The sequence below is a fragment of the Pongo abelii genome, chromosome 1, assembly GCF_028885655.2.
Source record: "Pongo abelii isolate AG06213 chromosome 1, NHGRI_mPonAbe1-v2.0_pri, whole genome shotgun sequence".
In the NCBI taxonomy this organism is placed as follows: domain Eukaryota; kingdom Metazoa; phylum Chordata; class Mammalia; order Primates; family Hominidae; genus Pongo; species Pongo abelii.
This window is the reverse complement of record NC_071985.2, coordinates 88,623,646-88,684,593: the sequence shown is the minus strand read 5'-3', so window position 1 is coordinate 88,684,593 and position 60,948 is coordinate 88,623,646. Positions and strand designations below refer to the sequence as shown.

The 60,948-nt window shown below is 43.9% G+C and overlaps 3 protein-coding genes, 3 non-coding genes and 1 pseudogene across 12 annotated transcripts; 4 read left to right on the top strand and 3 right to left on the bottom strand.

The window, feature by feature from the left end:
- The first annotated feature begins 5,416 nt into the window (after window positions 1-5,416).
- FCGR2A (Fc gamma receptor IIa) lies at window positions 5,417-19,507 on the top strand. Of its 4 annotated transcripts, none has more exons than XM_054526574.1 (8): window positions 5,417-5,557; window positions 5,994-6,014; window positions 6,333-6,587; window positions 9,794-10,048; window positions 10,790-10,903; window positions 11,707-11,763; window positions 13,828-13,865; window positions 17,896-19,507. In XM_054526574.1, the coding sequence occupies exons 1-8, from the start codon at window positions 5,473-5,475 to the stop codon at window positions 18,067-18,069; spliced, it is 999 nt and encodes a 332-aa protein (XP_054382549.1). In that variant the 5' UTR covers window positions 5,417-5,472; the 3' UTR covers window positions 18,070-19,507. The 4 variants fall into 4 exon arrangements, with proteins under 4 accessions (XP_054382549.1, XP_054382548.1, XP_009239954.1 ...); XM_054526573.1 differs by having other exon boundaries at window positions 6,330-6,587; XM_009241679.3 differs by lacking the exon at window positions 11,707-11,763.
- A 4,271-nt stretch (window positions 19,508-23,778) lies between these two features.
- On the bottom strand, window positions 23,779-23,849 carry TRNAG-GCC (transfer RNA glycine (anticodon GCC)). Its single transcript has one exon. It is a non-coding gene; the product is annotated as a tRNA-Gly (tRNA).
- Window positions 23,850-24,231: 382 nt separating this feature from the next.
- On the top strand, window positions 24,232-26,836 carry HSPA6 (heat shock protein family A (Hsp70) member 6). The gene has a single exon (XM_002809884.6). It carries the CDS (start codon window positions 24,572-24,574, stop codon window positions 26,501-26,503), a length of 1,932 nt encoding a protein of 643 aa, XP_002809930.2. The 5' UTR covers window positions 24,232-24,571; the 3' UTR covers window positions 26,504-26,836.
- Window positions 26,837-31,174: 4,338 nt separating this feature from the next.
- Window positions 31,175-31,246, top strand: TRNAG-UCC (transfer RNA glycine (anticodon UCC)). The gene has a single exon. It is a non-coding gene; the product is annotated as a tRNA-Gly (tRNA).
- A 5,333-nt stretch (window positions 31,247-36,579) lies between these two features.
- On the bottom strand, window positions 36,580-38,179 carry LOC112132389 (small ribosomal subunit protein uS12-like; annotated as a pseudogene).
- A 2,125-nt stretch (window positions 38,180-40,304) lies between these two features.
- Window positions 40,305-40,378, top strand: TRNAN-GUU (transfer RNA asparagine (anticodon GUU)). The gene has a single exon. It is a non-coding gene; the product is annotated as a tRNA-Asn (tRNA).
- Window positions 40,379-41,822: 1,444 nt separating this feature from the next.
- Window positions 41,823-50,633, bottom strand: LOC100453994 (low affinity immunoglobulin gamma Fc region receptor III-A). 4 transcript variants are annotated; one of them, XM_024240216.3, is made up of 6 exons: window positions 50,527-50,633; window positions 49,692-49,775; window positions 49,003-49,023; window positions 48,413-48,667; window positions 44,770-45,027; window positions 41,823-43,264 (listed from the first exon to the last, which is right to left on the bottom strand). In XM_024240216.3, exons 2-6 carry the CDS (start codon window positions 49,729-49,731, stop codon window positions 43,077-43,079), a joined length of 762 nt encoding a protein of 253 aa, XP_024095984.2. In that variant the 5' UTR covers window positions 49,732-49,775; window positions 50,527-50,633; the 3' UTR covers window positions 41,823-43,076. The 4 variants fall into 4 exon arrangements, with proteins under 4 accessions (XP_024095984.2, XP_024095979.2, XP_002809929.2 ...); XM_024240211.3 differs by having other exon boundaries at window positions 48,413-48,670; window positions 50,527-50,630; XM_002809883.5 differs by lacking the exon at window positions 50,527-50,633 and having other exon boundaries at window positions 48,413-48,670; window positions 49,692-50,480.
- Window positions 50,634-60,948: the final 10,315 nt, after the last annotated feature.

Here is a 60,948-nt window from a genome sequence, read left to right as displayed (position 1 = left end):
TTGCAATCCACTTCCGCTTCTAATCTCCTTTCCCTGCTCTTTTTTCTCCCATACTTTGCATCATTTCATATAATATTATATACTTATTTAATGTTTATTATTTACTTGATGTCTCTCTCCAATAGAATGGAAGCTCTCTGAGTGCAGGGATTTTTGTCTGTTTTATTTACAAATGTATCTGAGGCGTCTAGAACAGTCTAGTACCTGGTAAGCACCCAATAGATACTTGCTGAATGAATGAAAATCTGTTGTCTGGGTGCTCTGAGGCTGTTTCCCAGGCAATTCTCACAGTTATACCTGAGGACATCCCTCCGAGGCTCTGTTTGCACTTTGTCATTCTAATGGGTCAGAGGCATATCTAATCACAGGAAAAATAACATTGCCCAATATAATAATGAAAGAAGATATTCTTTTCCAATGGCAGTTGTGCTCAGACACATTTTAACTCTCCTGCCTCAGGGAGCGTTTCCTATATATGAACTTCTTCCAGAGAGAGGGGAAGACTTTGTATCTTTGTTTTTGTGGGCCATACTGTTTCTATTCCTGATCTTGTTTACAGGTTATCATAATCCTTAAACTCTTGTAGGTCTTTTGCACTAAGTTTGAAATCCTCTTCAACACCACAGGAATGCTGCTCCTGAGATCTGGATGCTGAATAGAATTTCTATAAGTTCTGGAAAACGTGTTGAGGTAGGTGGTTAGGAAATCTTACAGCAGGATTGCTAAAAATCCAAGCCTGGTAGAATTTCCTCCTACAAAGGAACTGCTACAGTTCTGACCATTAACCTGAAATAACAGAACAAGTCACCAGGAGATGTGTGTACACAAGGGCCCTGAATCTTCTTGGAGTGAACTCCTCTTCCCCTGCCTATCATACATTTAAATATTAAATCCAAGTACATATTTCTTCTCTCAAGAACTGCTCCTTTACAAAGCCTGTCTATAAAGCCTGCAAAAACAACTAATCTTCTTAGGTTCTTTGTAAATTCTATTGCCTGCCTTTCTCAATATCAAAAACATAAAAAAAACAAAAATAAAACCTTGGGCACTCCTAGAAAATGGGATGACTCATGGTACTCTGCTAGGTCACATTTACACACACACACAGAGATACATACACACACAAACCCATACAGATACATACACATACACACACGCACACATATACACATATACACACACACACATTTTTCTCTAGAAAAATATACCCTTCCCTAATTTTCCCTAGAAGGGGAAAAGTATCCATCTGTTGGCTTTTGATATGTCATTTAAATTTTTAGTAGGTTCCCTTTTATATTTCTTCCTCAAAAATGCCTTTTTCTTCTATTCTTGTAGTCTGAATTCCAATTTCTGTTTGGTCTCTACTTGCAGTGTGGTAAGACTATAGCGCACTCTCAGCACATTGGGAGTAGTAACAAGCCAAAAACCAGGGGTCATGTCCAGGTTCAGATGCTCATGTGGGAGAGGTAAAATATTAATATATAGAGGCAAAAGTGGAGTAAGGGGGAAGGCAAAGGCTGGAGCTGAAGTTTTGAAAGAAACATACCTTATTGAATGCTACTGACTGCTCAGAAGTCCTAGCATGTTTAATTTGCCAGAACTTCTTAATATCAAATTGCTCTTGTGTCTGAAATCCTGGTTCTCTTGAATTCTTTTTTTTTTTTTTTTTTGAGATGGAGTCTCGCTCTGTCGCCCAGGCTGGAGTGCAGTGACACGATCTCGGCTCACTGCAAGCTCCGCCTCCCGGGTTCATGCCATTCTCCTGCCTCAGCCTCCCGAGTAGCTGGGACTATAGGCGCCCGCCACCACGCCCAGCTAATTTTTTTGTATTTTTAGTAGAGACAGGGTTTCACCGTGTTAGCCAGGATGGTCTCGATCTCCTGACCTCGTGATACGCCCGCCTCGGCCTCCCAAAGTGCTGGGATTACAGGCTTGAGCCACCGCACCTGGCCGGTTCTCTTGAATTCTTTGTTGTGTAGTAATGAATAGTTTTCTATCTTCTTTAGTATTAAGAAATGGCTTTTCTGATCTTCTGATAAACTAAAACAGTATTATTTCTAATTTTAGATTTCTCCTCACTTCTCAAGGCCTCAAACACAATATCCTCTAATAACATTGTCTTTGGGGTGACCCAAAATTATCATTTATTTCTTACTTATGAGCAGAGAGTTTGCAGCTTTTACTTGCCTTTTCTCTTTTAATACCTACAGCCACCCCCTGGGAGCAGAGGAGGGAGTGTGTATGAAGTATCACATTTCCACAGTTTGCCATTTATTTCCACTTAAGCTGATTACAGGTTGTGTTTACTTTTCGTTATTCCACAGTATCTCTTTAGCTCTGTTTCAATGGTAAATCCCTCCAATGTGCCAGTCTTTCTCCCTCAGCTGGATTCAATCTGAAAAGTAACTTAACAAAATCCTAATTGTAGACTCCCTCTCCCTTGGGGTCAAACTAGAACCCCACTGAGGAAGGAACTCCTACAAACAAAAAAGCAGGAGCAGCCCTTCTTGAGCTGGCTTGACATTATTGATTCTGTGTGGGTGCCGACATCCCAGTCATCTCAAAGAGATTTTGTTAATGAAACAATGAAAAAGAAAAAACCTCTTCTTTTGTCAAAGAAGAGGTGAACTGTCTTTTGAGAACATAAACCAGAGGTAGATGTCCTGGGAATGTGAGTGCTACGGCATTGGGTAGGTGAAAGGAGATGCCTACTTCCACACTCAAACAGAACACTGCACCTCATGATTTGCTGTGCAGTGGGAGTGGGTGGTTGACCTAGAGGCTTTGATTCAGACCCTCATCACAATTTCCCTCTAGAATCTTCTTATTTAATAACTGCTGACCCTGCTATAATAGGTCTCTGAGGGATACACCAATTCTCTTTCAATGTTCTGGCCAAAGAGTGGACAAAAATCCCTTCCCTTGATTTCCCAAGACTTGGGACTCTCAAGAGATTTTACTAAATGACAATGAAAAATAAATTTAAAAAATTATAAAAAATAAAATCCATTACAGAGGGTACAATAGTTACTTAGGAATGAGGAATACAAAGTATTATGAAAAGTGTGAAGAATTGACAAATATTTGTGGCTGGTTTCTAGGAAATTTCTCCTTGCTGAGAATAGCTTTATCTGGCTACCCAGAAGGTTTAAGTCCCTTCCACAGAGTTAGTTCCTAGGAGTCACTCAGGATGTGGTCTTGGTGATTGGGTAGAATATATTGCTATAAAGTCTGAGAAAAGTTTTAGGAAAAGTGCTGGGCTCAGTGACTCATGCCTGTAATCCCAGCTCTTAAGGAGGCAGAGGTGACAGGATAGCTTGAGTCCAGGGGTTCAAGACCTGCTTGGGCAATATAGTGAGACCTCATTCTCAAAAAAAAAAAAAAATTTTTAGGAAAAGTTTAAACATATTTGTGTTTTTTAAAGGCTACCTTAGATACAAAATCATTGTCCTGAAATTTTACAGTTGGACTGGGGTGGGGTATAGTATATCTCATGGGTAAGCAGAGTATAGATGGCCTGAGAACATCTATATGTTTTTTGTTGCTCCTTCCTTTGCCACCTGCATATGTGAGGATAACATTCTTTTGCCTCTATAGAAATGAAGTGTGCATTTAATTTTCAGTGTATGGGTATTGCCCTAGGAATCTCTCTAGTCCTAGCCATGATCACAATGTCTGAATCTACCATAACCAGCCCCCTCTCAGACCCATATACCCTGTCACATTCTCTGTAAGATACTCTCCACAGAATATGTCTCTAGCTCTGCTGGCACCTCCCTGGGGGTCTTTACTAGCTTACTGCCAACTTGCCACTCCATGGAGCATACGTTCCTATACTTCCCACCCTGGACTGCATCCTGTATGCCTTGACTCTCAGGAGGTCCAGACTATGGGCGTGATAACTAGCAACCATTCTGGCGAGCAAGATTCCCACTGCACCAACAGTGGCTCTCCACCTGCTTTGGGAAACATACTTCCTTAGGCACTGGGAATGAGCACCCTTTTCAGGTAAAATACCACCCACTAAATACAGGGGTGTCACTATCTTCTCACAGGCCCATCCATAAAAGAGTAGCATAAAGATAGTAATTAAATTATTTAACATTTTCTGATATTTTTGTTATTATTTTAAGTACTTTATACAATTAATTTACCTGACATTATTTAACCTTCAAAACAACTCTATAAGGCAGTTACTATTTTATTTTATTAAATTTATAAAAATAAATTTTATTTATTTAATAAAATCCCCCATTTTATTTACTTTTTAATTAATTTTATAGAGATGAGATTTCACTCTGTTGCCCAGGATGGTCTTGAACTGTCTCTATTATCTTCTAATCTTGACTTTTTTTCTTATACGCTATAATACTGCAATGAATATTCTTGCTGATATTTTTTTCACACCTAAGTGTTTCTATTGGACGTATTTTTTGAAATGGAATTTTTAGGTGATAAGGCTTACAAATTTCAAATTTTTAATAGATAGTGCCTAAATCCCCTTCAAAAATGTTTGCCAATTTATAACCCCATTATTGGTGTTCCATTTTTGAAAGATATAAATATGTGTGCAAATCAACTGCTCCGCATGGGCAGTTCCTTACAATTTCTGTAATGGAAAACATAGAGGGAAAACTACTTGCAATTTCAGTGGGAGAAAAGGTTCCCGTTTCAAGAAAAGAAAATTTCAGTAGGAGAAAATATTGTGAAAAACAAGGTAATTTTCTACTTTAAGTTTCTGTCCTATAGATATAAAAAATAGCTGGACATTATCTTATTCCCAGGCTCTTCTCCCCTCTTCCCCGTCAGTCTGCATTGCTGGTCATTTTTGGCTTCTGTTGGAAGCAAACTGCTCTAATGCCTTTGGATAAGATTTTGACCAGGAATTATCTTTTTTTTTTTTTTTTTTTTTTTTGAGACGGAGTCTCGCTCTTTCGCCCAGGATTGAGTACAGTGGCGATATCTGGGCTCACTACAAGCTCCGCCTCCCGGGTTCACGCCATTCTCCTGCCTCAGCCTCCTGAGTAGCTGGGACTACCTGCCACCGCGCCCGGCTAAATTTTTTTTGTATTATTAGTAGAGACGGGGGTTTCACCGTGTTAGCCAGGATGGTCTCGATCTCCTGACCTCGTGATCCACCCGCCTTGGGCTCCCAAAGTGCTAAGATTACAGGCGTGAGCCACCGCGCCTGGCCGCCCAGGAATTATCTTAAACAGAAAAAGAATACTCTAAGGAGGGGTATACCGACCAGCACAACAGTAACCCCTCCGCAGGGTTTTCACAAGGACACAAGCTGGTGTGTAATAGACTTATCTGTAAAGCAGACCCAACTCCCAATCAGGAATTGTTCCTGATTGGTTAGCAGAAACAGAATTGAGGACTAATGACAGCTGCACAAGAAGATGAAACCATTTCCTTCCTCTTTTGTAAGCTTGTCTCTTAAACCCCACTGGACGTTGGCACAGTGCTGGGATGACTATGGAGACCCAAATGTCTCAGAATGTATGTCCCAGAAACCTGTGGCTGCTTCAATCATTGACAGTTTTGCTGCTGCTGGGTGAGTGAGGGCCATTATGAAATAGGGCAATTTCAGACATTCCTACTGCCTGGACTCCAGCCACCAGTGTGGTAAGGAGTAGGCCTGGGCCCTGGAAGCAGGGGATAGATTGAAAGAGGAGAGAGGACCCTGAATTCTTAAGTGTTCTAATGGTTCCTAAGGTCAGAACTCAGAGGTAGTTTCGTAGGCCCTGGAAAGTCCATTCTGCACCAAACATTCATGTGTACTTTGTAGTCATGAGGAGGAACAGGAAATAAGATAAAGGGGACATATGAAGTGAATACTCTTATAAAAGATCAACTGGAAACAGGATCTTGAGATGGGTCCTGGAGAAGGAAGAGCCCAAGCTCACCTCCCCTGCCCCTTTCACATACACAGCTAAATTTGAAGCCGTCTTCTCCTGCTCGACGTTGATCCACTCTCTTCTCTTTTACAGCTTCTGCAGACAGTCAAGCTGGTGAGTATGCCTTTGCTTCCTTGTATTGACAGTGTTGTATCCTCATAATATGATGTTTGCTGGGGGGGATATGTCTATTCCACTGAAAATCAAGCTTGGGTTCAGCATGGGCAGTACCCCCATTTTAGTGGGGTCTGGGATTTGCTTCTTAGATCCACTGAAGACCCAAGGGAATGAGGCTGCTGCAAGTACAGATCTTGAACTACATCTACAATAGGACTTTTTGGTGCCTGACCTCCCTTGGGAGCTCCTTTGGCATCCACAGTCCCTTCAGGGTTATTTATTCCACACCCCTTTCCACTCTCTGCCCCTCAGCAGCTCCCCCAAAGGCTGTGCTGAAACTCGAGCCCCCGTGGATCAACGTGCTCCAGGACGACTCTGTGACTCTGACATGCCGGGGGGCTCACAGCCCTGAGAGCGACTCCACTCAGTGGTTCCACAATGGGAATCTCATCCTCACCCACACGCAGCCCAGCTACAGGTTCAAGGCCAACAACAATGACAGTGGGGAGTACAGGTGCCAGACTGGCCAGACCAGCCTCAGCGACCCTGTGCATCTTACTGTGCTTTCCGGTCAGTGGAGGAAGGCCCTGGGGTGGACCTGGGAGGGCCAGGACGGATGAAATCTGTTTACAGGCAGAGGTTTGCAGGAAAGAGTGGGGGTGGACTGCTTACTGGGAAGCACTGTTGTGAGTTGCTCATTCACTCCCCATTTCACCCACCCCCTTTGCTTAGCATGCGTGGTGGGGGAAGGGGGAATTTCTAATAATTTTCTCAGCATGTGTTAGGTTGTTTTTGCCTCAGTCTTGATTGAGCAAGGGGGTTACGAGGCCACAAACAGCTGAGTGTGAGAGAAGCAGAAGGAAATCCCTACTTTAAAAAACTACCGTCCTCCTGTGGCAATGTGGTAAAGCAGAGAGGTTGGAGGAAATAGACCTCTAAAGGCTCTAAGGCAGGAGGCTGCCAGACGGGTGTGAGGAGGTGGGAGTGCAGAATTCAGTCTGGAAGATGAGGTCAGAGGTGAGGGGAGGGTGAAGGGTAGATCAGGCAGAGGCTGATAGGCTGTTGCAACTATTTTGACTTTTATTCCTGAGTGAGTTGAGATGGCTTTAGTTAAAGGAGTCACATGATCTGATTTAGGTTTATGTAAACATCTGACAGTGTTCAGTTTAATAGAGTCTGTAGAGAAAATGCTTCTAGATAGTATTTCTTTTTTTTTTTCCCCAAGTAGCTGGGACTCCAGGTGCACACCACCATGCCAAGTGACTTATTTTTATTTCTTTTTATAGAGACAGGATCTCAGTATGTTGCCCAGGCTGGTCTTCAGCTCCTGGCGTCAAGTGATCTTCCCTCCTCAGCCTCTCAAAGTATTGGGATTATAGGCGTGAGCCACCACGCCTGGCTTAGATACTGTTTCTACCTGCTTCCAATGTCTGAAAATATAAGCACATTTCTATTGTTGTTTACTTGAGCTCCACTCTTGGTGCATAAACCCTGGAGATGGTCACAGGTAAACATTCAGTGTTTTAGATTCTCCTGTTCGACACTGAGAGGGTGATTTGTTTTTGTGGTCCTTTAAGGCTGCTGCTGTACCAGAGAGATCCTGGCGGTGGAGTCGCTTTCTGTTGATGGTGCTCTACTGAAGGGGAATAAATAAATATTGAGTTGACCTCAAAAGCTGCCTAATGACATCATAGCTCCTCTCTGTATTGGCTTCCCAGAGACAGCTGATAGTAATTCTGACTCTTCTTATGAAAATGTAAAAATATAGATAATAAAAATTGAGGGCTGGGTGTGGTGGCTCATGCCTGTAATCCCAGCACTTTGGGAAGCTGAGGCAGGAGGATCACCTGAGGTTGGGAGTTCGAGACCAGCCTGACCAACATGGAGAAACCCTGTTTCTACTAAAAATACAAAATTAGCTGGGCATGGTGGTGCATGCCTGTAATCCCAGCTACTCCGGAGACTGAGGCAGGAGAATCACTTGAACCTGGGAGGTGGAGGTTGCGGTGAGCCAAGATCACACCACTGCACTCCAGCTTGGGCAATAAGAGTGAAACTCCGTCTCAAAAAAAAAAAAAAAAAAAAAAAAAAATTGAGATCTGAAGGGTTGCTAGAGAGAAACTACCTAGTCCCACCCATCCATTGTACAAAGAAATGCAACTGATTAGACCCACGAGCTCAGCAGTTAATGGCACAGCCAAAATCCCAATCCTGACTTTAGTTTCTGTTTTATGCCATCTCAATAATGGTACCTGGCCTTTCATATACAGAATACTTTTTTTTTGGCCAGGCACAGTGGCTCACGCCTGTAATCCCAGCACTTTAGGAGGCCAAGATGGATGGATCACTTGAGGTCGGGAGTTCGAGACCAGCCTGGCCAACATGGAAAAACCCCATCTCTACTAAAAATACAAAATTAGCCGGGCGTGATGGCTCATGCCTGTAATCCAGCTACTCAGGAGGCTGAGGGAGGAGGATTGCTTGAACTTGGGAGGCGGAGTTTGCAGTGAGCCGAGATCGCACCATTCCACTCCAGCCTGGGCAATAAGAGCGAAACTCCATCTCAAAAGAAAAAGAAAAGTGTTTTTTAAATGAATTTTTATTTAAATAAGATAGAATAAATTATATTTATTCCTATGATATAGCAATTTGATTTTCATCTTGATTAAGTTTATTGAAACTTTGTTAACAGACTTGTCCTCCGAGGTAGCTGAATTTTGGAATCCGATTACTCTGCCATCAATGAAGGGAAGGAATTGTTGGGAGTGAGGATGTTTGTAGGCAAAAAGGAAAAAGTGATTTTAAGTTTAAAATTTTTCTTGAATGCCCCTTTTATTCAGAGTCACAAATGAATACTGAATTCACCTGTGTGAATTCAAAAGTCATACCTTTTTATTTCTTATGTGGATGGAAGATTTCATGCAGGGTATAGTATGGTCTGAATGTTTCTGTGCCCCCAAAATTAATATGATATGAATTAATCAAATAGCAGCCCCCAGGGTGATGGTATTAGGAGGTGAGGTCTTTGGTTAGGTGATTAGGTCATGAGGGCAGAGCCCTTATAAAAGAGGGCCAAGGGAGCTCAAAGGCCTCTTCCACCATGTGAGGACACAGTAAGAAACCTCAGTTCTGACCAAGAAGTAGGCTCTTATCAAAGAAGCTGTAAGCATCTTGATCTTGGACTTTCCAGCCTCCAGAACAGGGAGAAATAAAATTCTGTTGTTTATAAACCACCCAGTTTATAGTATTTTGTTATAGCAGCCAGAACAGACTAAGACAAGGTGGATGAGGGATGATTAAGGCTCTATTTTTTTTTTAAACCAGCAACAGCATGTGGAAAAACGGGGAAAAAGACTCTACTTCTTTGCTAATACAGTTCATGGCTGCCCACCCTCACTTCCCAAAGCTTGTACAAAATTTACCATTAAATTAGTAACCCCCAGACCACAAAAACTGACGGCTTCAGGCCCTGTCGCGTAGCCTCTACAGTTACTGAAATGCGCTCATTTCTCTACTCATAGTATTTTAAATTCCTCAGAATTATTTTAAATATCTGCTCTGCATCTTTGAAACTTCTGAAAACTTCTGTTTTTTAGAAGTCGCATAGATATAATACCATATATTGCCTATAAGAGAATGCTCACATCTGTCATGAAGCATCTTCATTTCTCTCTGCCAGACATCATTTCAAGTTCTGTGAGTAATGTACCTCTGAGACTGAAAAACCCTTGGAATCTATCCTTACAACTTTTTCTTATCATATTTGTGTCTTTCAGAGTGGCTGGTGCTCCAGACCCCTCACCTGGAGTTCCAAGAGGGAGAAACCATCGTGCTGAGGTGCCACAGCTGGAAGGACAAGCCTCTGGCCAAGGTCACATTCTTCCAGAATGGAAAATCCAAGAAATTTTCCTATTCGGATCCCAACTTCTCCATCCCACAAGCAAACCACAGTCACGGTGGTGATTACCACTGCACAGGAAACATAGGCCACACGCTGTTCTCATCTAAGCCTGTGACCATCACTGTCCAAGGTATGGGGAGTCTGCCAAGATGTAGGGAGGGGAGAAGAGGGGATAGACAAGGGTTAAGGTCACATGGGCCTACATGGAGGCAGCAAAATTGGGCACTGGAGCAAAGAGGAGTGGTGTGGAGGCCTGGCTAAGTATTGACCAACAAGTAGGGGCCAGAGCTTGGAGCCCTCACCTCCCAGGTAATAGGTAGTCAGGCTGTTGTTTCACTTTGAAATGCAGGCCCCAGACTAAAGATGGCAGCGAAGCAGAGCTCCCTCACTGATGCAGAGGTTCCCTAAGCTCCTGGGCATTCCTAAGAGCTGAGGTTTGCCTCGTTTCTTCTCATGGCTCATGTTATAGCCATTCACTCCAGAAAGCGTGGCACGTCATGGACTGTTCAAGGCTGTGCTCCATAGAGTAATGATGCCTCCAGCTATTCGAGGCTTTGGGCCCACCCTCCGTACTGCCCCCAAGGGCTAAGGGGAGCCCTTCCCTCTGCTCCTGCATGCTCACCAGTGTGCTTTCATTCATTTGGTGGAGAAACCTGAGTAGGGAGGAGGCACCAGTCCAGCCACAGAAACCCTGTGCCGGTGAGGCTGGGGATGTAGTGAGTCTTGCATTGGTGAGTGACTCAGACACAGAAGAGCTTCAGGTGACAAGCACTGGGACATAGCATTGGAGGTGGGAGGTGGGACAGGGAGAATACAAACGTTGTCATTAAAATAGTAACCCCTATCCTGCCCTAATGTCTGTCTTCCCTAGCGCCCAGCTCTTCACCAATGGGGATCATTGTGGCTGTGGTCACTGGGATTGCTGTAGCGGCCATTGTTGCTGCTGTAGTGGCCTTGATCTACTGCAGGAAAAAGAGGATTTCAGGTTTGTAGCTCCTCCCGGTCCCTTTTGTTATCAGTTTCCATTTGGCCCAGGCCCTAATCCCAGACATTGCCAGAATCCCGCTCTTAGGGCTAGATACGCATTCCGATCTAGGCCCACCTTTTATTTATTAGTTCATTTATTAGTTCATCCTCAACAAGAGCACTAATAGGACTCACCTCACAGGGTTGCCATGGGGATGAAAGAGGCTGACGCTCTTACACCAGTGCCTGGTAGGCAGTTACAGCACACAAACAGGGCTGTTGCCATTCTGGAGGAGGTGGTATGTGAGGGCAGCGCTTAGCTAGGGAAGGAGGACTCTCCAGGCACTGGGCCAAGGCAGGGACTGAGGCTGGGTGAGGCTTATATGAGGGGGGAGTAGAGAGGGTACTGCAAGCCTCTGAGAAAGAGAAATAATCCCACTAACACCTCACAAAGCACTTTGCAATTGGTTCATAGCCAGGACCTCAGTTACTGATGATAAGTAAATACAGAGAAACAGAGAGAGAGAGAGACTGAGACACAGGGGTGTTTTTAAAAGGCAGAGCAAGCCTCAGACAGATGCCATGGAGTGGCCTTTCTGACACTTCTGGGCATCCCCATGGGTGAGCTGAATTCTGCCTCTGGACTAGCCCTTTTCCAGGCGGGAGCAGCCCCTGAGCAGGGGAACTGGGGGTGGGAGGACAGGAAACGTCTGCCAGAGGGAAGGCCTGAGCTGGTCCCATCCAATCCTGGCCCTGGTCCTTGGTCCTGAGTTCTCAGGCCCCACCACCTAATCCTACTAACCTCCTGTGTGCCCCTCCCAGCTCTCCCAGGAAACCCTGAGTGCAGGGAAATGGGAGAGACCCTCCCTGAGAAACCAGGTGAGTACAGGGTTGTCTCAGGGATTCAGTGATGGCTCACCAGGGCTGCCGGCTGGACCGGAGCCAGCGAGAAGGGGCTTGTGCGTGTTCAGCTGGGAGCCAGGGAGGGAGCAGCGATGGGGGGATGGCCGGGGCTCAAATCGCTTGGTCAGCTGTGAGTCTAATTTCTGGGCCTAAAGAGGACCTCACTGGAGATGAGAAGAGAAACACCAGTCCCAGGTACAGAGGAGAAGGCTGTGTTCAAATTTCTAGGACCAGGAATCTGGTGATATTTCCAGAGCAGGAAATCAGAGATACTTTTGTCTTTCTGTGGAGCTTTGGCAGAGCAGACAAAGGATAGGGCTAGGGGCTGTAAGACTGAGGCCAATCGTTTACAGGAGGCAGGAGTCTAAGGGGAAAGGAGGAGGAGGTCTGGAAACCCCTCTATTTGCTGAGGAATCTGCCTCTGTGGAAGGATGGGGTGGAGTGGCCAGGCTCAGCTGTCTGTGGAACACTAAGAGGAGGTTTGGGCTTGAGAAAATTCTGGGGTACTAGGGGCACTAGTGGGCTCTACTCTGTGGGCAAAGCTCGGTTCCGATGCCCATGCACTCAAGGTTGACTGAATTTTGGCCTGGTTCTGCCCCCATCACACAGTGGAGCCTTAAGCAAGTCAGTCTCCCTGATGGGGTTCAGTCTCCTCACTGAGGAAATGAGTGGGTGGCCGGGGTGACCTCTCAGGCCTTCTAGGTCTGACATTCAGGTGGGAGTGTGTAAACGAACTTCCAGGAGGATGCCAGGCAACTTCCAGAGTGTAGTTAAAGTCAGAGCACAAAGGAAACCAGTGCTTTCTCTGGGGGCTTCCATGACAGTAGAAACAGGCAGGAAAAAGAGGCTGTCAAAGACCCCACCTCAGATGGCTGGAGTATGATTCAGAGCAGAGCCAACAGATTTAAGAGCTTGAGCAAAATATCACTTGTTCAGCTGTGCTTGCAGCAAGGGTGCACGTCCGCTGGCCAGGCCCAGTGGTGATAGGGGCCTGTGTTCACGCCAGGGCCAAAGCAGATCTGGAAAAAACAAAGTCCAAGCAACTGGATTATCCGTCTTGTTGTGTGGTTCTGTCTACACTGGCATAAGCACATTTCACAAGGCATTTTTGCAGCCAGGCATTGGGGCTGCATAAATGGTTTTTTAAAAATCCTTTCCCAAAAGGCAGAGCTGGGTTGCTGGAATTGTTGGGGAATGTATTAGAATGGGAATTCAGAATGTGGTTTGCTGCAGAATTTACAGCATGGCAATAAAGGCTCTCTGTGTTCAGGGGGTGAGAGAAGAGACTAGATGCATTGTCTCAGATGTCTCCCAACTTCCTGAGAAATGCCACTTTGCAAATACTGGGGCTGCTTTTCATACTGGCAAAGTCAGTTTATGACAAAAACATGAGGCAATTAGGTGTGTTTTGGACACTAACCAGAGAAAGTCCTTCCTTTCCTCCTTTCCTCACTCCCTCCCTCCCTCCCTCGCTCTCTCCCTTCCTCCCTTCCTTCCTTCCCCCCTCCCTCACTCCCTTTCTCCCTCCCTGCCTCTCTTTTTCTCTCTCAGGTTACTTTCTCTTTCTGTCTTCCTTTTTAATGCCATGGAGTACTATATTCTTCAAAGTTCCAACAAAGATGCACTACATTTGGACAATGTGGAAATGGCCCTCAGCCTTCTCTTCCTGATGTGGTCAGCAAAAATCTGGACTTTACTTCACTCTGATGCTGAACACCCCGCTCCACCTCTTCCCCAGTGTCTTAGATCCCCAAGCTGTCTGGTTTGCTTCTAGGAAAGCTCAGCAATTCCCTGAAAAGAGTGTGGCCCAAGTGACTGCTTCCCTCCACCAGTGTGGCCCGTGGGGAAGGCTGTGGCTGGGTGACCCCAAGGGTGGGTACATGAGGCCATATTTACTTAGCCCTTGGCCTTACAGGACTGTGTCAAGGGGTCAGCAGTCCTTGCCTTGAGTCTGGTTATGGTTTTGCAGCCTCAGCATCAGCATGGGCAGGCCCTTTTCAACGGCAGTGCCCTGGCTAATCTTTTTCTTTTTCCCCACAGCCAATTCCACTGATCCTGTGAAGGCTGCCCAATTTGAGGTAAGTAATCCCAGCCATCTCCTTTTCCTCCTGCCTTGTCCCTTCTCTCCTGTTTCCTCTCTTTTTGCCTTTGTTAATGCAAAATTAAAATGGAGACTGGGCCTGAAAACTCCTGAGCAAACAAAGCCACCCAGGCCTTAGAAATAGCCATATCATTGCTTAAACTGCAAACATAAGTGAAACTCAAGTTAGATTGTAACTAAAAATAGGTAATACTTAACTTGGATCATTTCTGGTAAATGTTTATGTTAGACAGAAATAAGATTTAACCCTAGCCAATCGTAAGCAGCCAACTAACATAATTATGTGACTAAGAACACTTCAATAAGGTACCTCACCCAAAAGACAATTATATAACTGCAAACCTATAAAATTTATTTTACTTCTACATTTTCCCAATTAATACTTGTCTCTGACTTTCTGTCATTAAAACATTAGACCTCTTTTGGTTTGATGTCGCCCAATTCATGAATTGCTTCTTACTCAAATGAACTCTTTAAAATTGTATTGTGCCTTAGATTTTTCTTTAACAATTTGGTGTCAGAAGTAGGATATAAAGTAGAATCTCCCCCAAAGATCCCTAAGAGCAATGGGTAACCAGGCACAGGTACCCATTGAGCCCATTGTATTCACTGGTTTCTTCCTGCATTTGTGAGTCACTAGGTAAGTCCCTCTCAGATATCAGGCTTGCAACTTGTGTCCTGAGCTCTCTGAGTTATTTGAGTAATTTTATTTCTCATTTGATTCAGCGGTTAATCTGGGTATTTGACAAGTTCATCTGTTTCCAACAGGAACTATACTAGGTCCAGTATAGTGTACTAGTTTCCAGACAAGGTCTGATTTCTGGATTGGGATCCAGAGGTCAAACTGGGTATTTGACAGATTGAACTAGGTGTTCAACAGAAACTGAACTGGGAGTCCAGTTGGAGTCCTCAGGTAGGTAAATTTCAGAAGGGCAAGATATTATGATTTTGTCAGAATGTACAGAGTCTGGGACTCCTCCATCTGAAACACAGTGATTTTTATGTTCAGATAATATGGGCCCAGAACCTGTGACTTTCTAGAGAAATAGGTGTGCCTTACCTATTGAGCCTTACCAGAGATGACTTAAAGTTGCAATGGTCACAGTGAGGATGTTTAAATCTAGAAAAAATTGTTCATTTAAGGGATGCATTGGGAAAAAATGAGATCCCAAATGTCTCAGAAACAATGATAAATAATTTTGATTGGTATGTAAAGGTTTCTAAAAGAATGATTTAAAAAAATAGTCTAAGTAAATCTTTACAATGTGCTAATAAGAAAGTATTCTAAACCTATTAACTTCTTTGATTGCTTGCTTTTTCCATCTGAACCTACTCAATGCTAACCTCCTTAAAAAATTAGATCCTCAAATGAGCCAGGAGTATCTACAACAACTAAATTTAACTCTTGTTATTGCACACATGAACTATTATAAAAGCAACCACTAAGGCTAAAAATAATAAAAACTAATTGGAAATAGGCCAGATAAACTAGATGTCTCCGTAGTCACTCATTTAAAATTTAATCCACAGTCTCAATAAGATTGACTCCTAATAATAGGTGAAAATGCCCCAAAACTCCTTCTTGGAGAAGCTTCGTACCCTTTCTCTGGGCCTTTGAGTTGTGTAAATGTTTTTAAAACACAAGCTTCAGTGAAATGACTCATCAGAAAGAAAAAAGGAGGAATTTTTTAGAAACAAAACTGGCAAATGAAAAATCTTAATAGTCCTCTCCACAAATATCAATAAAAGGTGTCAGCCATCTGAACAGCTAACTTTAACCAGAGGCTGGATCCAACTAATTAGTTTTATATTATTATACCTGGCACATGGCTAAAATTTCAGAACAAAAGCCATGAATTTCTGTTTGCATCTTTCTGTATGTTTACATATATCTACACATGTGTATGCTATTTGTACATAATATTATTCTACCTCCAGATGGTATTTATTAGAAACAGCATTAAAGGAGCTCAATTAGCCTAGAGAAAAATAAGCACTTATATAAATTACATATTTTCTCAGAAGAAAAGAACTTTGCCAAAATGCTTTTCAAGTTCATATGACCTGAGTAATCTTTAATAGTAAGAATATTGGTATTAATGAAAGTGAATATTCTACCTAGTTTTACCCAAATAAGCTCATGTTGTCTCCTATACAATTTGTCAAAAAAATACCTTGAGATGACAGGTAGTTGGTTTTGTTTAATATTATGTTTGCCACTTTAACTATGTTAAATGAAATGACAGGTATTCATTAAATATCTACACCATTTCCAGATAAGACAAACAACTAAAACAAAAATAAAAAAGTGTTCCACTTATCTTTTTCTCTCTACCTGATTATTTCAGAATTTGGAAACTCTTATTAAGTATTTTTATTTTCAATCTGGGTATTTGCATAGGTTCAATAAGAATCTATTCTCCTTGTAACAGGACATAATTGGGCAAGTCCTTGGCTTGGCTTCTTAGCCTAGAGAGGCTTTTAAAGGTCTAATCTGAGATTTCTCAATTACTAGATAGTTTTAAAAACTAAAGTTGACTGATACAAAGTCAGTAAAGTCTCTTGGATATCACCAAAGCTCTGGCTAAAATATATTTTTAAATTACTGTTTTTATTATACCTATATAAATAATCAGGTCAAATTTAATGAAACTAGATTTATTTTTGCAAAAAAGTTAACTTTGATTTTTGGTAAAAATGGAAAATAAAAATATTTTTCTCCAGAATAAAAAAGATTATATTTTAGTAGAAAACTACTGTGCATCCATTGTCAAATTCTAGGCCTGTTCATTTTCTTTGAAGTTTTATTATCTCCCTATAAACCAGATCGACTTCTGAATTTTTTTTTTAGTTCCACTAAAAACTAAAACTGCCCTTTTCCAAAGCTCTGCAAACTGAAACTGGTGACTTTAAGCTTCAGAAAAATCACTACAACAGAGCACATGTGCCTTAATGCCAATCTTAATGCCTGCTGCTATCTGGGTCACTCAGAGAGTTTACCAGAATATTTAATGAAATAACCAGAGACATTCAAATTGCAAACCAGTAAAGCACATCACATTGCAACTGCTATCTTCAGTCTGCCATTTAAACTTGCCTCAAACTCACATCTAGAAATTGTTTCACTTAGCTGCCCTCTAAACTCAAAAACTAAGATTATAATTTGCTCCAAATATTAACTTTGTTTTTTTAATAGAAGAAACTCTGAATTCCTTTCAAGCAATACAATCTAAAATGAGCAAGTTAGCCTCAATCGCACCCCAAAATAGAAGTTCTTGATATCTTAACAGCTTAACAAGGAGGAGCTTGTGTTCCTACTGATGTCAAAAGAAATGCTTAAAGATCTCAGTTGGCTTTATGGTGATTCTAGAACTGGGCAATACTTGCCTCCTTAAATTAGAATAAGGTTTCCAATGAGTTACAGCAGAGGAGATTGGCTTCATAGACAGAAAAAGGTCTGAAGAAAGCAGAAACAAAGAATTTAAAGTGGATTGGCTATTTTAAAGCTGGTTAAAGTTGCAAAAGACAGGAATAGGGAAACAGAATAATAAATAACTGGTTGGTTAACATCGGGTTACTCTTTTGTAAGGATGCCAATTGAAACTGGCTGTTTCGGAAATTAGATTTTTAGGTTATTAGGTTATTATCTCTCTCTCCTGATTTTTCCAAAGGCCAGATAAGAATGTAGTTTCTGTTTGGTGACTTGAAACTTTATCATGGGTGATTCCATTTTGATTTTTAGTCTGTTCTGTTTGGGCCTAGTGCAGGAGCTTAGTGCAAAACAATAGCCTCCTAAAATTTAAAAGACTTTAAAGAACAAATATGAGTTTTTCATCAGATAATATTTATTTGTATTCATTAATTTATTTGATTGGTTAAGTCTTGGCTCCCGAGAATCTTTGCTCACAGGAATTTTTCAATTCTTGGCTATTATTCTCCTTATAGTTATTGTATTTACCTACCCAGTGTATTGAATTATCCTATGGGTTTTAAATGCTTTCCTGCAGCCACCTGGACGTCAAATGATTGCCATCAGAAAGAGACAACTTGAAGAAACCAACAATGACTATGAAACAGCTGATGGCGGCTACATGACTCTCAACCCCAGGGCACCTACTGACGATGATAAAAACATCTACCTGACTCTTCCTCCCAATGACCATGTCAACAGTAATAATTAAAGAGTAATGTTATGCCATGTGGTCACACTCTCAGCTTGCTGAGTGGATGACAAAAAGAGGGGAATTGTTAAAGGAAAATTTAAATGGAGACTGGAAAAATTCCTGAGCAAACAAAACCACCTGGCTCTTAGAAATAGCTTTAACTTTGCTTAAACTACAAACACAAGCAAAACTTCACTGGGGTCATACTACATACAAGCACAAGCAAAACTTAACTTGGATCGTTTCTGGTAAATTCTTATGTTAGAAATAAGACAACCCCAGCCAATCATAGGCAGCCTACTAACATATAATTATGTGACTAGGGACTTTCTAACAAGATACCTACCCCCAAAAAACAATTATGTAATTGAAAACCAATCAATTGTCTTTATTTTGCTTCCACATTTTCCCAATAAATACTTGCCTATGACATTTTGCCACTGGAACACTAAACTTCATGAATTGTGCCTCAGATTTTTCCTTTAACCTTTTTTTTTTTTTTTTTTTTTTGAGACAGAGTCTCAATCTGTTACCCAGGCTGGAGGGCAGTGGTGCTATCTTGGCTCACTGCAAACCCGCCTCTCAGGTTTAAGCGATTCTCATGCCTCAGCCTCCCAGTAGCTGGGATTACAGGCATGTGCCATCATGCCCAGCTAATTTTTGTATTTTTTATTTATTTTTTGGTAGAGACGGGGTTTCGCAATGTTGGCCAGGCTGATCTCGAACTTCTGGCCTCAAGTGATCTGCCTGCCTTGGCCTCCCAAAGTGCTGGGATGACCAGCATCAGCCCCCATGCCCGGCCTCTTTGACATCTTCTTTCCTATGCCCTCTCTGTGGATCCCTACTGCTGGTTTCTGCCTTCTCCATGCTGAGAACAAAATCACCTATTCACCGCTTATGCAGTCGGAAGCTCCAGAAGAACAAAGAGCCCAATTACCAGAACCACATTAAGTCTCCATTGTTTTGCCTTGGGATTTGAGAAGAGAATTAGAGAGGTGAGGATCTGGTATTTCCTGGACTAAATTCCCCTTGGGGAAGACAAAGGGATGCTGCAGTTCCAAAAGAGAAGGACTCTTCCAGAGTCATCTACCTGAGTCCCGAAGCTCCCTGTCCTGAAAGCCACAGACAATATGGTCCCAAATGACTGACTGCACCTTCTATGCCTCAGCCCTTCTTGACATCAAGAATCTTCTGTTCCACAACCACACAGCCAATACAATTAATCAAACCACTGTTATTAACAGATGTAGCAACATGAGAAATGCTTATGTTACAGGTTACATGAGAACAATCATGTAAGTCTATATGACTTCAGAAATGTTAAAATAGACTAACCTCTAACAACAAATTAAAAGTGATTGTTTCAAGGTGATGCAATTATTGATGACCTATTTTCTTTCTTTATTTTTCTATAATGATCATATATTACCTTTGTAATAAAACATTATAACCAAAACATTCTGTTTACCTTTTCAGGGCTTTATTGATTGGGGTGTAGACCGAACTATCTGGGGTCTGTTTCTTTTCGGTGATGAAAGTCTTGAGAAGGTAGTAATGGATAAGATGTGAGGGAGAGGAGAGATGGAGATTTGGAGTGTAGGGTGAGTGCCCCTCTTCTTAAAACTGAATACTCTTCTTCTGATGAACTTGTATTCTTGTTTCCATGTCTTATTCCCTTTCCTTCTATGGCAAATAAAACACTCACTTTGTTTTGGAACACAAGTTCTCAGAAAGGCAAACTTCAGGTGAGTCATCAGTGGAGACTGCTGACTTCCTGCACTGCTATTTTCCCAGTGCAGTTACCAGAAGGATGTGACCTTCTCAGAGAAGTCATTCCAGGCAGATTAGAACATGACCGACAGTCTCCTTGATGGTTTGGTGAGTGCCCTTAAGAGTCTTCCATTTTCCCGGGACACAGCATCACTGTGCAAAATTCTTGCATTTGAAAAGTAGCAGCTTTCTCTGTTGGATAGTTTACATCGATTTTTAAGGAGGCTATGGAGCTTCCACCCACCCTTCCAGACTCTATGTATTAGTCTGTCTCTATGTATTAGTCTGTTCTCACGCTGCTATGAAGAAATACCTGAGACTGGGTTATTTATAAAGAAAAGAAGGTTAATTGACTCACAGTTCCTCATCGCTGGGGAGGCCTCAGGAAACTTACAATCACAGCAGAAGGCAAAGGAGAAGCAGGCACCTTCTGTACATGGTGGCAGGACAGAGTGAGTGCAAGCAGGGAAGGTGCCAGACACTTATAAAACCCTAAGCTCTCGTGAGACTCACTCACTAGTATGAGAACAGCATGGGGAAACCGTCCCCATGACCCAGTTACCTCCACCTGGTCCCACTTTTGACAGATGGGGATTATGAGGATGACAACTCAAGATGAGATTTTGGGTGGAGACACAGCCAAACCATATCACCCTAGACAGAGGCTCCTCAAATATGTAAAACCTTGTTAAATCCTGCTTTTACATTAAAATGCACCCAGCAATCTGACTGCTTCTCAGTATTCGACTCCTGCCACCCTGGTCCAAGCCACCATTATTTCTCACTTGGATTATGCAATAGCCTCCTGACTGGCCTCCCTGCACTCACCCTTGCCATCCTATAGTCTATTCTCACCACAACAGCTATTGTGATCTTTTAAAAATGTGTGTCATATTTGTCACTTCTTTTCCCCAAATCATATACTATCTTCCCCTTGTGCTTGGAGTAAAGGCTAGAGCCTTTGCAATATTCTACAAGATGCTACAGGATCTTGCTCTTCACTCTCTCTGACCTCATCTCCTACTGCTTTTCCTTGCTTGCTGTTGGTCACTCTTGCTTTTCCTTGAATGTGCCAATTATACTTCTGCCCAGAGCCTATGTTATTTCCTGTTTCTGGAATGTTCTTTCTCATAGGCCCACATTATGCCTCATTATGTCCTTTAGGTCTTTACTCACATGTCACCTTATCAGTGAGGTCTCCTTGATCATTCAGTATAACCCATCTGTCCTCCCATACTCTTAATGTCCCTTTCCTTCTTCATTTTTCTCCATTGTGCTTATTACTACTGATGTACTATTAATATACGTTTACTGTTTGTTTTGTGTCTGACTTCCCCACTCCTCTCATTAGAATGTGAGCTCCAGGAGAAGCCTTTGTCTGTTTTGTTCACTACCACATACTCAGAGCCCAGGTCAGTGTCTGGTGCATGGTAAAGCACTTAATAAATATGTGCGGAATGAGTAAATTCTTTGACGTTTGAAATCAGAGACTTTAAACTGGAAAGTCCTTAGAAACAATGTAGTCCAATCTCTTCATTTTAAAATGGAGGAAGCTGTGGCCCAGACAGGTGAAATGACTTGTTCAAGGACAAACAGGTAGTGGATGTCACTGACCTTTATATATATATAGTTTGGATTATACTATAAATTTTATTCTATAGTGAAATGGTTTGGCTGTGTCCCCACCCAAATATCATCTTGAATTCCCACAACACATGGGAGGGACCCAGTGGAAGGTAACTGAATCATGGGGCAGGTGTTTCCCATGCTGTTCTTGTGATAGTGAATAAGTCTCATGAGATCTGATGGTTTTAAAAAGGGGAGTTTCCCTGCACAAGTTCTCTGTTCTCTTGTTTGCCACCATGTGAGACATGACTTTCACCTTTTGCCATGATTGTGAGGCCTCCCCAGCCACGTGGAACTGTAAGACCATTAAACCTCTTTCTTTTGTAAATTGCCCCGTCTCAGGTATGTCTTTATTACCAGTGTGAGAATGGGCTAACACATACAACTTGCTCTTTTTTTGTACTCAATATTGAGTCGTGAGCTTCACACCACTTTACAATGTCTATTTAAGTCATTACTTTAAGGTTGGTTCTATTTTTAAAGCTACTCAAACTAAGCTACTAAACATAAGTGGATATATTTAAGTGTATTTATAAAATTTATACTAGGCCAGCTGCAGTGGCTCACGCCTGTAATCCCAAAACTGTGGAAGGTAGAGGTGGGATTGATTGAGGCCACGAGTTCAAGGCTGCAGTGAGCTGTGATTGCACCACTGTACTCCAGCTTGAGGGACAGAGCAGGAACCAGAATAAAATAAAATAAAATGAAACAAACAAAAAAAACCCCAACAACCCTGCAGTGGCTCTTTTACAAAAAACAAACAAAACCAAAACTGTACTGCATGCATAAGCTCCCCTATGCTATGTTTGAACCACTCTGAAGAGATCAATTAAAAAGAAGTGAGTGACATTGGAAGCATGCCTGTGTGATGCTGTGGTAACATTCATAGGCTGCATTAGGGCTATGCCTGTAACTCTTGGAGATGAGTGGGTAAGTGGGGTTTTGAGGTGGCTGGGGGCTGGAAGAGAAGGTTGGAGGAGCCCACACAAGACAGTCCCTTAACACGCTGGGGCACAGAACCCCAGGCTGGGCCAACTTTTCCCTGCTGAGGTGAAGACCCGTCTCTTGCAGGCCGTCGGCAAATGTCTTGACTCTGGCATCCAGGTATGACCAGCTTAGATCCTGAGAGTGAGTGAATTTAAAGCTGACAGCTTCTTTCCCTTTTGGAGTTACGAAATAGGTTACTTCTTTTCAAGGACAGTTTGATTTTCCACTGTGTAAGTCATATATTGCACATTTCTTTAAACATTCCCTTTTTTCCTGAGCTGATCACCTTACCAGTACAGCTGATCTCTCAAGCAGCAAACTCTACCAGCTGTCACTGGTGCTCTCGGAGAGAGGATTAACCAAGAAACTCAGCCCAGGAACAGTACTGACCTCTACTTCTGGACTCCTGCCTCCCTCTTAAAAAGTCCCTTGAACTTCCTAGTGGGTTCTAACCTGTCAAAGGAGAAAATAGCCACCTATGGAGTAAGGGTTTTTAGTTTCTCCTTTTACAAATGGAAGTTTCCTTTGAATCAGGCAAGTAACGTTAAATAGAAGCCAACTTTTAAGTTTCTCTAACACACTGCTAAATTATAACACCAGACTATACCACATACTCTCCAGCTGTCAGCTATTGCCGTTGCCATCCTTGTTACTGTAGTGGTGAGTATCTCTGCCTGTCATGCGTGAGAGAGGGGGTCGATTCCCCGACGGGGAGGTCACGGAAAATTGCGTGAGGATTTTGTCAACCTTCAGAAGTCTCAGAAATGTCTCCTTGTTTTGGCTTTCAGTGGAAATCCGAACGCCAGAAGATCTGAATGGAATGTTCTGGATTGAAGAAAGTGGGAGATGGCCTCAATTCACAAAGTCACAGCCTGATAGAAACCAGTGTGACTTTACTGCCCAGTGAACCCATCTCGTCCTCCAGCCTTTAGGAGGTAGGTTGGACTGGAGCCTGCAGTAGTTTACTCTCCACCTGAGTCCTGGTCTCCGGCTCGGAACCCACTTAGGCCATAGAGAAAAACGCACACTGTGCCTCTCCACCCGGCCTCTGGAGACGAGGCTCCTCGGGGATACAAACACTGGTGAGAACATGAGGGACATCCCGACCGTACACTGAGTCCTCCTTTCCCAGATGTTGCGTTCTCTCTTGGGCTGAGTGGCGAGGTCTCTCCCGAGTCCCAGGGCCACAGCGCAATGTCACATCTCCTTTGTGGAAAGTGACTGGTAAAGGAGAGAGAACAAAACTGGAGGAACCTAAAGTCTCCGGTCACCTAGTTAATTTATTCAAGAGTCATTAATCCTAGATGAGAAAAAGAACTGAAACGGATCGTAAGAAACTAATCGTGCATTGGCCGGGAATCGAACCCGGGCCTCCCGCGTGGCAGGCGAGAATTCTACCACTGAACCACCAATGCTGCTACCGGCTAAACAGCTGCAGTGTCATCTCTTAAAGCTCACTATCTGGCCATTCACTAACGAATCAGGAACCGTCTTAAATCGCGGTTTGGAAAATATTTTGTTCCAGATAAAACTGTTTTAGGCTGTATGTATATATATCTTATATATCTGTATTCGCATGGTAACATATCTTCGGCCTTCCTGAGCCGCTGGGCTCGCAGCGGCCTCCAAGGCAGCCCGCAGGCCCGTGTGCGCCTCAGGGATCCGACCTCCCACAGCCCCGGGGAGACCTTGCCTCTAAAGTTGCTGCTTTTGCGGCCTCTACCACAACCGCGCGTCCTCAGAGCCAGCCGGGCGGAGCTAGAACCTTCCCCGCGTTTCTTTCAGCAGCCCTGAGTCAGAGGCGGGCTGGCCTGGCGTAGCAGCCCAGCCTCGCGGCTCATGGCCCGATCCGCCCGAACCTTCTCCCGGGGTCAGCGCGCGCCGCGCCGCCCGGCTGAGTCAGCCCGGCCGGGCGGGCGGGAGGCTCTCGACTGGGCGGGAAGGTGCGGGAAGGTTCTCGGCGGCGGGGGTCGGGGGAGGCGCAAAAGGATAAAAAGCCCGTGGAAGCGGAGCTGAGCAGATCCGAGCCGGACTGGCTGGAGAGAAACCGCAGGGAGAGCCTCACTGCTGAGCGCCCCTCGACGGCGGAGCGGCAGCAGCCTCCGTGGCCTTCAGCATCCCACAAGAAGCTTCAGCCATGCAGGCCCCACGGGAGCTCGCGGTGGGCATCGACCTGGGCACCACCTACTCGTGCGTGGGCGTGTTTCAGCAGAGCCGCGTGGAGATCCTGGCCAACGACCAGGGCAACCGCACCACGCCCAGCTACGTGGCCTTCACCGACACCGAGCGGCTGGTCGGGGACTCGGCCAAGAGCCAGGCGGCCCTGAACCCCCACAACACCGTGTTCGATGCCAAGCGGCTGATCGGGCGCAAGTTCGCGGACACCACGGTGCAGTCGGACATGAAGCACTGGCCCTTCCAGGTGGTGAGCGAGGGCGGCAAGCCCAAGGTGCGCGTGTCCTACCGCGGGGAGGACAAGACGTTCTACCCCGAGGAGATCTCGTCCATGGTGCTGAGCAAGATGAAGGAGACGGCCGAGGCGTACCTGGGCCAGCCCGTGAAGCACGCAGTGATCACCGTGCCCGCCTATTTCAATGACTCGCAGCGCCAGGCCACCAAGGACGCGGGGGCCATCGCGGGGCTCAACGTGCTGCGGATCATCAATGAGCCCACGGCAGCAGCCATCGCCTATGGGCTGGACCGGCGGGGCGCGGGAGAGCGCAACGTGCTCATTTTTGACCTAGGTGGGGGCACCTTCGATGTGTCGGTTCTCTCCATTGACGCCGGTGTCTTTGAGGTGAAAGCCACTGCTGGAGATAGCCACCTGGGAGGAGAGGACTTCGACAACCGGCTGGTGAACCACTTCATGGAAGAATTCCGGCGGAAGCATGGGAAGGACCTGAGCGGGAACAAGCGCGCCCTGCGCAGGCTGCGCACAGCCTGTGAGCGCGCCAAGCGCACCCTGTCCTCCAGCACCCAGGCCACCCTGGAGATAGACTCCCTGTTCGAGGGCGTGGACTTCTACACGTCCATCACTCGTGCCCGCTTTGAGGAACTGTGCTCAGACCTCTTCCGTAGCACCCTGGAGCCGGTGGAGAAGGCCCTGCGGGATGCCAAGCTGGACAAGGCCCAGATTCATGACGTCGTCCTGGTGGGGGGTTCCACTCGCATCCCCAAGGTGCAGAAGTTGCTGCAGGACTTCTTCAACGGCAAGGAGCTGAACAAGAGCATCAACCCTGATGAGGCTGTGGCCTATGGGGCTGCTGTGCAGGCGGCCGTGTTGATGGGGGACAAGTGTGAGAAAGTGCAGGATCTCCTGCTGCTGGATGTGGCTCCCCTGTCTCTGGGGCTGGAGACAGCAGGTGGGGTGATGACCACGCTGATCCAGAGGAACGCCACTATCCCCACCAAGCAGACCCAGACTTTCACCACCTACTCGGACAACCAGCCTGGGGTCTTCATCCAGGTGTATGAGGGTGAGAGGGCCATGACCAAGGACAACAACCTGCTGGGGAGTTTTGAACTCAGTGGCATCCCTCCTGCCCCACGTGGAGTCCCCCAGATAGAGGTGACCTTTGACATTGATGCTAATGGCATCCTGAGCGTGACAGCCACTGACAGGAGCACAGGTAAGGCTAACAAGATCACCATCACCAATGACAAGGGCCGGCTGAGCAAGGAGGAGGTGGAGAGGATGGTTCGTGAAGCCGAGCAGTACAAGGCTGAGGATGAGGCCCAGAGGGACAGAGTGGCTGCCAAAAACTCACTGGAGGCCCATGTCTTCCATGTGAAAGGTTCTTTGCAAGAGGAAAGCCTTAGGGACAAGATTCCCGAGGAGGACAGGCGCAAAGTGCAAGACAAGTGTCAGGAAGTCCTTGCCTGGCTGGAGCACAACCAGCTGGCAGAGAAGGAGGAGTATGAGCATCAGAAGAGGGAGCTGGAGCAAATCTGTTGCCCCATCTTCTCCAGGCTCTATGGGGGGCCTGGTGTCCCTGGGAGCAGCAGTTGTGGCGCTCAAGCCCGCCAGGGGGACCCCAGCACCGGCCCCATCATTGAGGAGGTTGATTGAATGGCCCTTCGTGATAAGTCAGCTGTGACTGTCAGGGCTATGCTATGGGCCTTCTAGACTGTCTTCTATGATCCTGCCCTTCAGAGATGAAGGGCTGGGGGGTCTTCCCTCCAAAGCTAGAACTTTCTTCCCAGGATAACTGAAGTCTTTTGACTTTTTGGGGGGAGGGCGGTTCATCCTCTTCTGCTTCAAATAAAAAGTCATTAATTTATTAACACTTGTGTGGCACTTTAACATTGCTTTCACCTATATTTTGTGTATTTTGTTACTTGCATGTATGAATTTTGTTATGTAAAATATAGTTATAGACCTAAATAAACTTTTAAAAAACTCCTTGTTGCTTTTCATTCCAACCAATCAAAGTACAAAAGTACACAAAGGCTTTCAGAAGCAGAAAATGTTGGGTTGGGTGCTGAAGGAGGAATGTGAAGAATATTCCTGAGACTGTGTGCATGATTCCTATAGGGGAAGGCAGGATTTGGAAAAGAGTTTGAGGCCAACACATTGGAACAGTACTGAAGAGTTAGGGCTGATAAAGAGGAGAGGATTGAGACTTATAATGCAGGAATAGAGAGGGAGAGATGTGGAATTGGAAAAGCAGAGAATGAAGAGAAACTTAAGTACTGGCAAGGTTTCCATGTGTGATCCTATGATGCAAATTCTGTATTTTTGTCATAGGAACCTGGTTTAGTTTGTCAGTCTAGGTGTTTTAATAACACTAACAAATAGTTTACATGCTTATTAGCTGTTTCTAATCATGTCACTTTATCCATTCTTCTTTTGGAGAAAAGACTCTGAGTCCTGGACTCTGGAGGATGGTATATGTCAGAGGAAGTAGGTCTGGTGGTATGATTAAAGTTACTATTGACTTTATCTATGTCAGAGAAATAGTATGATCCCATCTGGTTTCTGCCCATGGCATAATGAGGATGTTGGAACAAGACTCTACAGATTTTCAGCCCTGCCACTTTATATACTGTGCAAATTAAACTCTCCAAGCTTCAGTTTCCCCTTCCCTGCAGTGGGGATGATGATGATAACAGTACCAACCTCCAGATTGTTGTGAGGGTTCAATTAATTAATATATGTAAGAGGCAAAGAAGAATGTCAGGCGTATAATATACTATCAACAAACATTAGCAATTACTATTAATTGTTAGTTGGGTGTTAACTATGTACCAGGTACTTGACATACACAATCTAACTTAATCTTCACAGTAGGATTATGGAATACTATCTTCTTTTTGAAGATGAGCATTATGAGGTTCTAAGGGGTTAAACAATTTATTCAAAGACACAAAGCTATTAAGTGGGGACAGGAAGGCTGGAATGAAGAACCCTGTCCTGCCTGAGTCTACAGCCTCAGCATGCCACCTTACAAATAGGCCGTAACTCCACTTATTACCAGACCTTCCCCTAGATGTTTTGAAATTGGATATATTATTCCTTTGAAACACAGCTGGATGCTGAGCCCTGTGAGAAAAAGTGTGCATTTTATTGTATATTTGCAGAGACAGAGTCTTGCTCTGTCGCCTAAGCTGGAGTGCAATGGCGCGATCTCAACTCACTGCAACCTCTGCCTCCCGGGTTCAACCGATTCTCCTGCCTCAGCCTCCCGAGTAGCTGGGATTACAGGTGCCTGCCATCACACCCAGCTAAGTTTTGTATTTTTAGTAGAGACGGGGTTTCACCATGTTGGTCAGGCTGGTCTCGGACTCCTGACCTCAGGTGATCCGCCTGCCTCAGCCTCCCAAAGTGCTGGGATTACAGGTGTGAGCCACCATGCCTAGCTAGTTGTGTGTTTTTTATAGCAAGTGACGGAATCTGCAAAATATCCTTAGGCACAACTTTACTGCCAGTTGAGTCAATGACAATATAAAAGCAAGGATATTTGCCTTTGCTTTGTTGGTGTAAACAAAATAATCAAAAGGATAAACTTGTGTTAGTTCCCAATCAATCCAATCCAGAGTATATTTGCCCTATGCACATTGGGAGATTTATTTTTATCTCAGAAATTATGGGATACATTATACATTATATTTCTTAGGTTGATTTTTTAAAGACGGAGAGACGGTTACACTAACAACGCACTTGTCCCTGGCTGTCATTTCACATTTTTAACTGCCCTATTTTCCTGGCCCTGGCCCAAGTCTTAGACTAACAACGCACTTGTCCCTGGCTGTCATTTCACATTTTTAACTGCCCTCTTTTCCTGGCCCTGGCCCAAGTCTTACGCAACCTGGCTTCACATGGAAGGAACCTGAAAAAAAAAAAGAGAGAGAGAGAGAGATGGAGTAACACATACATCCTGCATTACATTCTTCCTTTCCTGAATCTCATCTCAATTCTCAACATTGACCCCCCTGAACCTGTTTGAACTTCTCAAGAGGATTGATGGTACTCACTTTTATATAGTTTCTTAGTATTTTGACAGCATGCCTTTTCTCCTTTTAAAAAACCCAACACACACAGAATATAAGAAGAAAGATTTTTATCGTGTTTAGTTGTGACATCTCAGATCCTCCCATTTGAGTGCAATCTATTTTTCTATAGAGATGTAAACAAACTTTATTTACTTTTAAATGTCTGTTGATCATTTTGGTTTAGTTTCTTTGGGGACTGTTTCTTGTATACTAGGTATCTAAAAATCCTTATATTGTATGTAGTCTTAGTTTGATTATTGTAATCACAACTATGTCACCCAGTTCCAAAGGCAGGGAAAAAAGTTTGAACAAATTAAATCAGAACACATGCCCATTATTTAAAAAATCAATTCTTGGTACAAGCAGTTTCTTGCCCCCTTCCCAGGTCCTACTCCTCACAGGCAACCACTTTCAAGTTGTTGGTTTTTTAAAAGAATTTTTGATTTTGCAATAATTTTAGATGAACAGACAAGTTGCAAAGATACTACATAAAGTTATTACTCTATATCCTTTCTACTTCCCCTAATGTTAAAATCTTACATAACCATGTTATATTTATCAAGCCTAAGAAATTGGCATTGGTATAACATTAATGACTAACTGTAAATTTTATTCAGATTTTACTATTTTTTTTTTTTTTTTTTGGACACAGGGTCTCACTCTGTACCCCAGGCTGGAGTGCAGTGGCACGATCTCGGCTGATTGCAACCTCTGCCCCCTGGGCTCAAAAGATTCGCCTCAGGCTCCCGGAGTAGCTGGGACTACAGGCGCGAACCCCGGGTACTTGGGAGGCCGAGGCACGAGAACCGCGTGAACCCGGAAGACGGATGCTGCAGTGAGCCGAGATCGCGCCACTGTACTCCGGCCTGGCGTACAGAGTGAGACCCTGTCTCAAAAAAAAAAAAAAAAAAAAAAAAAAAGGCTGGGGAGCGGGGCAAGGCGGTGGAGAATCTGATCCTTACCAAAGTTTGACACTACTGCGTTAGCGTTAAAAAAAAAAAACCCAACCAAGACTGTACAGCAAATTAAAGGCTCCTGAGTTGAGGGCGTTCTCTTGTTTAGTCAAAGGAGATGGTATCTGCCTGCCTTAGTGTGCTTGACGCACAGAAAGGGCTCAACACATTGTTGTCGAATAAAAGAATGGATAAACTGACACTGGGAAGTTGGAGTCCAAAGTTAATCTTAGTCTCAACTGCTCCCTGATTTCATAGAACAGACTCCAGCCTACAATACAGGAAAAATAGATTCAGTTCTATATGTGCAGAGAAGCACAAATAATTTTCGTAAATGTAGATACCCAGGATAAAACGCAGTGTTGACCGATCGAAAAGTCTTTCTCTAAGAATTCAAAGATGATTGCTGGTTGGTTCAAATCAAGAGGAAAAGTTGACCGATCGAAAAGTCTTTCTCTAAGAATTCAAACATGATTGCTGGTTGGTTCATATCAGGAGGAACAGTAAGGACGGAAAAACATATGTTGTCAGAAGTGGGATTCGAACCCACGCCTCCAGGAGAGACTGCGACCTGAACGCAGCACCTTAGACCGCTCGGCCATCCTGACACACGTTTTGATGCACTTCCTAATTTCTCCTAATTTTATCATATACTGATGGTGCACGCTATCTGGCCACATTAATGTGTCTATTTACTGTTTCAAATAAAATTCTAACTCTCTCTAGACCTTGTCGCAAAGCGGGAAAAATGAAACAGCCTCTGACAGCTGTTTCCTCTTTCCTCACTACTCAAACTAAACCTTAAGGCTCCATTTTCCCTGGCGACTCTTCGAGCGCCCCTCTGCTTCTCTAGAGGGGTCGAGCCATGTCAAGGTAGACCCTGTTCCGGCCCGTCTCCCTCGGATCCTCCGCACCAATCACTGTTGCTGAATCCGACACCCGGCGGATCCAGTGCGGAATCTCGAACAGCTGCGGAGCTGGGAGCTACGGGACATGAGGAGAGCGGGGGGAAGAGAAGACGGCGGAAGATAATACCCCGGCGGTGCTCAACTCCGGCTTTCTCTCTCGGCTGTGAGCCGTCCCCGCCCTCCGGCTTCCAGAGCCAGTGGCTTCTGCGTTCACCGCCCCTCGCCGTTTGCGGGGCGGGGCCGATTAATAAGAATCGGTTCCCACCAAGTGAGGACTTACCGTGTTTAACTTCAGGATCATAAACAAAAGACGCTGCTAGAACGGTCGGGAAATTCATGCGCTTTGCTTATCTTATATACAGATTTCTAATACTCTCATTCCGGCGTGCGTTGGTGGTATAGTGGTGAGCATAGCTGCCTTCCAAGCAGTTGACCCGGGTTCGATTCCCGGCCAACGCAAACTTTTGTCTTTTTTTACGAAAAACTTTTCTTAGCGAGAGCCTACAGCGCGCTGTGTATCCGTTTTACGCCTCAACGAAACTGCAGCAATACCTCACTTTACGTACTCGCTTCCTGTCTTTCCCGTGGCCTCTTTCTAAACCCAGGCTTTTTTTGAAGGGATTAAATTCTGATGGTTCTTTCCTCCCTTCCTTCGTAAACTTCCAACTCCTGAGGAATCTTTGGGATCATTTGAATCCTGGGATGAGTCTTAGCTTCAGAAAGGGGCTCTTGCGTCTTCACTTGCGAGGTTCATTCGATAGCCACGCACTATTGAGCACTTGAACTTGGCTAGTTTCTGTAAGAAACTGCATTTTCAAATTTAGTCTTAATAAATAAATCAATTGAAATAAAATTAATAAGTGGAAATTTTAAAATGGATACTTAATAACTCAACCATTGGAGAAGGTTTCAGTGCATTTGAAACAACTTGGCTATTGAATCTACTTTTTCAATTGTAAATTTAATGAAATCTAAATACGGATTGTTTTTCCGAAGAAAATTTCCTTTCCGAGTTGAAATGTGCTGTCTTTAGGTGTAAAATACATAGCGATTTTTGAAGACTAGCTAAGAAAAAAAATACAGCCAATTAATATTTTTATATTGATTACTTGTCATATTTTGCATATGTTGGGTTAAAGAATAGGATTTGTTATTAAAATTATCACCTCTTTCTTTTTACTTTTTAATGTGACTATTAAAAATGACATGTGGGACTCGAATTATGTTTCTACTGTAGTGTGCCGGTCTAGAGAATAGAAGCATAACTTTGCCAACAGTCAGCAACTTTCCCTGAAAGCATGCTGGTAGCTTAGGAGTATCTTTTTCTAAAAGACAATTTTCAAAAAAAAAACAACACACTCACGGTCGTCCTTGATAGTATAGTGGTGAGTATCCCCGCCTGTCACGCGGGAGACGGGGTGTCGATCTCCCTACGGGGAGATTACAGTTGGTTTTTATTTTTTCTCCTCGTCTCTTCCAGTCAAGTAAAAAACAATTTACAAGTGCTTAAAAACCAAATTAAATAATTAACAAAAAGAAACACAAACTCCAGTCCCAGTTAGCTACAATCCCTTTTTAATAAATTCCAGTCTTCATTTTAAACCTAGTTAGCTCCTAAAACCTATTTTTCTTATATGCCTGTGTTAATGTTTAGGCCTTGTATACTCAATGCTGTAACCCAGATTGTTTCCTCTCGCCTAAAGGCTATCAAGCTCCAAAGGGCAATGCAATAAAATCAGACATAAATACGCCTTTCTTCCAAAAACCCTTCAACCTGCCCCCGCCCAAAAACCTTAGCTGCTGTTCCCCACACAACACCCCTTTCCAGCAAAAAATAGCCAAAAAATTCAACACCCAATCTCCTTAATAGCAGTTAGGGTCTCCACTCCTAAGGGGGAACTGAAAGGAGTTAGTTAGCTTGGTAGATGGCGAGGGAAGTGTCTCTGGAGAGCCCCTGGCCCCATGGGTCAGTGCCTCATTCCCACATAACAAAAAAGCAGCCTGGCAAAAAGTCAAACTTCGGACAAACTAGCACCGGAGGTTGCGCCTGAAAACATGCCGGTGGCTGCACAAATAGGAGAGCCTCCGACTTTGTGAGATAAAAACTTGCACAAACCTCCAGCTCACTCAAATAAGGGAACAAGGTCTGAAATAGAAATGCCTTTGTTCTTTGTATAGTCAGCGGGCTCCCAGGAAAAAGTTCCTTCTCTTTTTGTAGGCATAGGCACAGTAGGCTCCAATGGGTTCCAATAAGCACTTTCTTTTCCTTTTTTTTAAACTGCAAGTCCAGCCTCTATAAATTACAAGTTCAGCCCCTAATTGGTCCTGGGGCAAGGTCCCGGGCCAAGCTTTCACTTCAGCTCCTTAATAGGTCTAGGGCCAAGCAAAGCAGCCTCTACAAATCATCACTTAAGCCCCTAATTATTCCCGGCCGAGGTCCTAGGCTAAGGTCCCGGGCCAAGCTTTCTAATTAGTCCCGGGCCAAGGTCCCAGGCCAACCTAAATCACGCATTCTCCAAAACAGCCGGCAAACTAAGCACATTCCTTCCCGTTTCCAGTCCATAAAAACCCCCAAAGTGGCCTCATAGTAAGCAACCCATTCGGGCCCCCCTCTCTGCTGGCAAAAAGCTCACATGTACTGGAGTGAGCATTTGATTTGGAACTGAGTTACATGGGAGAGAGGCAAGGATTCAATTTGGCTGGGAATCAAACTCTTTTGATAATTTCCTAATAAACTGATAGTCATCAGATGACTTGTAGTCTCGATAAGTTGAAACTTTTTCCTAACATGCTGTTTATGATACTGAGTTCTTTGTCACTGGTTGAACTAACAGCAATTGTATTCACAAATTTTCTAGCCTTTAAAATGCTGTCTGAGGGTTTTATGTATCTGTTATCTTTTATTATACAAAAGTCATTTATTGGAATGACATATATAATTAGATTGACCGTAACCATTCAGGCTGGATGAGGCAACACAGTGTGAAGATTAAGTGCATGGGTTCTGTTGTGCTTCCTGTGTTTGAATCTTGGCTCTCTTTGTCTCCATTTCCTCCTGTAGAAGAGGATAATTATGATAATTTTAATTCTTAAATGGGTTAATATATAAACATATATTACAAATGTATAAACATTGCCAGGATGGTCCATTGTTAATGCCTGTAGTGGGATGATGTTTGAGATTTTAAGTCTCATTCCATAAAATGGAGGTGAAATTCAACAGGGATGGGAAGAAAGGACATCTGCACCTCAGCCACCCTTTAGCTCCAAACCTCCCTTATGCTCTCATCTGCCCCACAGCCTCCATCCTGTAACAAGAGGACCAGCTGTGCCAGTGGAGGCCACAGCATCTAGCTTATGCCTCCAATGTAACCTGTTACTGCCCACCTGCTCTCCCTGATATTCTCTGACTCTTAGTACTAAGGTCCCACGGAGGCTGCAGTGCCCACAGGCAAGAAGAACCAAAGGGTAGTACTGACTGGTAGTGGCTAGCCACAGCTGTGTGGGGCCAGATTGACACTGCGCAATCGCTAAGTGGATCAGGGTTCAGGCTGCCCTGTCTTGGGAGACATATAGGGACAGGGACCTATAACCAACACCTGCCATAGGCTGGCTTCAGTTAGCCCTTCAGGTTGGGACTCACTGAGTGGTTTTTCTGGAAGTGGCCACCTACAGTTCCCTGTGGCCAGCTGAGGTATGGGGGCTGGATTTTTGGGATGTCTAGGGAAAGCCAAAAGCAAAACCCAGAAGATAATTCTTTTTGTGGAGGAGTTAACAGATATAGCACTGACCAATCAGAATAGCCACTGGCTATACATTTCCCCATTATAACAGGATTCACTGCATTCCACAAATTTTGTTTTTTTAAATTTCCAAATATATGAAGGCTTTTAAAAGTTATTTTTTGTCATTGATTTCTGAGTTAAATTCCTTATGTTCAGAAAATGTGCTTCATATAGTACTGATTCCATGACATATGTTGAAGCTTACTGGCCTTAGCCAGGTGCGGTGGCTCAAGCCTGTAATCCCAGCACTTTGGGAGGCCGAGATGAGTGGATCACTTGAGGTCAGGAGTTCAAGACCAGCCTGACCAACATGGTGAACCTGTCTCTACTAAAAATAAAAAATAAATAAATAAAAATATTAGCCAGGTGTGGTGGCACACGCACCTGTAATCCCAGCTACTCAGGAGGCTGAGGCAGGAGAATCACTTGCACCCAGGAGGTGGAGGTTGCAGTGAGCTGAGATAGTGCCATCATACTCCAGCCTGGGTGACAGAGCAAGACTCCATCTCAAAAAGAAATGAAAAAAAAAGAAATTTATTAGCCTCATATAAAGTCAGTTTTCATAATATCCCATCTGTGTTTGAGAAGAATGTACAACTAATAATTATTGATTGCAGTTCTATATATATATCTGTTAAATTGAGCTTGTTAATTGCATTCATATGCTTAATAAAAGTAAATAAGAAAAAAAGACACATGCTTAATAATTTTTTTCTGTTTGATCTAGTAAGGGTTGAAGTATGCGGAATTCTCTCACTGTGGCGACGGATTTGTTCATTTTCCCTTGTAGGCCTAATTCTTGCTTTCATATTTTAATGCCATTTTATCAGTTACATATTCATCAGTAGTTTAATCTTTTATTATATGATGACCATCTTCATCCCTAATGATGCATTGTTTCTTAAACTTTATTTTGTCTGATATTGTATAGCTATATGCCAAGTTTCTTTTTGTTAGAATATTCCTGGCATTCCCTTTTCCATTTAATCTTTCTGTTTCTTTACGTTTTAGTGTCATTCTTCTAAACAGAATAAAATTGATCTTAAAAATTCACTTTATCTTTTAACTGGAAGGTTTTGTTCAGTTGCATTATTATAATTACTGTTATAGGCCGGGTCATGGTGGCTCACACCTGTAATCCCAGCACTTTGGGAAGCTGAGGCGGGTGGATCACTTGAGGTCAGGAGTTCAAGACTAGCCTGGCCAACATGGTGAAACCGCATCTCTACTAAAAATTAGGTGGGTGTGGTGGCATGCACCTGTAGTCCCCAGGAGGCTGAGGTGGGAGAATCGCTTGAACCGGGAAGGTGGAGATTGCAGTGAGCCAAGATGCCACCACTGCACTCCAGCCTGGGTGACAGAGACTCTGTCCACCCACCCTCCAAAAAAAATCGCTGATATATTTGAATTTATTTCACCACCTCGTTTTGTACTTTTGACCTCAATTATTCTTTCATTCTTTAAAAATTCTTCCTTTTTACTCTCCTGCTTTTGCATTGCTGTCACATACATGTAAAATGTAGCATAGGAAATGTATGTGTATTCACAATCAACTGGAAACTAATAACTTTTTATTTCTGCTGTCAATCCAACAATGGAGGTAAAGCAAAGCGTGATAGTTCCAAACTTGAACTTCACAGATGAACAAAATTTCCCCATAATGTTGGTTACTGGCCAGGCAAGGTGGCTCAAGCCTGTAATCCCAACTACTTGGGAAGCTAAGTCAGGAGGATTGCTTGAGCTTGAGAGTTGCAGGCTGCAGTGAGCTAAGATCGTGCAGCTACACTCCAACCTAGGTGATAGAGCAAGACCCTGTCTCTAATGACATCAGAAAAGTTGGTTACTAGTATAGGGTGGCCAACTTTTTCATTTTGCCAAGTTATGAAATTCATAAAACAAATAGCCACAAACCTATCATCTATCCTAATTTTAATTTTAAAAAAGAAAGGACATTTAAAAACAACTTATTTTGGCAAATGAAAACTTATTACTATTGGGTTTTCACCATTAAAGCTGATGAGCTTGGTCTTTCCTCCTTGCTTTTGATAGGGCCAAAAGAGAGACATTGGCTACTTTAACAACTTTAAGGTGGACTCCAGGAATATCACCAACAGCACGACCTTTCTGCCAAATCCAGCAACCAGAACTGTTGCAGGAAGTCAGGGACCCCAAACGGAGGGATCAGCTGGAACCGAGGCAGAAGAACATAAATTGTGATGATTTCATGGACACTTATCAGTTTCCAAAATTAATACTTTTATAATTTCTTACGCCTGTCTTTACTGCAGTCTCTGAACATAAATTGTGAAGATTTCATGGACATTTATCACTTTCCCAATCAATACTCTTATAATTTCTTATGCCTGTCTTTAATCTCTTAATCTTGTCATCTTCGTAAGCTGAGGATGTATGTCACCTCAGGACCCTGTGATGGTTGCATTAACTGTACAAATTGTAAAACATGTGTGTTTGAACAATATGAAATCAGTGCACCCTGAAAAAGAACAGAATAACAGCAATTTTCAGGGAACAAGGAAAGATAACCGTAAGGTCTGACTGCCTGTGGGGTCGGGCAGAATAGTGTCATATTTTTCTTCTTGCAGAGAGCCTATAGATGGACATGTGAGTAGGAGAAATATTGCTGAATTCTTTTCCCCACAAGGAATATTAATAATTGATAGCCCTGGGGAAGGAATGCATTCCTGGGGGTAGGTCTATAGATGGCCGCTCTGGGAGTCTCAGACTTATGTGGTTGAGATAAGGACTGAAATACACCCTGGTCTCCTCCAGTACCCTCAGGCTTACTAAGATTGGGAAATTCCAGCCTGGTAAATTCTAGTCAGACCAGTTGTCTGCTCTTGAACCCTGTTTCCCGTTAGGATGTTTATCAAGACAATGCGTGTACAGTGGGACATAGGCCCTCATCAGTTATTCTAATTTTGCCTTGCCTTGTGATCTTTTATTGCCCTTTGAAGCATGTGATCTTTGTGACTTACTCCCTGTTTGTACACCCCCTCCCCTTTTAGAATCCCTAATAAAAACTTGCTGGTTTTGTGGCTCAGGTGGGCATCATGGAACCTGCCAATATGTGATGTCACCTCCGGTGGCCCAGCAGTAAAATTCTTCTCTTTGTACTCTTTCTCTTCATTTCTCAAACCGGCCGACACTTAGGGAAAATAGAAAAGAACCTACATTGAAATACTGGGGGCTGTTTCCCCTGATACAGAACTTCATCATTTTTTTCAATAAAATTCAAGCAATCATCATCAGGTACAAAGGCTGTGATTTTCTTGCTGTTCTCTCATCTGCCTCACAGCCTCCATCCTGTAACAAGAGGATCAGCTGTGCCAGTGGAGACCACAGCATCTAGCTTATGCTGGATGATCAGCTTGGCCCTGGCACACTTCTCAGTGGCAGAGCTGGGCTATTTGGCTCCAATCCCTACTTTTTCCAGCCCAATTCCCTTTGCATGAGAAGCACCTCCAAAAGGGCTGGTCTTCAGGACTGTGCCCGAATGGGCTTTCTTGTACCATTTACCATGCCACTTCTGATCCTGTAGGTGACTATGGAGCTTCCTGGTGGTAGACAGTCCATGACACTTGCCCATATTGCCGGCTCCACAGGTCTGAGCAAAAGAACAGAAACAAAAATTTAAAGTATAAAAGAAATGACTCTAGGCCTGGCACGGTGGCTCTCGCCTGCAATCCCAGCACTTTGGGAGGCTGAGGCGGGAGGATCACCTGAGGTCAGGAGTTTGAGACCAGCCTGGCCAACATAGCGAAAGCCCATCTCTACTAAAAATACAAAAAATTTAGCCCGGCGAGGTGGCAGGCGCCTGTAGTCCCAGCTACTCGGGAGGCTGAGGCAGGAGAATGGCGTGAACCCCGGGGGGCGGAGCCTGCAGTGAGCCGAGATCGCGCCACTGCACTCCAACCTGGGCAACAACGAGACTCTGTCTCAAAAACAAAACAAAACAAAACAAAACAAAAATTAGCCGGGCGTGGTGGCCTATGACTGTAATCTCAGCTACTCAGGAGGCTGAGGCAGGAGAATTGTTTGAATGTGGGAGGTGGAGGTTGCAGTGAGCCAAGATTGAGCCTCTGCACTCCAGCCTGGGCGACAGAGCAAGACTCCATCTCAAAAAAAAAAATTAATAAAAAAAAAGATAAATGACTCTAGTTTAAAGATTATTTGGCAAATTTATTTATTTACTTATTTATTATACATATGATGCACATATATGTATTTTACATAAGATATAAAATATGTGTACACATAAACATATATGCATATATAATTTCTGCATATGCATATCTATGTTTGCGTGTCTTCTCATTTCACTGAACATCATTGAAAACTTCCACCTGCACCTAAACTGGAGCCCACTGATGACAGAGGATGGCAGGGCAGAAAGAAAGGAGATTCTGTGTGGAGGCTATGGAGAGGCCCTGGGTCTTGGGCAATATAGAAAATGGCCTTTGTCCAAGTGTTCTTATTGTTCAATTCCCACCTATGAGTGAGAACATGCGGTGTTTGATTTTCTGTCCTTGTGATAGTTTGTTCAGAATGATGGTTTCCAGCTTCATCTATGTCCCTACAAAGGACATGAACTCATCCTTTTTTATGGCTGCATAGTATTCCATAGTGTATATGTGCCACATTTTCTTAATCCAGTCTATCATTGACAGACATTTGGGTTGGTTCCAAGTCTTTGCTATTGTGAATAGTGCCGCAATAAACATACGTGTGCTTGGATGGGGAACATCACACACCGGGACCTGTCTTGGGTCGGGGAAGGGGGGAGGGATAACATTAGGAGAAACACCTAATGTAAATGACGAGTTAATGGGTGCAGCACACCAACATGGCACGTGTATACATATGTAACAAACCTGCACCTTGTGCACATGTAGCCTAGAACTTAAAGTATATATATGTATATATATATATACATATATATATATGAATTAAAGAAAAAAAAAAGGCTTTTTAGACCCAGCACTGATGAGGTTCCCTAGGTCGATGGTGGTGGAATTAGGGGTCTCTGTCCTCAGATATTTGGATCTGGATATGTCAGCATGAACGTCCTTAAGTTGCAGGCATTTTTTAAAAAATATTTTTTATTTCCAAGCTGAATACCATTAATTGGAATGTTACAGGCTTTTTAAGCTCCGTGTTCTGTCTGCATGTCTAATATGCCGGTAGAAACCTTTCAAAACAGCGTGGGTTGAAGACTAATTTTGTAATACAAAACTCACTTACTTAGATATCACATTTTGCTGGACGTGATTGGACCTGTAAGAAAATATTTTTAATGCTCACGATAATAAGGTTATTATGAGTCAGCACTAAACGTGTGCACATGCATACATAAATTGTCTACATCAGCAAAAAAAGCTTATCGTCGTACTTCTCTGACCAAAATCAACGGAATCCCCGAACCCACAGAGAGCATCCATTTTGGATTCCCCGAAGACCCTTCGTTCCTGCATCCTCTTCTGCTCTCCTTTTCTCAGCCTCTTCTGGTGGAAGCTGAGTCCTGCTCCAGATCTACGCAAGTGCTAGCGCGGAAAAAAGACCTGCCTCGCTCAGCGCTATGAGCCGCGCCCTGAAGCACGGAAAGCTAATTGTGTCTCAGGTTTCAAATCAACCTCAATTTTTTTGAAGACGTTAAGAGTGCTGAGCATTTTTTCTTCAGTGAAGTGAATTGGCAGCAAAGCTTGTGAACGCGTGTCTCTGTGGCGCAATCGGTTAGCGCGTTCGGCTGTTAACCGAAAGGTTGGTGGTTCGATCCCACCCAGGGACGAAAGTCGTATTTTGTGAACCTCGGAGTTTTGAAACTTTGACTGAAAAAACCGCGTGCGATGCTATCCGCCAGGAGCGCTGGGGCCTTGGCTCTTAAAACCAGCCGCGGTGCTAACGGCCGGGAGCCGTAGCAGCTGACCTGCGCGTTGTGTGGTCCCCAATGTCCTCTTCTGCATTAGTGTTGTACGAGTAATTTTGAGGTATTTGGTTTTTGCGACTAGGGTTGTAGTGATAACTCTTAGCTGCTTAACCACTGCAATTACGTTATGGAAACTGACACTTTAAGAAAATTTACTGACCAAAGGAAGTAAGTACTAATAATGCCAAAACAAATTGTTTGTCTTTCCACCAAACCTGTACCTGCCTTGTCTTTCTATTTCCTAACTCAGAAAACGGGCACTATGTGTGGAACCTGGTCCTTAGTCACGCCGTGTACTGCTGGCTGCCAATTCTTGGAGAGTTGGCCTCCTAAATACCTTGTTGATTAAGCACCTTCCTCTACAGCCTCACCGCCAGTTACTTCCTCATTGCTCCCTTTGGGTTACTGCATCCTGCCTTGCTGCCCTATTTGGTTTCCGGTCTTCAACTCTCCTGTCCCGTCCATCCATCAAGTAGTTGCCAGAGAATCCTTCTAAAATACTATACGGTACAAACCTGGTCTGCTTAAACTCTCTCAATGTATTGCAGGGTCTGATACGATCTCCTTAGTTTGGAAGGTAATGCCCTTCATGATCTGGCCCTGAAAGTCTTTCCTCTCCCTCACCGACACAGAACCAAACTGCTTTCTTGAACTCACACTCTGGCTTTTGAATCTTTGCCTATGAACCTTGGGCTTTTCTTCTCTTCTTTGCCTGGCAAACGCCTACGCATCCTTCATGACCACACCCCCCAAATCAAGCCTCTTTTCTGCAGCCCTTTCTTCATTCTCTTCCTATTTAACTGTTTTTCTCACTAGAAATAAAGCTTCTCCAGGGAATGACCCTGTGTTGTTCATCTGGTATCTTCAGCACCTGAACTCAAGCTTGCACATTGTAGGTAGTAAATAAATGTGAGTTGAATGTCCAAGGTTTCCAAATGCACTTGTGTCGTGTCTGAATCTTATGTAATATTTATGTATGTAATCTAGCTTGAATCGTCTTGGTATGTAGCTCATAATTCATACAATCAGGCTGACCCTCTACCTCTGCCCATGCCTCTACCTCCTGCATAGCTGTGCCTTCTCCTATCTGCCCCAGTGCTCTAAAACTATCTCTAATGCTTATTCACCCTCCTATCCCACACTTCCCATAAGAATCCCCCTTAGTCCAATTGTCTCAGCAAGATTTGGAAAGCAAGCTGGCTAATTCATAAGAGTTGTGGTGAGATGGTTGCTGGGAGGAGGGGGTGTTTCTCACCAATCCAAACCAATCTGTGTTACAGTGTTGGACAAAGGGAAGAAGAAAGAATTTTATCATTCATATTTTATTACCATGGTTTTCCCATCTTCTATCTAAGAGTAGCATGCAAGATCTTGTAAAATGCTTCATTGGAACCAAGAAATGTTACACTTAAAGCTTACAAAACAGAGACAGCTAAAACTTTCTTTCATAAGCAACAATTGTCTTCTCCATCCCCGCCTCATTGGAACTGACATGATGAAGGATTTGAAAGTTTCATAACTTAGCGAAGCTCAGTAGTACATTTAGTATTGGTTATACAACATTTGTTTAATAAATGCAATGAACAAAGCTACACAGGAATTAGATATTGAAGCAGAAAAGGTGGTTTTACAGTCCCTGCCCTTAACCTCTAATTCTTACTACCCCGGCCAAGAAAGCATTTTCACCTCCTGCGCTTTCCTTCCTGTGTGCTTGTGGTTGGTTCTTTCTTCTCAGGCTTTCTCATTCTGACGCTGAGATAGTTCTGTTCACTTAGCTTAACTTGGGACAGTGACACAAGGTTTGTTCTGTACTTTTTTTCCACCCCACCCCCCACCCCAATCCTCAGTCCCCTTCCTAGGACAATTTTCTACTCCTAGCATTAAGAGGGCTCAACGTTATATACTTGGAGATGGTCCAGTTCTGATAGACACCCCTGGAAGACTCAATTCTACCTCACCCTCGTGATTTCCTGTTAATTCCACTACGGTTAATGTTCTAGGAAGACAGCCTTATCTCTGGGCTCAGATGGGAACCCCTCCCTTAGTCTATCCTGGACTACCCTGCTATTTCTCAGCCATGCTTTCATTGGCCCCACTGAATTCCCTAGATCCCCAGCAGTTCCCACACTCTGTATGGCCCTGCCTCAACCATTAATTCTACTTATCCATTTATTTAGGAATAATTATTTTCTTTTTTTCCCTCTAAACTGGGTAATTTATAATACGAGCAATTTTTGTATGTTTAAAGGATTACCATCCCTAGCCTGTATTGTTGCTTTGCTGTGAGGGAATGGTTGGGACAGAAAAAGTGTCTGTGTAGCTCTGCAACTTCAATTCCTAGGAATGTAGCTACTCACTGGGGCTTCCCTGCTTGAAGATCATGGGCTTTTCCCTTCCACTGGAGACCAAGGAAAAATCGAGAGTTGGGCAAGGGATCTGGCCCTGAGTTCTATGTTTCCTGCTGCTTGTAGAGAGGCCTGAGGATGATGGGGTTGCAAATCCAGAGAAATGTTCAGAGATGCTGCTGCCACTGCTCTTATTACCCCCATGGGATGGGGGGTCATTTGTCTTGAAGGTCCTTTCTCCATTTAAATTTATGGTCCTTCCAGTCTCTTGTTGAGCTTCGAATGTTTCTCTTCACAGAGAAATATAGTCCTGTGTCCACTGCAAAAAGGAGTACCATCACCAAGCAGAAAGAGACTTGGTACCCAGGTGGAAAGAATGATGAGGCGGTTGACACTGCCAAACCTATTAGGAGAAGTGGAGAGATGAAAAAAAATGACAGTCACTAAGGCAGATATTTGGAACAAACGGTGAGGTCACCAGTAGAGAGTCTTTGACAACTGCCAACCGACAAGTGGTAGGAATGGTGGGGAAGTCTGGGGGAAAGTATTGCTTCCTCCCATTGGTTCCTGATCTTAGTGCTATCTGAGCAGAGGACAGCTCACCAAACACTTAGCAAAGGCTTCTGCTTGTTTGACAGAGATGTAACAGGGAGCATTAGCAAGTTAGGTCGTAAGCTGGGTTTTGTGTGACAGTTAAGAAATTGTCAGACAATGCTATGGTCTAGAAACTGGGACAAATTTGTTGATTTTATATTTCAATTTTTTAAACTCTTGATTTTGACATATTTCCAAACTTAAGAAAAATGACCAGAATAATATAAAGAAATCTTGTATATCCTTTACCCAGATCCACTCATTGTTTACATGTTACCCCATTTGCTTTATTTGCTCTCTGTCCCTAACCACTTGGGAGTATTTACTTTCAGTTTAAAGTGTCATGAAATTATTTTTGTACAAATTATGGCATTGTAGTGTCAAAATCTCAAAAGGTGTTTTGCTGCCTTTCTACATGCAAATTGTTTACAATTTATGTCTTGGGCTAGTTACAGATAGAAGTTCTGTGAAACTGGAAAGTCCAGGCACACCACTCTAGAGCTCTGATTCCGCAGGCTGGTGCTATAGAACCTAGAGATGTTTTGTGGATGACTTAATGGGATCATAGGATATTAGTGCTTGTTCAAATCTTTTACTTAATGGTTAAATATACAGGCTTTGAAGTCTTTGATGTGACCTTAGGGACAACTTATTTATTTATTTTTGCACCTCAGTTACTTCATCTGTAAAATGAAATATTACCTATCTCATGTTGTGAAGGTCTACTGTGATAGTTAAACCAGGTGCATGTAAAGAATTGTTTAGCACAGAGTCTAGCACACTGAAAGGTGCCCAATAAATGTCAGCTTATTTTTGTTATGGAAGAAGAAATTGGGGTTCAGAGAGACTAAGTGGCTCACCTCTGGTCAGATGGTTAATTAGCTGCAGGGCCAGAACCTAGGTTCTGGGCTCTTTCTGTGAGGGGATGAGGGGCTCCTGCCAGTTTGGATCGTGGCTAAAAGGCTTGGATAAGAAGGAGGCCAGCATGATAGGAACATATGACATCGTGGGTGTGATTAGGGTAAGGAAAGACAGAGGTATTTATTGGGGAGGAGATGTGGCTTCTGCTCCTGCCATCATGCTGCAGAGTGAATGACACCTCTTAGCTACCCCAAAAGAATGGACTGAAACAGAGCTGCAAACCTACCCTGCAATCAGGGACTTTTGGGGACCTCCTGGTGATCACCAGGAGGGAACCACATATGAAGAAGTACGTGTAAGAATCAGGAATCTCCTCCCAACTCAACTTCCCAGTGTGACTGCAGGTTCCACACACAGGCGTCCCTGGGCATTCCAGGGTGGCACATGTCTCACCTTGAGTGATGGTGATGTTCAAAGTCTCTGAAGACACATTTTTATTCCCAAGAAGCCCCCTGCAGAAGTAGGAGCCGCTGTCTTTGAGTGTGGCTTTTGGAATGTAGAAGTCAGAATTCTGATGAAAATACTTCCTGCCTTTGCCGTTCTGTAAATATGTGACCTTATGCAGAGCCTTGTTCTTCCAGCTGTGACACCTCAGGTGAATAGAGTCTTCCTCCTTGAACACCCACCGAGGGGCCTGGAGCAACAGCCAGCCTGAAAGACACAGAGACACCCCAGGCCCGGGAGGCCACAGCTCTCAGTGCAGAACTTTGTGAAGGGGCCACGTACCATCCAGATCCTGAGACATAAGGGAAAGCCAGATTGGGAGTCAACCCTGCATAGCTCCCTTTGGGAGTCAACCCTGCATAGCTCCCTTTGGGGAAGAGCTGATGGGGCCCTGCAAGAGAACTGAAGTCATACCAAGACCTTTGTCTAATGGGGAAGAGGGACACACACACATATGATCAACACACAGGGTTAGAGCAGAGGGACTAAGCAATGAGGTAAGTGAGAAGCAATGATGGGCATATCTGCAGGATCCTTAAGTGCTAGACTTAGATTTGCTGTGGCAGGCGGCAAGGAGTCACAGTAAGTTCTAGATCAGAGTAACAATTGCATTTGAAAATAATGATTTGCCCTATTAGAGGAAAAGGTAGATTTCAGAAGGAATAGGCAATCAAAGGAATATTGAAAGACTCTTGTGGCATTCAGGAATAAGGTGACGGTGGCCACGGAGTGGCTGCAGAAATTGTGAAGGAGAACTCAATGTAAACATCAGGGAGGGGAAGGGCGTGACTGGTAGTGCTCAGCATGGCAATTCGCGGTTTCTGAGGTGTCACAGGGCCTCGGTGAGACCAACTTTATTACTGAGTATGGCCTTCGAGAGAGGAAATTCTTATATCGCCAGAGCTTATTCTCACAATCACATCACCAAGTAATCAGACTTCACAAAGAAAGAACATGAAGTCATGGTCAGGAAAGGGCCTGAATAATTAAAAAATAATGATATTATAGATAAGTATTATAATGGCATAAGAAAATATTCATGAGACAATGTTAAGTTAAAAAAGCATAATACTTCAAATATTTTAAAAAGTATTATGCACAGGAAAAAGAAGGATATGCACTTACATATTAACAGGGGTTTTCTCTGAAGGAGTGGGACCGAAGGACATTTTAAATTTCTCCTGTTTACTTTTATATATTTTTGAAATTGACCCCAAATGACTTTTGTAATAAGAACAAAACAAAATTTACTATAATTTTATTTTTTAAATCTACATTCTCAGGTTGAATTACTATAATTTTAAAAATCTACTACCTGATGCTAAACAAAATTGGTAGGACGTGTGTTGGTCATGATTCTCTACCACAAAGATCTGCCAAACAGAAAGTAATCTTTATTACCTATTAAGATATATCATTTATCAAAAGAAGCCATGTGCCTATCTATCCACTTACTTTTTCAGCAGAGAGATGAATCATTATTAGCATAAAGTCATGGTTAGTATATAGTCTGGTGGCCTTCGGAGGAACATTCTTGTTCCAATCTGTCCTGTCATGGACTCAGTGAATGTCCATATGTATATTCCTTCAAGTGATATTTCATCAAGCACTTACTATGTATGCCACACTGTGGACTGGAGATACCCAGATGACTGGACATATAGTTCTTAGCCTCAAAGAATCTACAGTCTAGACATAGAAACATAAATATTCAGAAATAATCACAATACAATATGACGAGTGCTACAACAGGCTAAGAATAAAGGACTACGGGGCCGACTACATTGGAATAAAGAAATTCTGCCTGAAAGAAGTAAAAATGCAGGCTGGGCATGGTGGCTCACGTCTGTAATCCTAGTACTTTGGGAGGCCGAGATGGGCAGATCACGAGGTCAGGAGATCAAGACCATCCTGGCTAACACTGTGAAACCCCGTCTCTACTAAAAATACAAAAAATTAGCCAGGTGTGGTGGCATGCACCTGTAATCCCAGCCACTTGGGAGACTGAGGCAGGAGAATCGCTTGAACCCAGGAGGTGGAGGTTGCAGTGAGCCGAGATTGTGCCACTGCACTCCAGCCTGGGTGACAGAGAGAGACTCTGTCTCAAAAACAAAAACAAAACAAAACAAAAAAGAAGTAAAAAATGCTTCTCAGAGGAAGACATAAGTGAAATGGGTCCTAAAGGATTAAAGGATGCTCAGAAGTTTACCTGGTGACGCTAATTCTCATGGTCACAGTTTAATATAGCCTTGATTGGCCAGACTTCTAAAGCCAGTTTCTAGAGCCAAGTTCAAGGCAAACTAGTAACTCCTAGACTTGATTTTTCTATTGCTTTCTCTTGGTAATTCCCCATTTTATTTGGTTGTAGGTGGACACCTCTTACCTAGCTAGAAATGGACATATCTTCTTGTAGCTCTGGAGAGTGAAGACCATGTCAGTTGAGTGGTACTGTCAGAGGCCAAAGAGCCACAAAAATCAGTTTCAGAGGCCCAATTCCATGGAGCTCTCTTGCAGATCCACCTCTTTATGCCCTTCTTCCCCCAAAGCTTGTTCCACCCATAAACATTGTATGAATGGAACAGCCGTGGAAGTAGAGTTAGGTTTGCAGGGTGACACTGCAGGGACCAGCCTATGTGGTAAGATTGTAGGGACACCAGGAAAGACCCCTGCCTTCAAAATATTTCTCCTACCTGCGTCTGATGTCTATATTCTGTTAATAGTACACAAGGACTTTCATCTCATGATTAATGTGCAGGCTGAACATGTTTCTGCCTTTACCGGAAGAGATATCACATTATGCTTAATTATAGGTTTCAGTATAGCATTGATGAGGAGACAGAAAGATATGATGCTAGGCCACCAGGATTGCTTTGGGAGGTGGCTTAGGGCATTACATGTCTGAGAGTGAGGAGATTGAGGTCCTAACACCAAATTCATTAATTTATTCAATAAATATTATTGGCCAGGTGTGGTGGCTCATGCCTGTAGTCCCAGCACTTTGGGAAGCCAAGGCAGGTGAATCACCTGAGGTCAGGAGTTAAGACCAGACTGACCAACATGGTGAAAGCCTGTCTCTACTAAAAATACAAAAATTAGCTGGGTGTGGTGGCGGGCACCTGTAATCTCAGCTACTCGGGAGGCTGAAGCAGGAGAATCACTAGAACCCGGGAGGTAAAAGTTGCAGCGAGCTGAGTTCGCCCCATTGCACTTCAGCCTGGGTGACAGAGTGATACTCTGTCTCAAAAAATAAAATTAAAAAAAAAGAAAATAAATAAATAAATAACTATTATTGAGCATCTATGCCATGGCCTAACCTTCACATGACACATTCACATTGTATGCATTCCATATGAGGATTCCTGGAATTGTGCAATGCAGCAGTCCTATTATCTATTGTCTGACAGGCTTTGACATTGTGCCCAAGACCTACTTAGAGCTAGGAATACAACTCTGATACCATTCAGTGGGACCACAGATCATCTCATCTTAGCTTTTATCTCTAAGAATATCATCTCTGGCTCTTCCCAAGTATTTCAGGACCCTTTGTTTCACCCTTTATTGGTGATTTTCCTCTTCCCCTTCATCAACTCACCGGTATGGACTTCTAGCTGCACCGGGTCACTGAGTGTGGAGAGGCTTGTCTGGCACCTGTACTCTCCACTGTCTTTGATTCCGGCAGCGGCAATGAAGTAGCTCGAGGCCTGGCTTGAGATGAGGCTCTCATCGTGAAACCACTGTGTGGAATTGTCCTCAGAGGAGTAGGCTCCCTGGCACTTCAGAGTCACACTGTCCTCCTCGAGCACCCTGTACCATTGAGGCTGCAGGAATACCACAGCCTTTGGGAGATCTTCTGAGGAGCCAAGAGAATGTGGGGTGAGGACAGGGAGAGGAGCAGGCTCTACACTGCCATTCCCAGGGAGCCTCAAAGCCAGAATGAGCTCATTGCAAACCCATGCTTGGTGACTCAGTCTTAGAGCATCTCGGCCCCATTTTTGGCCTGTTCAGTATCTTGAGGAAAACTGGCCAGAGAAGCATAGGGCCAAGTTCTGCTGTGTTGGAGGAACTATCCCTGCTAACCCCACATCAGCATTTTCCCATTCAACAAGCATTTCCCAATATCTTATGGCCATTGTTCCCATTTGTGCCCCACTGGGTTAATCCAAGACCATGAAGCTGACTCACCAGTCTGCATGCCAGCTGAAACTGCAAGAAAAAAGAGAAATCAAATATTGAGTAGGGGCAGAGATCAGAGTGTTTAGAACATAGAGTGAGTTTAAAACTCCCCTGCCCTCCTCTGCCCCAGGAGCCCAATTTTCCCAAGAATCAGGATGTTTCTGGTGGAAACCTTCTTGCTACCTGCTCTCTGGTCTCCAGTGTTCATGCCTCTTGCGCCACTGTCAACCCAAATCCCTATTTTCAACACTGCTCCCTTACCCCTTGCTCCCTGTGCAAACTCACAAATTAAGGGTACAGGTTGAATTTCCCTGAACCAAGCCACAGAAACAGCCTCAACCCATATCCCCACAAGAAAGGGTAGAAACTAAAAATCATAGAGGAGAACCCTGGAATGTCAAACTGAAAGAGACAGACCCTAGGGACCATCTAGTCGAAGCTCTTCGGTTCCACATAGTGATTCTGGGACCCAGAGGGGTGAAGTGACTGGCCTCACTCATGAGTATGCCCCAATTGGAACCAGCATTCTCCTCATTTCTAGCCCCATCTTGGCTTGTCCTAGGAGCTCAATCCACAGCTATAGATGTGGTGAGGGGTACCATCCCTTCGTGGGAGTCTCGTCCCTAGCCTGAAAAGGGGTCTCTGCTGAACCCAAGGCATCTCAAACTTCTCCCTCAACCAGGGAGACCCTGACTTACCTAGAAGTAGCAGAGCAGTTGGGAGGAGCAGCTGCCACATGATGCCACACTGGAGTGGACAAGTCACCAAAGATATCTGGAGCCCTAAAGGGACCAAGCCGACTAGACAGGAGGAAGTAAACAGCCTTTCCCCAGCCCCTCCACCCATCTCTGTCAGCCACCAGTTTCCTTTTCTTGAAACTTCATCTGACTTCTCAAACTGAAGTCTGGCAAGGGAGCCCCACCATAGAACAGGAACAGGAAGGAAAGAGCCTGGAGGCAAGGTGGGTGGGTCTGCCCCCTTTACTCCCCCAAAGGTCTGCGGCTGAGCATCTGGGGGCACACACAGAATCTGCCGGAGTGTGCCTTCAGCCATCCCAGGATGCTTGCCCCCATCTCCTGGGTTTGGATCCACCCAGCACCAAGAATGGGACAGCAAGACCATGGGGATGAGATTCAAGATGGGAGGAACATTCTCTGAGGGCTTCCTTCATTTCACCTCAGAACTTCTCACTCTCCTGCCTCGCCCAGACCCATCTATCTCCAGCCGAGGCCCTGCCGGCACACAGAAAGTGGTCCTTTCAAATCTTCAGACCACTAGCAGTGTCTCTGCCTCAATATTATCTCCACGCAGAGTTTCTTTCAAAATTCAAAATTCAAAATCTATATGCTCCTGGGATATGTAATCCACAGGAGCTACTGACTTTTTAGTGTGATTTGATCATTAGATTTCCAGGTTAGAAGAAACCCAGGTAGGGGAGAGAAATGGGCCCTGGAAGAACAAGTCACCAGTGAAAGGCTGAAAAGATCACAGAAAAGGTAGGGGTGGGGAGGGGCGAGGACAGGAACTCTTTACCTTCCTGGTGTTACCCGGGTCCTGCGGATTTAGCTCAGGCCCCTCCGGGCCACTGGATCTGGGCTGGTCTGTCAGCCTAGGAGCCGGGGCTCCAGGGCTCCTTATCAGAAAATGTGGAGGGAGGTGGCCAGGAAGTGGGAGGGTTGTTAACCTCTTCTCTTCTCTCCAGATTCTCCCCCGTAACCCCACGTTGTTTACTCTCACAATGGTCCAGTTCCCAGACAGAAAATCCGATGACTCTGCTTGATAGTGCCACTCCCCCAGTGGATTCTTGGACATCTGGGACAGGTCTCACCTGGCTTAGAAAAGCCCAGGAGGCGAGCAGCAGGCCCGTGTGGGCACCTGATACTTGTTAGGGGTGGAGTGGAGGCAGGGGCTGACACAGGTGCCCGCCGACCTTTGCTATAAATGAATGCTCTTTCTACTCCAGAATGACATAAAAACCACTACTCAGGTTTTGTTTTTTATTTGTGTGTTTCATTTGGCTCCTGGGTGGAGTTAATTGATCCTCCCATTGTCATCCACGTACCCACCCCTCCCCCCGCCCCACACAGAGTCTTGCAGCAGCCCCTCCTCCACAGGCCCTTGGATTGGACAACGGAAATGAACCCAGGCAGCCATTCCAGTTCTTCTCAAGTGACTCATCTACGCCTTGGAAAATCCAGACAAATATCTGGAAACTTAAAGTTCCTTGCTGTAGCACTTCAGATGCTTATCTGGGAAACAAAAGCAGAAACAAAGCCTTCAGGGCTAAGTATGGTCTCTGAGGCAAAAAGCAGATATCCCTCAATTCTTTCTTCTTTTCAGATATCCCGGTGGCTTTCTGCCACGTGACTTCTGATGCAAGGCCTTCACTTTGTTTTCCTTCTTTGAGGTCTTATTTTCTTATTTGACTCCTCTTTGGTCTGTGGCTCTCCAATGGAGGGAGGAATTCTTAGCTGCCAAAAGGGTGAACTAGATAGGAAGAAGAGGAGAGAACATAGGAGGAGAGAAAGGGACTGCAACAGGATGGGAAGCTTTCAGGGGGTTTTCATTAAGTGGTTATTGAACAATTCTCAAATTGAGTGTTGTTGGATTTGTAAGGGTTAATTTTACAGTAATGGATAAAATGCAAAATTTTGGCCTATGGTGGCTTATTGTAATCCCAGCACTTTGGAAGGCCAATGTGAGGTGGAAGAATTGCTTGAGGCCAGGAATTTGAGACCAGTCTAAGCAACATAGAAAGACCCCATCTCTACTAATATAGTAATAATAATAATAGCCAGATGTGGTGGTGCATGCCTGTAGTCCCAGCTGCACAGGAGGCTGAGGCAGGAGGATTGCTTGAGCCCTGGAGTTAGAGGCTACAGTGAGTTATGTTCATGGCACTGCACTCCAGCCTGGGTGACAGAGTGAGACCCTGACTCTTGGGAAAAAAAAAAAAAGCAAAATTTTTACAAAAGGGTAGATGGTCTTGGGATATCATATATTGAAGTGTTTATCTTCATGTTTGCTTTTCTTTCTTCTCCTTCGCTTTTACTTCCCTCCCCTCCTCTTCTCTCCTTTTCTCATTGGAAGGCCAGGCACAGCAGAAGTTTCTGACTATGGAGGTCAGTTGATTGTCATCCCCTAGGACTTACAGTTTCTTAAGGGGAAAACATCAGATAAGTATTTGAAGTGCTAGAGGGACTGTGACAGTATTTATGAAATGCTGTGTATGCACAAAGAAGACAGTGGCTAATTCTATCTGAGGGAGAAGTGTACATGGAAGAGAGAACACTTTAATTGGATCGCAAAATATTCAGCAGGAAGAATTTTGAGAGAAATAGGCATTCCAGGCAAGAGGAGCAGCATGAGCAAAGACTTGGAGTGAAATAGACTGTCATGTTTGCAGAGCTGGCTATAGTTCCACAAGTGTAGTTGGGTGTAGTTCCACAAGTGTAGTGAGTACTACAAAGGAGAAGCACAGGTTCCAAAAGGATTAAGATGTCTGGGTCTCACATGAGTCTGGGTGAAATTCCAACTCCACAACTTATTTAACCTTCTAGCCCTCAGTTTCCTTATCTGTAAAGTGAGGCTAACAATAATGGCACTCATTGCTTAAATGAGATAATGCAGATAAAATTGTTGGTTCCATATTTGGTACCACACCTGCTGATTACTATTGTAAGTACAAGATGGGAGGTTGAGACCTTCCTCAATTTTCTAAATTAGGTTGTGACCCCCACCCCACCCCAACTCCTTTAGGAGCTTGTGCTTCTCCTTTGTAAACTCATTCCATTTGTAGACTGAAAGGTCTTGGAGAGCAGGGAACCTGTTCACCTTGTTTACCCCTGTACCCTCAACATTTAGCACAAGGGCAGGCACATACTAGGCACTCAATTAGTATTTATCATGAAAAGTTTTGTGTGTCAGGATGAACAGTACATATTTTATTCTAAAAGCTAATGGGAACTAATAAAAAGGCTTAGACTGGGGAATCACAAGATCTGTTTTATATTTTATGAAAAGTACTCTGATAGCAGTCCAAGGAATGAGTTAGAGGGGAGAGAGATGGAAGGTGGAGGGAAAAGTTGGAAGATTATTTCAACAGTCTAGTTGAGACAAGAGCCACTCTGTTTAAAAAGTGGATATGCAATGGAAGCGTCTAGGAGAGAAGTTAGGAAGGAAGGATGGACAAGACTTGGTGAATGATTGGCTGAGGGGTGATGAAGAGGGAGAGGCCTGGGTGATGCTCGGATTTCTAATTTGGGTGATAAGGAGAATGGCAGTACCTTTCATGGACAAAAGAAAAATGGGAAGATGAGCAGGCTTTGGGAGGGAGAGACAATAATATCAGCTTTTGATGTTATTGAGTTTGAGGTAGCTGTGAAGGTTTCAGGTGAAGATTTCCGGTAGGCAGTGAGACACATGGCCCTGGAACTCAGAAGACAGGTCTTGACAAAAGACACAATTTAGGAGGCACCAACACAGTTGAGGTTTCAAACCTCTGACAAAAACCTTTAGTCCCTCTCCCAAGAAAGGATGCAAATATACACATTTTGCTTCCTTTAATTTAAGAAGCTCTATTTGAACCCATCCAGAGATCCTAGGTTAAGATAAAGTAAGGGTAAGTTCTTTCAAACTGTAAGAGTATTGAGAGAGAATTAAAGGGAAACAGTGAGGGAAAGGAAGGAGGGGTCGAGAGGGAGAGGAGAAGAGGAGAGAGTCAATGACAGAAACTTGACATGCAAACATTTTTGAAGCATGCACAGGAAAAATAGCTGACGAAGGAGTTTGTATAGGAGGGACTGAAGAGGAGGGAACAAGGAAGTTTAGTGGGAACAGATCTTCAAGGAGGGAGTAGTCAACAGCAACAGTATTAATGTTGTAGAAAAGAATTCAAACAAGAGTTTGATTGAAATATGGCAATGAAGGAACTATTAATGACCTTTGCCTGAACAATTTCAGGGGCTGGGGCTGAGAAACAGAAGTTTGACAGCTTTTGGTTGAAGATGGAGTAGGAATGAAGAAGTGTTTAGTGAAGTGCTTCTCCTCTTCAGAATCTCCATTATGAAGGAATAGTGCACATATCATCTGGCTGTCCAGGATCACTTCCTCCTCCCCTTCTTATTAGCATATCATTCTTTCTGGAGAAGCCCCACTGTGAGTACTTAATAGAAAGCAGTGATTGCTTTCTACTATGGAAACCCAAGGGTCCAGATCTTCCTTTTCCCCACTTTGGGGCACTATTAAGGACTAAATTGTGTCTCTCCCAGTTCATATGTTGAAGTCCACATGTGGAACCCCCTATACCTCAGGATGTGACTATATGTGGATATAGAGCCTTTAAAGAGGTAATTAAGTTAAAATAAAATCATTAGGTGGGCTCTAGTACAATATGACTGGTGTCCTTATTAGTTGGGACACAGACACATACAGGGAGAAGATGGACACCTACAAGCCAAGGAGAGAGGCCTCAGAAGAAACCAACCCTAGGGACTCAAAGGGGGAACAACAGACACACTGGGACCTACTTGAGGGTGGAGGGTAGGAAGAGGGAGAGGATCAGAAAAAATAACTATTGAGTAACTAGGCTTACTACATGGGTGATGAAATAATGTTTACGACAAACCCCCATGATAGGAGTTTACCTGTGTAGCAAACCTGCACATGTTCCCCTAAATCTAAAATAAAAGTTTTTTAAAAAAAAATTAAAAGAAACCAACCCTGTCAACACCTTGATCTTGGACTTCCAGCCTCAAGAACTGTAAGAAAATACATTTTTGTTGTTTAAGCCACCCAGTCTGTGGTACTTTGTTATAAAAGTGCTAGCTAACTGATACAGGCAGATAGAGGACAGGCATATAACCAAGGTTTGGCCCATTAGAGTCTCTTCTGAGATGAATCCTGAATAAGTGACACTTGTTTACTCATAAGGGAGATTCACTTCTAGGAGAGGGAGATGGTTGGGTCCCAGTCATCACAGCAGTGGGATGGGCTGACCTCCTCTAGTTTCCATCCAATAAATTTTTTTCCTGTACTTAAAAGATCTGGATTCTGATCAAGTTGTTTATAACCCAGAGCCCTAAGTGACACAATAAGAAAGGAGAAGTGGAGGATGGTAACTAGACAGAGCCGATTCATCAAGACAGGGGAATTGCAATAGAGAAAGAGTAATTCATGCAGAGCTGACTGAGCCAGAGACTGGAGTTTTATTATTACTCAAATTAGTCTTCCAGAGCATTTGGGGAGCAGAGTTTTTAAGGACAACTTGGTTGGTGGAGGGGAAGCCAGTGAGCCAGGAGTGTTGATTGGTCAGGGATGAAATCACAGGGAGTTGAAGCTGTCTTCTTGTTCTGAGTCAGTTCCTGGGTGGGCACCACAAGATCAGATGAGCCAGTTTATTGATCTGGGTGTTGCCAGGTGATCCATCAAGTGCAGGGTCTGCAAAATATCTCAAGCACTGATCTTAGGATCAGTGCTTAGGGAGGGTCAGAATCTTGTAGCCTCCACCTGCATGATTCCTAAACCATAATTTCCAATCTTGTGGCTAATGTTAGTCCTACAAAGACAATCTAGTCTTCAGAAAAAAAGGAGGTCTGCCCTGGGAAAGGACTGTTATCATCTTTGCTTTAAACCACAAACTATAAACTAAGTTTCTCCCAAAGTTAGTTCAGCCTATGCCCAAGAATGAGGAAAGACAGCTTGGAGGTTAGAAGGAAGATGGAGTCAATTAAGTTAGATCTCTCTCACTGTTTCAGACACAATTCTGCAAAGGTAGTTTCAAGAGAATGGGAGTTTTTGTTTTCTTTTAAGTGAAAGATTTGAGCTTGGTTATAGGTCTTTGGGAAGAAGCCAGCAGGGTGGGAGAAGTTGGATGCCTAACAGAGATGGAAAACCTAGAGAAGCAAGTGTGGGTCCTGAGGAGATGGGAATGGGACATGGACAGGGAGTTGGCTGTGAACTGGATACGGATTACCTCTCGCTCTGAGCTGAAGGCAGGAGCTGAGGGGGTACATATGCAAATCCATTTTCAGATGTTGAGTGACCATCCACATCTGCTGGTCCTGATTTTCTTGGTTAAGGAGGAGTCAAAGACACCTGTCGAGAAAGAGTGGGTAACAGTTGTGGTGGGGGTTTGAGAACACCAGAGTTGAGAATGGCTATTGTGGTGCATGGGAGAAGGAGCCGACTGTTTGTATGTACAAGAATTACCAAGAATTCCAAACAATTGTAAGGATTGCCAAGCAATACCAAGGGTCCAGCTGAGGTGGGTCGCTATGGATTTGTAGCTGGATCAGTCTTCAGTGCTGGTAACATTTCTCCAATTGTACTCAGTGCCAACTGCTGTCTGATTAGCCTGCTGAAAACAGTCCTGAGCAGGAGTGGAGGGAGGTCCTACAACCTCTATTACCTCCAAAGCAGCTCAACCAGATTGAGGAAATGCTAGAATGAAGGTATGTGGGCTTTCAGTGAGCTCATCCAAGACAGGTAGTCAGGAAGACTGTGAGAAAGGTAGGCTGGCCTGGCAGTCTTTGGTATAGTCCAGAAGTTGAATTCCAGTTACCTATTGCTGTAACTGTAGAAAAAATAAACTCAGTTCCTCCCACTATGCTCTCACAACACATTTCTGACAACAGATATGTGGGGATTTCTCTCCACTGGCAAGCAAGCAAGCAAGCAATTCAGCAGTGGGCACCAACTGGGTGTCTTCTAATCCAGTGGTCCCCAACATTTCTGGCACCAGGGATTGGCTTCATGGAAGACAATTTTTCCTCGGACAGGGGTAGGGGGGTGTGGGATGGTTTCAGGATGATCCAAGTGCATTACATTTATTGTACACTTCATTTCTATTATTATTACAGTATAATATTTAATGAAGTAATTATACAACTCACCATAATGTAGAATCAGGGGGAGCCCCGAGCTTGTTTTCTTGCAACTACACAGTCCCATCTAGGGCGATGGGAGACAATGCCAGGTCATCAAGCATTAGATTCTCATAAGGAGAACGCAACCTAGATCCCTTGCATGCAGAGTTCACAATAGGGTTCATGCTCCTGTGATAATTTAATGCCACAGCTCATCTGAGAGGAGGAGGAGCTCAGGCGGTGATGTGAGCCATAGAGATCTACTGTAAATACCGATAAAGCTTCGCTCCTTACCTGCCACTCACCTCCTGCTGTGCAGCCCAGTTCCTAAGAGGTCACTGACAATTACAGGTCTGGGGATTGGGACTTCTGCTCGAATTCAATTGAATTCCAACACTATCTAACTGGAAATAGCATCAGGTCACACAAGTGAAGGGCTCAGTCTCACAAGACACTTCTGATACTCCAGGGTGAAGCCCCAGGTTGTTTTACCTGTGCTTTTGACCAATCAGTTATAAATGGGGGTTCCTACCACCCGCATCTTGGGTTCAATTAATTTGCTAGAGTGGCTCTCAGTACTCAGGGAAACATTTACATTTATCAGTTTGTGATAAAGAATATTACAAAGGACACAGGTAAAGAGTACATAGGGCAAGACCTGTGGGAAGGGGCTTGGAGCTTCCATGCCCTCTGGTGCACTACCCTCCAAAAACCTCCCTGTGTTTGGCTCTCTGGAAGATCTCCAAACCCTGTCCTTTTGGGTTTTTATGGGAGCTTTATTACTTAGGAATGATTAATTAAATCATTGGCTATTGGTGATCAATTCAACCTTCAGCCCCTCTCCACTTCCCAGAGGGAGTTTGGAGGGTGGAGCTGAAAGCCCCAATCCTCTGACCTCGCCATGATCTTTCTTGTGCCCAGCCCGTTATGAAGCTACCTAAGAGCTGCCAGCTATCAGTTACCTCATTAGCACACCAAAAGACATCACTTTGGAGATTCTAAGGATTTTAGGAGTGTATGCCAGGAAAAAGGATGAAGACTGTATAAAGGACCCTTGACATAACTAAATCCATCTTAGAAAAAGGCTCCATTTTATATTTCATAGGGCATTTGGCCAACAAGATAAAATGTCCTAAGAAACAAATTAAAAATGATAAAGACTGCATCCGACCAAATAAGGCCACAAACAAGCACACTCTTCCAACTTTCAGTTCTTATCACAGGACTCCATGACTAAAAGAAAAGGGCTTCAGCAGCTTGAAATGGCTATCTTAGCTGACACTGTCTTGCTCATCCAAGACAGGTAGTCAGGAAGACTGTGAGAAAGGTAGGCTGGCCTGGCAGTCTTTGGTATAGTCCAGAAGTTGAATTCCAGTTACCTATTGCTGTAACTGTAGAAAAAATAAACCCAGTTCCTCCCACTATGCTCTCACAACACATTTCTGACAACAGATATGTGGGGATTTCTCTCCACTGGCAAGCAAGCAAGCAAGCAATTCAGCAGTGGGCACCAACTGGGTGTCTTCTAATCCAGTGGTCCCCAACATTTCTGGCACCAGGGATTGGCTTCATGGAAGACAATTTTTCCTCGGACAGGGGTAGGGGGGTGTGGGATGGTTTCAGGATGATCCAAGTGCATTACATTTATTGTACACTTCATTTCTATTATTATTACAGTATAATATTTAATGAAGTAATTATACAACTCACCATAATGTAGAATCAGGGGGAGCCCCGAGCTTGTTTTCTTGCAACTACACAGTCCCATCTAGGGCGATGGGAGACAATGCCAGGTCATCAAGCATTAGATTCTCATAAGGAGAACGCAACCTAGATCCCTTGCATGCAGAGTTCACAATAGGGTTCATGCTCCTGTGATAATTTAATGCCACAGCTCATCTGACAGGAGGAGGAGCTCAGGCGGTGATGTGAGCCATAGAGATCTACTGTAAATACCGATAAAGCTTCGCTCCTTACCTGCCACTCACCTCCTGCTGTGCAGCCCAGTTCCTAAGAGGTCACTGACAATTACAGGTCTGGGGATTGGGACTTCTGCTCGAATTCAATTGAATTCCAACACTATCTAACTGGAAATAGCATCAGGTCACACAAGTGAAGGGCTCAGTCTCACAAGACACTTCTGATACTCCAGGGTGAAGCCCCAGGTTGTTTTACCTGTGCTTTTGACCAATCAGTTATAAATGGGGGTTCCTACCACCCGCATCTTGGGTTCAATTAATTTGCTAGAGTGGCTCTCAGTACTCAGGGAAACATTTACATTTATCAGTTTGTGATAAAGAATATTACAAAGGACACAGGTAAAGAGTACATAGGGCAAGACCTGTGGGAAGGGGCTTGGAGCTTCCATGCCCTCTGGTGCACTACCCTCCAAAAACCTCCCTGTGTTTGGCTCTCTGGAAGATCTCCAAACCCTGTCCTTTTGGGTTTTTATGGGAGCTTTATTACTTAGGAATGATTAATTAAATCATTGGCTATTGGTGATCAATTCAACCTTCAGCCCCTCTCCACTTCCCAGAGGGAGTTTGGAGGGTGGAGCTGAAAGCCCCAATCCTCTGACCTCGCCATGATCTTTCTTGTGCCCAGCCCGTTATGAAGCTACCTAAGAGCTGCCAGCTATCAGTTACCTCATTAGCACACCAAAAGACATCACTTTGGAGATTCTAAGGATTTTAGGAGTGTATGCCAGGAAAAAGGATGAAGACTGTATAAAGGACCCTTGACATAACTAAATCCATCTTAGAAAAAGGCTCCATTTTATATTTCATAGGGCATTTGGCCAACAAGATAAAATGTCCTAAGAAACAAATTAAAAATGATAAAGACTGCATCCGACCAAATAAGGCCACAAACAAGCACACTCTTCCAACTTTCAGTTCTTATCACAGGACTCCATGACTAAAAGAAAAGGGCTTCAGCAGCTTGAAATGGCTATCTTAGCTGACACTGTCTTGCTCATCCAAGACAGGTAGTCAGGAAGACTGTGAGAAAGGTAGGCTGGCCTGGCAGTCTTTGGTATAGTCCAGAAGTTGAATTCCAGTTACCTATTGCTGTAACTGTAGAAAAAATAAACTCAGTTCCTCCCACTATGCTCTCACAACACATTTCTGACAACAGATATGTGGGGATTTCTCTCCACTGGCAAGCAAGCAAGCAAGCAATTCAGCAGTGGGCACCAACTGGGTGTCTTCTAATCCAGTGGTCCCCAACATTTCTGGCACCAGGGATTGGCTTCATGGAAGACAATTTTTCCTCGGACAGGGGTAGGGGGGTGTGGGATGGTTTCAGGATGATCCAAGTGCATTACATTTATTGTACACTTCATTTCTATTATTATTACAGTATAATATTTAATGAAGTAATTATACAACTCACCATAATGTAGAATCAGGGGGAGCCCCGAGCTTGTTTTCTTGCAACTACACAGTCCCATCTAGGGCGATGGGAGACAATGCCAGGTCATCAAGCATTAGATTCTCATAAGGAGAACGCAACCTAGATCCCTTGCATGCAGAGTTCACAATAGGGTTCATGCTCCTGTGATAATTTAATGCCACAGCTCATCTGAGAGGAGGAGGAGCTCAGGCGGTGATGTGAGCCATAGAGATCTACTGTAAATACCGATAAAGCTTCGCTCCTTACCTGCCACTCACCTCCTGCTGTGCAGCCCAGTTCCTAAGAGGTCACTGACAATTACAGGTCTGGGGATTGGGACTTCTGCTCGAATTCAATTGAATTCCAACACTATCTAACTGGAAATAGCATCAGGTCACACAAGTGAAGGGCTCAGTCTCACAAGACACTTCTGATACTCCAGGGTGAAGCCCCAGGTTGTTTTACCTGTGCTTTTGACCAATCAGTTATAAATGGGGGTTCCTACCACCCGCATCTTGGGTTCAATTAATTTGCTAGAGTGGCTCTCAGTACTCAGGGAAACATTTACATTTATCAGTTTGTGATAAAGAATATTACAAAGGACACAGGTAAAGAGTACATAGGGCAAGACCTGTGGGAAGGGGCTTGGAGCTTCCATGCCCTCTGGTGCACTACCCTCCAAAAACCTCCCTGTGTT

Excerpts from the sequence above, each read along its gene's own strand:
- FCGR2A (XM_054526573.1), top strand. The coding sequence starts at position 5,473 with ATGACTATGGAGACCCAAATGTCTCAGAATGTATGTCCCAGAAACCTG. Across the intron at positions 5,558-5,993 it reads GACAGTTTTGCTGCTGCTGG|CTTCTGCAGACAGTCAAGCT; the intron begins GTGAGTGAGGGC and ends TCTCTTTTACAG. Across the intron at positions 10,904-11,706 it reads CAGGAAAAAGAGGATTTCAG|CTCTCCCAGGAAACCCTGAG; the intron begins GTTTGTAGCTCC and ends TGCCCCTCCCAG.
- HSPA6 (XM_002809884.6), top strand. The coding sequence starts at position 24,572 with ATGCAGGCCCCACGGGAGCTCGCGGTGGGCATCGACCTGGGCACCACC.
- LOC100453994 (XM_002809883.5), bottom strand. The coding sequence starts at position 50,115 with ATGGTCTTGCTGTCCCATTCTTGGTGCTGGGTGGATCCAAACCCAGGA. Across the intron at positions 45,028-48,412 it reads GCAGCTAGAAGTCCATACCG|GCTGGCTGTTGCTCCAGGCC; the intron begins GTGAGTTGATGA and ends TGTGTCTTTCAG. Across the intron at positions 43,265-44,769 it reads GAACATCACCATCACTCAAG|GTTTGGCAGTGTCAACCGCC; the intron begins GTGAGACATGTG and ends TTCTCCTAATAG.